This window comes from Saimiri boliviensis, chromosome 1 (assembly GCF_048565385.1).
Source record: "Saimiri boliviensis isolate mSaiBol1 chromosome 1, mSaiBol1.pri, whole genome shotgun sequence".
Classification (NCBI taxonomy): domain Eukaryota; kingdom Metazoa; phylum Chordata; class Mammalia; order Primates; family Cebidae; genus Saimiri; species Saimiri boliviensis.
In genome coordinates this window covers 262583199-262655287 of record NC_133449.1, presented here as the reverse complement: position 1 = coordinate 262655287, position 72089 = coordinate 262583199, and positions in this window count along the sequence as shown.

Below are 72089 nucleotides of genomic sequence, written 5' to 3'. Positions count from 1 at the left end.
CATCAGGAAATAAGATGACAACAACACATTTTACATGTTTTTATTTTTATTTTAGCATATTTCCTACATTTATGAGCAACCTTCTATTGAATAATAAATGTTTATTTGTTTGATTATCCTTCTTAAATTTAGAATGTTCAATGATCTGAGGTTTTTCTACTTAGAATATAATCCAAACTCACTCCTTGGTCAACTCATTTTAGAATCATCTAACATTTCTATTTGAAAAACACTTTGATAAAAGATTTGCTGACTCTGAAAGTTGGTGTTATACTTGAATTAGTCAAAATAGACTCAGAAAATTCAATAAAAGATGTGATAGTCATACCCTCAAATCTGATTTATATTCTGATCCTTTTCACATAAATATTTGTGTGATTAAAAACAAAACACCAGGGACAGCAACGACAACGTCTGGATTAGTGAGCTAAGAAAAGAGAGAATCTAAGAAGTTTTTCAAGAGCTCTGAACTGGTTTAAAAACTAAACAGTGGCTCCTGAGGATTTCCCTCAGGGGAGTCAAGTTATCAGACTCTGTGGGTTAAACTAACAACAGGAAACCATACATGTAAGGGATTGAAGTTAATATTTATATAAGCTTTGAACTACTGGAGCCCCTTAGGTTAAAAAGCTACATAATATTAATGGAAAAATTTGGTTCGATCCTTGTTTCCCATAGAATGGGAATACGTTGAATTTGCTAATAAATATTTAATGAAAACATTTTAAAATATCAGATTTACTTGGGGAATAAACTGTGGAAAGCACTCACGGTGCTCAGAATGTCAAGATGTTTTTAAAGTAATAGTAATAACAAGAAAGAAAAAAGATTAATGTTAAAAAAGCAATTATATTAACTTGAGAGGAAAAAGCAAACCTCCTAGAATTGAGTGGGTTGTTTTTAACATTAAATCTTCACAGAATCTGTGATCTGTAGGTGATTTAGGTAGAAGAATACACGAAGTGCCAGCATTTGGATGTGTTTTTGGAAACATTGCAGCTTTGAAGTAAGGTGTTTGCTAAAGATAGCAGAAATGAATGGCATCAACACTTTACACGATTATCTTCATATGTGTATAAAACAAAATGAAACAAAACAGAAAACTTATCTCCAGCAAGCAGTCACAGGACATAGCAGGAAGAACAGAGGTTTGAAGGCAACAAGAAGCAAAGTCTTTCATAAGAGAAGAAAAACAGAAATTTTCAAAGATAGGATACGTTATGTGACCTACACCTGACCGTGGCACCTGCCTTACTCATTTTTTCCCTTTGAAAAGGCACACACCATAGAGAAAACTTAGTCTGATTCGTGAGTCAGAACACCTTGTTTCCAGCCCTTAGCATAACCACACACTTTCCTGGAGCCCCATTTTCTTAGCTACACAGTGCCTGGGCACACTCTTGTTTGTTTGTTTTCATTAAAAAAATGAATTGACATGTAATAATTGTGCATAATTATGGGCTACCTAGTGACATTTCTGTATTTATAATATGCAGTTATCAGATCATGGTAATTCATATGTATTTATTTCTTTGTATTGGAAACATTCAGCATCCTCCTTCTAGATATTTGAAATATTATTGTTAACTGTAGTCATCCTACAGTGCTATAGAATACTAGAACTTATTCCTCCTATACAGCTGTGATTTTGTATCCTTTAACAAATCTCTCCCTATGGCGACTTCCCCCTCCCCTACCCAGCCTCTATTATCCTCTATTCTATTTATTTACTTCCATGTGATCAACTTTTTTTAGTTTTCATATGTGACTGAGAACATGTAGTGTTTAACTTTCTGTTCTTGGCTCATGTCACTTAATATAATGTTTTCTAGTTACATCCATATTGCTTCCATGAAAAAAATTTCATTCTTTTCATGGCTGAATAGTATTCCATTATGTATGTCTGTATTTGATATAATACCATTTGTTTATTTTTTCTCAAACCAGTGTCCTAAAGCAATTCCCCTGTTTTCTACTAGTAGCTTGGTAGTTTCAGGTCTTACATTTAGGTATTTGATCCATTTTGAGTTGAGTTTTAGATAGGGTAAGAGGTGGAGATCAAGTTTTATTCTTCCAAATATGGACATCCAGTTTTCCCAGCACCATTTGCTGAAGAGATCTTCCTTTTCCAGGGAGTGTTCTTGGCATTTTTAAAAATTATCTGGCTGTATATATGTGGATTAACTTCTGGGTTCTCTATGTTTTTTTAATTTGTCTATATGCCTGCTTTTATGCAGTACCATGCTCTTTTGGTTACTACAGCTTTGCAGAATATTTTGAAGTCTGATACTATGTTGCCTGTAGCTTTGTTCTTTTTGCCCATGGTTACTTTGGCTATTCAGATGTGTTGTGGTGTGTGTGTGTGTGTGTGTGTGTGTGTGTGTGTGTGTGTGTGTGATTTCATGGTGATTTTGTGGTTCCACACAAATTTTAAGTTTTTTTTTTCTATTTATGTGAAGAATGAAACTGGTATTTTGATAGGGATTGCATTAAATCTATAGATTTCATGGAGTAGTATTGTCGTATTAACAACATTAATTCTTTTGATTTATGAACCTGGGTTGTCTGTTTACTTGTATTCTCTTTAATTTCTTTCATCAGTGTTTTGTTATTTTCCTTGAGAGCTAAAACTTTTTTGTAGTTTTCCAAGGGATCTTTCATTCACTTCCTGGGCTAAATTTTTTCCTGGGTTTTGTTGTTGTTGTTGTTGTTTGTTTGTTTGTTTGTTTGTAGTTACTGTAAATTTTATTGCCTTTTTGATTTCTTTTTCAGAGAGTTTGTTGTTTGTGATTAGAAGCTCTACTGATTTTTTATGTTGATTTTGTACTCTGCAACTTTACTTAATTGTTTTTCAGTTCTAAGAGATTTTAGTAGAGTCTTTAGGTTTCTGTATATATGAGATCATCTATGATTTTATGCAGGCTGAGCAGGATATGACAGAGAGCTAAAAGTACCCCAGTCTATAACCCGGTTCATCTTTTCCTATCAGTAACAGTGTTTTACTACAATGACCCCAGCAAATTCATGGCTCCTTGCTTCTATCAAAATGACAGGCTTGCTACTGGTCACTCTGTAGAAATTGTTTTAGCCACTTGTGAAATTATTAATATGTTTTTAAATTGGAAAAAACTGCCACATGCATTTGACCAGTTGAAATCTGGACAAAGAGAAAGAAAGATGTGAATATTTATGCTTCCATAGTGCCTGCAGACTCCAGGCAAAATGGAATCACATGTAAAGGTTGGTTTTGGCATTAGTTCATGCCTCCTCTTAGCGCATCTCTTTTGTTCTGCTCTGCTGTCCTAAAGCTATCCACTGCTTGTTAGGGAGCTCAAAATTGCCTTTTCTATCTGCTGGCTGGCTGTGCCCTTGTCTGACTCACTTAGCCCTATTTTCCCAGCCAAAAAGCCACCCAAATTGAGAAATACCTTTTTTTTTTTTCTTTTGGGTAACAAAGGTTACTGTTTACAATGATGATGTGTTGAATGGTGAATCTACTTGCATTAGTGTTATTTTGGGTTACTTGCCTATTTGAGTAATTTTGGTATCCTGTCATTTTAGTAACTCCTACATTATTTATTATTTTATTTTTTTAAATTTTAAGTTCAGGGGTACATGTACAGCATGTGCAGTTTTGTTTCATAGGTAAATGTGTGCCATGGTGGATCATCCATCACCTAGGTATCTGTTAGCTATTCTTCCTGACGCTCTCCCTCCATGTCCTGACCTTCCTACTGGCCCCAGTATGTGCTTCCCACCTCCTGTGTCCATGTGTTCTCATCATTCAGCTATCACTTATAAGTGAGAACATGAGGTATTTCATTTTCTATTCCTGCATTACTTAGCTGGGGATAATGACCTCCAGCTTCATCCATGTTCCTGCAAAGGACATGATCTCATTCCTTTTTATGGTAGCATAATCTTCCATGGTGCATAGGTATATTTTCTTTATACAGTCTATTATTGATGGATATTTGGGCTGATTTTATGTCTTTTTTTTTCTTTTGCCAACCATGCAAAAAATTTTACTGGGGAAGTACAAGTTCGCTACAGGAGAGGAGTGGGCCGACCCTGCTGGAAACACCCCCATGACATTGTGCATTGTGATCTTCTGTTGCCTCAGTTCTTTACCCAGTTTTCAACAAAGTTTGGGGGATCCTCCCTTACTGTGCTTAATCGTGAGTAGTGCTACAAGGAACATACGTGTGCATGTATCTTTATGATAGAATGATTTATACTCCTTTGGGTACATATCCAGTAATGGGATTGCTGAGTCACATGGTATTACTGCCTCTAGGTCTTTGAGGAATAGCTACACTGTCTTCCACAATGGTTGAGATAATTTAAACTTTCATCAACAGCGTAAAAGCGTTCCTTTTTCTCCACAACCTCACCAGCAACTGTTGTTTTTTACTTTTTAATAATAGCCATTCTGATTGGTGTAAGATGGTATCTCATTGTGGTTTTGATTTCTATTTCTCTGATGATCCCCACTTTATTTTAAAAGATACTTTTGACTTGGGTTCCCAAAAAGAGAGTCTGAGACAAAGGCTTGCTTACAAGTAGTTCATTTGGAAAAAAGAGAGAATGGAGAGTGGATCATAGAAGGAAAAAGCCAATACAATAATGTTTTAATTACCTGCTACAAGTGGCTGGAGATTAATCCAATATCATTGTCTGAGGAGATGTATGAAATGTGCCGCAGACCTGTCAGTCCATCCAGGGAACAAGGTAGAAAGAATTGATCCATTAGCTCCTGGCCCCATTGGTCAAGGATGGGTTAATTTGCATTAGCTTTGCAACCTTCCCAGTTGTGCTTGCCTGAGTGCTGAGAATATCCTGCAACATCAAAGATGCCCCACAGCAAAAGCAGAGAGCTGGGATGAATCTGAGTGAGGTGCTGCCAAGGTGCACCTGCATGAAACAGTGATGGTTTTGTGAACTGGTTTTTGCAGCAGCAGCTGGAATAAGAAGTGGAACAAAGCTGAAGTAGTACATAAGAGGTATTGCATATACTAGACACGGCCAGTCCAGATACCCTGAGCTTGCAGGGCAGTCTCTTCTTGAGGTGCACAGTGTAGGGCTCGATAAAGCACGTTCCCAAGGGAGGAATAGCTGAATAGCAAAGCCAGAATATCTTTTCCCTTCCACTCAGATTTATTACGAGAGAGCCCTGGGTGATAAATGAGCCTCCTTGGCCACACTTTATTCTTAGATAAAGCATGTTCTGAAATGTCACCAACTATTCAATAAAATAAATAAGGGCAAAAGTGTTACATGATCGATAATAAAATCTAAATTACAAGAAAGGTCACAGACTAAAATATTCTGGTTTCTTCATTTAAGTGGCTGAAGAGTGAGTTTAGAAATCCGAGTCCATAGAATTTTGATGTTGAAAATAGGAATTTATTTTTTCTTAGCCTCATCAAACTATATAATCCCAGCTCCACTCCATCTTTAGCTTTGCCTTGTTTGCTCTTCATTTCTTCTTAACCCTCCATTCTAACCTGAGAGCCACCTTTCATTCAAGACTCCACCTCAAGCCCTTTCTCCTACATTAAGCCATCCCTGAATTTGTCAACTTGCATAAACCTCTGTGTTTCTTCCACTTTATTAGTAGCAAAGTAGATTGCCAGGGTTTCCCAACTGCTGCTCCACAGACTGAGCAGACAGAATATTTAATAGCACACCTCAGTTTGCTTCACTTTTCTTTCATTGATGGCAATTCTTCTCATCTCTACAGCATTACCACTGTATACTTTATATGAAGCATTGTTTAGGTTGGAAGCATTGGTCAACCTTTGACAAACTGAGCATTCATTTATTCAGTCACTCTTTCAACAAAAAAATTGAACACTTACTCCAGAGCAGGTGCTTGGGCTGGGGGCCATATGGATAAGATTGATTAAAGTGTATTAGGCGGGTCTCATGCTGCTAATAAAGACATACCCATGACTGGGTCATTTATAAAGGAAAGAGATTTGATTGACTCACAGTTTCACATGACTGGGGAGGCTTTACAATCATGGTGGAAGGTGAATGAGGAGCAAAGTCACATCTTACATGGTGGCAGGCAAGAGAGCACGTGCAGGGGAATTCCCTTTTATAAAACCATCAGACCTCATGAGATTTATTCACTAACATATGAATAGCACAGGAAAGACCCACCCTTATTATTAAATTACCTCACACAGGGTTCCTCCCATGATATGTGATAATTACAGGAGCTAAAATTCAAGATGAGATTTGAGTGGTCACACAGCCAAATCACATGACAAAGCATGCAATTTGACAGACAAATTCAAAAGCTGAAGCTGAATAAGGTCCTAAAAAGGAAACTGAGAGCTGAGGCAGAGAATAACAGAGATGGACTGTATATCAAGTGTTTTCTGGAAAGATGACATTTGAACTGAGTCCTAAATGATAAAAGGGACCAGTTTTCAAAGGAGGGGGCTGTGGGAGTAGAGTATTTTATTAAAGGAAGAAGACAGAGCATGGGAAATGTCCCTGCATTGAGTGAGCATATAAAGGGGAGGGAGAATGCTTGATAGGAGGTTGGAGGGGTCAGCAGGGTTACCTCCTGCTGGGTGAGGGTGTGGCTTTTTTATAAGTGTAAGGAAAATCCCATAAAGAAGCTTATGCAGAGATGTGGTATACCTAGATTTGTTGAAAAAGGATTGGTGTGCTGCCCTGTGAAAGTTGGCTTGGAGAGGGCAGAGATGGAAATAAAGGGATCAGTTAAAAGGTTATGGTTCAAGCAAGTAACGATTGGTGGCTTCCATTAAGAAAGAAGAGGATAGACCCCAGATATATTTTAAAGACAAATTGTCAAATCATGAAGAAAAATAAATAAAAGTATTTTTTAAAATATATACTGCCCTGTGTACAATAATGTTTTTTAGTGTATTGTCTTCTCTGATCTACCAAATTCCTAACTCTTCACAGTAAGGTCAATTTCTTATACATTATATTCTATGTTTTCCTTATATTTATGAGAATAAAATAGATGTTTAAAAATATTTATCTTGTTGATTTTATATTAAATAGACTATGACATATTTTTGTTGAAATTGTATTAGATGCCAGAGTAAAATATCTTGAGTAATTTTAATTCCCTCTGATAGCTTTTATTATTTTGTTATTTGATGAACGGATTCTAAAAAAAAGAATGTTGACTTTTGTGGGTGTTTCATAAAAATGGGAAATCTTTCTGCTTGGTTTAGCATTGAGATTTCCAAACTCTTAAATGTGGTTTCCAACAGAACACAAACTTGGAAGCTAAAATAGAGTACTGTGTGCCCTTGCATTTAGAACAGATCAAAGGATTCATAATCTGTACACAATCTGTATAAATTTTACAAAAATAAAGTCAAAATCTACCCAAGGAAGTCCCAAGCAGAGGGCATACACCAGCCACTCTGTGCCAGACCACCTTTTTCAGGGGAAACTGTCAACCGCACGCTTTTCTTTCACATGCCTTCCCCCTTAGTGACATTCCTTTTCTCTTTATGTACCAAAATTTACTCTCAGGTATAAGGGCAGTAAATTTATTTATACCATGGCATAAAAGCACTGAAAGAAATTCTTGAAGAATTATATTTTCCAGGAATATTTGGTATCAAAACTATTCCATAGAGTAATTATCAGGTTTGTAAGGGGTTAATGGAACAGTGCTTTTTCCATGGAAATCCCCGTGGAAGGACAAATGATGATTCTGACTACTCCTCTGACTTACATGAGGTGTGGGGAGTGTCTAAAACCAAAGACTCCAGAATAGATTTGGCTGAGGACAAGTTAGGAGGATCCTGGTATCCCCCATATCTAGGAATCTCCTCAAATTCAGAGGTCCCCTATTGCCAGCATCCCTCCATCTATAATATCATTTAAAGAACTGCAGATAAGTTTTACTGGCTTAAACCATGGGAGTCTTGTTTAGCCCCTCTCCTTATAACTACAAGACCTAGATGTGGTAGGGAGGTTATTCTTTTCTGGTATTTTGTCAGGTTTATCATTTATGCTGTCTAATATTTTGAAGACAGTAAATGTTTGGAAGTGTCAAATGACAGCTAGCAGACACTTTGGAATTGAAGACTCAGTGTGCAAATCAGGGTCCCAGCATTTACTCATGGTCCCACAACAGCATAAGTCTGTGTACTGGATCTAGGTTGGCCTGCATGGGGTTCTCTCCTTTTTGAGCAGCACATTGCTGTCATGTCCTGTGATCCTCTGGTTTTGATCCTAACCCTGATCTGACTGGGACATTTTAATGTTATATTCTTGACATCGCCTTTAACGGAACATAGTCCATGATGCTAGCTGCCTCCTTTGCTTACCTCTTTCATACTGGCAAACCTTCACATTTGAACAGTGATCATTATCAGGAGCCCATTCTATACCCATAGAACCTTTAGTAGTACTCTCTTCTATACCTTTACATCTAACAATGTGGAAGCTCTTTGCAAAACTCTAGGTCATATGAAATTTCTTTTTATCATAAGAAATGTCCAATTTCCATTTACAACCATTCATACTTGTTCTAACCTCAGAGCCATATGAGGCCAATATCCCTTTTACATATGGAAGCCTGTCAAATACTTGAGGTCAGCCATACTGTCTTCATTAATTTGTCTTCACTAAACTCAGTGGCTCTCTTTCAACCACTGCTGTTAAGAAAGGTTTTAAGACTTTTTGCCATTCTGTGTGGTCTCCCAATGACGTTAGCTTTTCAGACTTTTCTTTCAATATGTAGTGTACTGAACAGAGCACTGTTACTCAAAGTTCACCCTAAATAGCATAGAAGCAGCAAACCTTTTTCCTTATAGTAGGTCTTATTCAGGTTATAGTGGCCTTTTCTTATTGCTCTGATCATTTCTCAAGTGCTCATATTTATTTTTGATAATTCAGCTCTTTTGAGTAACCTTCAAGGTCCTGCCAAGCTCTTCTCTTACTCCTGAATTATTATCATTTATTTTGTGAGTGTAAATCTTAATTTTATTTATCTCTATTTAATAAGAATTTCTTCTTTATAGTCACTTTTTGCCCTTTTCTTTTTTTCCCCATACATCTGCTATGTATTCAGTTGCTTGGCTTGTCAGTGGAGCAGTGGGAAGACATATTAAATTCAGTATCAAGGCACCAAATTTTCAGCGCTTATAATCTAAGGGGGACTAAAAGAAGTCACTATCTTATCAATGAAAAATTATTATAATGAATATCCTAAAGGGACAACTGAAGGCAACTAAGGAGGTAGGACAAGGAGAACTTTCTGGAATAAGTGGACTCTGAGTTAAGGAGTTAGCAATATGATGGAGAAGAGGAAAAGTAGTTCAAGCAGAGACAGGAGAATGAGCATGGTGTTTTCTAAGACTTATAGAGAATGGTTGGGGCTTTTATAAGGAGTAAGAGGTGAACCTTAATAAAAAATGATTCTAGGAATATAAATAGTTTCCAAATCATGATGAACTTTGTATTAGAACCTGGAAGGAATTGGTGGCCATTGAAGAGTTTGATGGGAGGGAGTGATGTGATTATTCTTGTATTACAGAAAAATCACTTTGGCTGCCATGTGGAAAATAATTTTTCTGCCTCAAAATAGGGAAATATATGGAAAACTGTGGCAAGCATTTAGGTAAAAGATTATGGTTGCCTAAACTTGGGAATTGTTGGAAGGCATGTTGAAAGGGCATAATAAACATAAAAACATTTGTTATGAAAACATGTTTGTTATGTTAATGACATTCGGCTGATAGAACAGATAGACTCAGGCAGTGTTGTATTTGCAGATAAGTAAAGAATGATAATTAGCCCTAGCTCAGAAAAGCATATTGGTTGGACTATCCACTGAAAGATGAATTAGGATTGGAGCAGAATAAGAAAAAGGGATTTGTTTTGAACATACTAGATTTATATTCCTAAGGGTCATTCAAATGTGGATGTTTAATAAGCGGTTACATATATGAGTTTGGAAATTAATAACCTGTCCTTGGATCTAAAAAAATAAATCTGTAAGTCATGTAGGCAACTGGCTGTAAAGGGGAGATAAGATATAGGATGGAAGCAGAAAGTGGATTTTGTAAGGTAGAAAAGATGCGAACAAGTTTAAATGATAAGGGGAAAATGTGCTTGTTGTTAGAGGGGACTGGGCAGATGCAAAATAAAACAAAGTTACTCCAAAAGCAATTTTATTCTCTGATGCTTCCAAAAATGGCAAAGTAGATTTTGCCTAAGTCATTCTAGTGACAACTTTCTCCCCATTTTTATATTGTAAAACAGTTTTAGTGTTAAAAGTAATGCTTTATTTTTGGAAACTTTTTCTTCATCCATTTATTTATTCCACCAATATTTACAAATGCTTACAAATGCTGACTAAATATTATAGATACTTGACTAAGAACTGGAAATAGGAGAATAAGACATAGTCTTAGCCTTCAAAGAGGCAAAAGTGTATTTAAAAAAGAGACTTGAATAATCACTCTCTTTAGTGCTTGTTTTGCCTTCTGATGCTTCAATGGATAAACTTAATTTGCTTGAAAAAAACTGGTAGCTCTTCAATAGTTGAGGACACTTACTGTAAACTCATTTGTTTCTTCTAGCAGTAATGCAAAACCTGATGATGTTAAATGTGGAAAACAAATCTTTTATTATAGTAGCTACTTGCAGTGTGAACTCTTAAAATGTAATAGAAGAATGAAAAACAATACTCTTAATCATGATCTGATAAGTACAGACTAATTGATTTAAACACAATTAATCCAGTATCATATTAAAATGGCACAAGCTCTTTATTGGCAACTGAATTTTGTTGGCAAACAAGGAGATTTTAGTTACTTATTCTCGGATTTTATGCCCAACTGTTAAGCCAATACTTCCCAATTCTGGTTATACACAATTGATAATTTGCAATGAAAATACATGACTTCTCACCTATTCATTTTATTTCTCATCTCAGTTTATATAATTTTTCCAAATTAGATTAATCTCTAAGAATTTTAATATGTTATTAAAGGCATTGGTAATCATTTCAGAATTTCTTTAGAAAAGTTGTTGTTTTGATATCAATCAAAATTACCTAGTAAGACAACAAACAACAAAGACTAAATATAAAAATGTGTTTCATGTCACTCGAAAATTATTTGGCAGGCTGTCAATAGATTATATAATGTTCTATGGATTCTTTTGGTTTAACTATTTGGAAAGTGACATAATAGAACTCACGTAAGTTACATTTTCACCACTTCTGCTAAGAATCATCATGAGAGACTTTTGAGGTTTCTGATAGAAATTTCAGACAGCCTGGTACTTGGAGTATGTTAACCACAGGTAAATAATCCACCATCTTTTAGTCAAAGGTTAACTTAATGGCATAAGGTCAGTGGGTCATGGAACTTCCTTTGCCTTAACTAAAGAAACCAAAACCAAAAACAAAACAGAAGAAAAAAATACAACGCCAAAACTTAACAAAACAAATATAAACAGTTTTATTCAGACACATAAAGGCTTATCCTACGCAAATCGTGATTTTTCTCACTTTGATTTTTTGGTCTGCTTTGAGGTTTTAAATGTCAGCCAACAATCTTTTTGGCATCTTTTTCTGGCATCAGCTCTTCTTGGCTATTTTCTAAAACCTCATGGAGACTGTTTGCTTCCCTATGCTACATTAAATTAGGAGTTGAATATAGCTAAAAAACTAAGAAAGTTCCCAATTAATATTCTAATTACATTGTAAAATATTTAAGCCATAATCTACTTCTACATTTTAATAATATATCTACCATGATGTATAAATATTGCTCATCATTGTGTCTAAGTTAATTTTAAGTAACTATAGTGAAGTTCTTTTAAAGTTACATTTTTGTGTTTTTTTTTTTTATTTAAAGAAGTAGACATATATTCAATAGTGTAGAAAATTTAGAAATTAGAGAAAAGGATGAAAATAAGCCAACTGCAATTGTTAACATTTTGATAAATAATCACATTTCAAAAACTGTTTACAAAATATGGATCATGTATTACAAACTTACTTTCTTCACTTAGATGTGCCTCTTGAATTTTTTCAGTTTCTTAGACTTTTTCCCGTCAAACAGTAATAAGGAGAACAGAATTTAATCACGTGGATATACTGTAACATATTTAATCCATGTTCCTATTTATATATCTTTATGCTTACTTTCACTATCTTCATATATTCTTCTAGCTCTTTCTCTCCTCAGTACTTTTTGCTCAGTTTACTTCCCCTGCCTGGAGCACTCTAGCTCCCTCTCTTGCTGAACTAACTTGATGACTTCATGTATCTTTTCTTCAAGGAGGTCTTCCCTGACAGCTTCCTATACCTGCCCCACTCCTCCCTCTACACTGTTGTCTCTTGGATCACCCCTTGTTTTCTGTTCTTCAAGCACTTACCATAGTTTACTGTTAATATTCTGCATGCTTTCTTGTTTCATGTGTTTCTCAGCCACTAGACTGTGAACTTTACAGTCCGGGTTTGTGCACCACTTTCATATACCCTGCTCTAGCACCAAGTTAGAGACAATACCACACTCTTAGCAAATTATGCAACAAATGAATGAACTGACAAATCCTTAAGTTTTGCATTCTCAGCCACAAGCCACTGAAAAACCCTCTAGTAAAATTTCTATCACCTGCTTATTATATATGTTTAAGAAACATATTTTAAACATGACTACAATGTGCAAGTATTTCAGAAGATGTAAAATAAAGAGAAAGAATATTGTAAGTTATGGCTGACAGGAGGAAGAAGTTTTCAGTTCTAGCTTTTCTTTAGTGACATGATGTTTTTCCATTTAATTTTGAACAAATATTCTATCTCAGCTTCTGTTTATATTTTTTCCTTCACTTGAATGTGAGAGCTTTAACATCCCTTTACAGATAATCCTACTTCATCAACACTCTACAAGTTAAAGAAAAGACACTCAATACACTATGAAGAATCTATTATAACACAGAAGTTATTAAGGAGGAAGTTATGAACTTTTCTTCCTGCTTCATAGCACTAGCTCAAAAATGATACCAAAGCTAAGCCAACTCTTTAAATCTTTTATGATGTGTGAATAAAAATATTTTCTGATTACTAAGTTCCAACTGCATTTTACTTAGAGAAGTTTCTTTTCACTAATCTTTTCTGTAAACTCTGACCATATGATTGTCATAGTGGTGTTTTGAGATTTTAAATATGTGATAATGAATCATATCTCTATGCCTCATATTCTGACTCCTGGAGAAGAAGATGCAAGAAGGACTGAATTGTTCTGTGGTAGGGATGAGTAAAGAGCAAATTTCTTTTTGCCTGTTTGATTTGACTGAATAGAAAGGAGTAGAGAGTTGGGAGTTATGATTCATTATCTTACTTTTCACTCTGAAATGCATTTCCAAAGCATTATTTTTCACCAACACAGCAAGGTGGCAGGTAAATGGATGTGAATTCAATTTTTAACAGCCTTGTCATGTCCCTATGTTTCGAGTTTCATTCAATCCATGAAGAAATCCTAATAGTCTTTTGAAAGAACTCATACTCTGTTGTAATTTCCTCACAATATAAGAGTTAAGAATACAGATTTGGGGATCAGAGTGGCTCAACATATAGTCTTAGCTTCCCTGCTAAGTACTTTATGACTAGGAAAATTATAATTTTTCTAAATATCAAATTTATCAGTTGTAACAGTAAAATTAATACTGACCTCTCAGAAGTGGGTTCTAAATATTAAAATGTGACACATTTACACTGTTTCCAATTTACCTGAAATGTTAGTTGCTGCCTTTTTTGTTGATGTTGTTTTTATTCTCATTGCATAGATTTTACATTCTTTCCTAGGGAAAAAAAATAGTATTAAAAAGTTTTCCTAAGTTGACCAAGAAAACAGTCAGATGAGTTTGAAAAGAGCAGTTCATATATTCAAATTAAAATTAATTTTCTTCCTTGGTTAGACTGAATGTTACACAGTTATATAACAGTGACTCATGCTGTCTTAAGTTGTTCTGTGGTGTACAACAAAAGATTAGAAAAAATAAAAATGTTGACAGGCAAGAGACACTGTGTTTTCTAATGCTTTCTCAGTATTATAATGTTCAGTGTATGCACCAACTGGACACGGCTAAAATGGAATTTATAAAAAGATTTTTCAAGTCCTCACAGAGCAACTAAATCACTTATTTCAAAGATGAAAAAACTGATTTTTAATCAAGTTAATCAAGTACATTACATTATTTGAGGGATCATATGCCTGATTGGTGTCAAAGACAGGTCTTCAGCTTGGTCGTTATATTGTATGAAAACACTGGCAACGTTTAAGCCAAGCACTGTTTTTCTAGTCTCCCAATTTGGAAGCCATATTTGAATTTTACATCTCTCCCATTTCTTATTGTACTAATTAGGGTATTCTTAGAGGGACAGAACTAATAGGATATATGTGTATATCCTTAGTATACTCAGCTTAACATACTGCTGAGTACACAGCAGACTTTCAGTGAACACTTTCTGACTGAAAACTGATAGTCAGGACTCTGGATGTCCAGTGCCCAAAGTATCTAAAGCATCCCTCATCGCCATCTTCTATAATCATGTGAGCAGACTTGTGCTGAGACAACTACTGCTTTAGAGACAGCACCAAACTCAATGGGTCAGCATGTAAGGGCAGCTTTAGAAGCCAGTCTAAACTCAATAGTTCAGGTTCTAACATGGCTTTGTGAATTGAGCATGGTTTGTTTGGTCTGTCCCAGATGCTATTATTTTATAGATAAAGAAATGGAAGTTGGTCAAACTCATACAGCAAATAAGCACTGCTGGTAGAATTTAATTCTTGACATGTCTGCATCCAGAATTCCTGTTCCAGACCCCTCTACTTCATACCCTCCGTGCATGGGAAGGCACAGAGTAAGGCTGCCTCTGCTTTTCTAGAAAAGGTGAAGAATACCCTAGGGCAGGGTGAGAGAAAAAATAGAAAATCACTAAGAGGGTGTGAAGGGTGAGAGGGAAGGGGAACTTTATTAAATATCAATGGTGTAGGAAGAGGCGTTTGATTGGATATCAAAGATGGGGGAGTTCTCCATTTTCCCCTTTGTAGGATTATTTGCAAAAACTAGGCTCAGCAGGCAAAGGAAGAGCCCTCATAGAGAAGTGGGCTCCAAGGAACCTGACTAAAGTTTGACCAAGAAAGTGCTTGGCAATAACGTACGCTATGATGTTTCCTTATTCGTCAGTTTTCTTTTTCTCTCTTTGAGGAGAACAAAATGTGAGATATTAATACTGACTTAAAAAGAGAAGGAGCATCACAATGGGGTTTCATATACTAGACATCTGGACTTGAAGTTCTGAAACAAATGCATTGTGATGAAACTCTTTTTTTTTTTTCTTTTTTTTTTTTTTTTTTTTTGAGACGGAGTTTCGCTCTCGTTACCCAGGCTGGAGTGCAATGGCACGATCTCGGCTCACCGCAACCTCCGCCTCCTGGGCTCAGGCAATTCTCCTGCCTCAGCCTCCTGAGTAGCTGGGATTACAGGCACGCGCCACCGTGCCCAGCTAATTTTTTGTATTTTTAGTAGAGACGGGGTTTCACCATGTTGACCAGGATGGTCTCGATCTCTCGACCTCGTGATCCACCCGCCTCGGCCTCCCAAAGTGCTGGGATTACAAGCTTGAGCCACCGCGCCCGGCCGTGATGAAACTCTTGAAACTACCTGAGCAGGATTTTCTTCCAAAGGAGATGCCCTTATGGAAGGTGACTTCTTCCTTCCCTCCTTTTCAGTTCCTTCCTTAAATTATTCAATAGAATGTCAAATAGAGAAAGAATCCCAAAGATTTTCTGCTCAATATTGTTTTATAGCTGACAAGAAAGGCTTCAAAAAACAAAATAATTAAGAAAAAGAAAGCTAATAAAGAGGTGTTTTGATTTTCCTCATTTTTGTCTCAGATTTTTTTTTTTGTTTTACAAAGCAGACAGAATTTTAAGATCTAAGACTTTTTCCTTTATTACATTTTATTCTGAACATTATTTCAAGTGCACCATTACCTTTATGAACACTTTATTGGATAGCATTTTTATTTTTTAATAATATTATATTTGTTTTGACCTTAATTTTAGTTTAATCCTAGATTTTCACTATTAATATTACTAATGGCTCTTTGGACTACTTTATGGAGTACAAACCTAAAATAATGTTGAATTTGAAAGTCTCTAACATAAGACTATTTTAAAAACTCGAAATTTGAAGGAAAGTAAAAGAAAATAAACATTTAAGGATAATTTAAACTTACCTTAGCTAAATTTTCCAATGAAGTTACACATATTGTATCTTAGAATTACTTAGACTTCACAAGCTTTTAGATGTTTTTGTTTTGTTTTTGTTTGCTAGTAAATCTTAAAAAATTGAAGCTATAAAATTCTTTTTATAATGTCAGTGGCATAATTTGTAACTATAGGGTTAATATTCAATATCTAGTTAAAAAAAGGAAAACAATCTGGTTTGACACAAAAACAAATACAAGTAATATCTACCTCAACAAAAAAAAAGGTACCTCGATTCAGAAAAAAATACTTTTAAATAAATTTTATTTTTTCCCAAATACTCCAAACTTGAAAAAAGATTTGAATATTTAACTTTGACTCTACAATTTCACACCCATAAAACCTCACCTTGCTTTAGTCACCTCTTATTTTTTTTTATATTCTTTTTGACTCTCCATTCCAAACCTTGGTAAACTTCCTAGGATCAGCCAGAGAATAAAGAACACCTTCAAAAGGTTCAGTGAGTCTTTTATAAACAAATACTTGGCAAATAGATATATATATTCATAAGGTTACCAGTTTTCCATTAGGTTGAAATAGCAGCCTCAGCAGGACCGCGATATGTGGAGGGCCTGGAAGAGGGGTGCTGGTTATTTCCGGAAAATTTTAATTTGTATTTGTGGTGTTAATGTGTGTTTGTCATTTCTTCACTTTTCTCCACTCCTATCTCATCTTGTCTCTCCCTTTTAACTTTCTGCCCTACTCTTGACTCCCTCTTCCTTGGGCAAAGCACCCGTGGAGAGAGTGAGACCATCAGCAGGGAGTTTCATCACTGTCCTGATTCCTGTGCTGGCCTTGTCTCAAGCACGGGGAGGAGCCAGAATTCCAACCAAGGCCCAGGATGAAGCAAGGGTTCTCCCCTCTTAGAATCTGCTAATGGAGCTGCTTAGTAATAATTATGCTTGGGTCCCTCTGAATCAGGGGCATTGGGCCTCATGAACATCCATAATTTTAAATTGCACTCCAAAGATGTCCCAGGGAAATCTGAGACCTAATAAATAATCATTATTTAAAATCAGTGTGTTCTTTACTTTGTTCTACTGCCAACACGCGGGGCTAAGCCAATTCCTTTGCTTACAGCAGAGAGAAGAATGTTCAGGCTCCATTCAAGCCTCATGCATGGCTAAGGAATTCGTGGTTGAAACTTGGGTCAAGTAGTAGACATATGAATTCAGTTCTTTCTAAAATTCAACTTCCATCTGACTAGAACTTCAGGCTAAAGTCTTAAACTTCAACCATTATAATAAAATCTACAAGTCACAAATTTCTAAGTTAAAGTGTAAGTCAATTCTTTTACTCATTGGATACATTTTGTCTTTTTTTAAAATTTGTATTTTAGTTTCAAGGTTACCTCTACAGGTTTGTTATGTAGGTAAACTATATGTCATGAGGGTTTGGTGTGCAGATTATTTTGTCACCCAGGTAATAAGTGTAGTACCTGATAGGTATTTTTTCTGATCCTCTTCCTCCTCCCACTCTCCACCCTCCAGCAGGCCCCAGTGTCTGTTATTCTTCTGTTTGTGTCCACGTGTTCTCGTGGTTTAGCTTCCTCTTATAAGTGAGAATATATGGTATTTGGTTTTCTGTTTCTACATTAATTTGCTTAATATAATGGCCTCCAGCTCTATCCATGTTGCTACAAAGAACATAATTTTGTTCTTTTTATGGCTGTATAATATTTCATCACATATATGTACCATATTTTCTTTATTCAATTTACTACTGATGGGCATTTAGGTTGATTCCATGTCTTTGCTACTGTGAATAGTGCTGCAGTGAGCATACACATGCATGTGTTTTTATGGTAGAATGATTTATATTATTTTGGGTATATACCCAGTGATGAGATTACTGGGTCAAATGGTAATTCTATTTTAAGTTCCTTGAGGAATTGCCACACTCTTTTCCACAATGGTTGAACTAATTTATACCCTCACCAGCAGTGCATAAGTTGTCCCCTTTTTTTCTGCAACCTCACTAGGCTCTGCTATTTTTTGCTTTTAATATAAAAAAAGCAAGGTGACTTGTGCGAGGTGGTATCTCATTGCGGTGTTAACATGCTTTCTTTAATGATTAGTGAGTTGAGCTTTCTTTTATATGCTTGTTCACCATATGTGTGTCTTTTTTGAAAAGTATCTTTTTAGGTCCTTTGTCCACTTTTTAGTGGGGTCGCTTGTTTTTTGCTTGTAAACTTACTCATATTCCCCACAGATTCCAGGATATTAAACCTTTGTCAGATGCATAGTTTGCAAATATTTTCTCCCATTCTGTAGGCTGTTTACTCTGTTAATAGTTTCTTTCGCTTTGCAGAAGCTCTTTAGTGTTATTAGGTCTGACTTGTAAATTTTTGTTTTGATTGCAATTGCTTTTGGAGTCTTCATCATGAAGTCTTTGCCAGGGCCTATGCCCAGAATGCTGTTTCCCATTATCTTCCAGAATTTTTATAGTTTTAGGTTTTATATTTAAGTATTTAATCCATCTTCAGTTTATTTTTGCATATAGTATAAGGAAGGGGTCCAGTTTCAATCTGCTGCATATGGCTAGTTAATTATGCCAGCACCATTTATTGAATAGGAAGTCCTTTTGCCATTACTTGTTTTTGTCAGCTTTATTGAAGATCAGATGGTTGTAGGTGTGCAGAATTATTTCTGCTCATGGTACTCTGTTTCATTTGGTCTATGTGTCTGTTCTTGTAACAGTAACATGATGTTTTGATTATTGTAGTCTTTTAGTGTAGTTTAAAGTCAGATAACATGATGCCTCCAGTTTGTTTGTTTGTTTGTTTGCTTGATATTGCCTTGGCTATTGGTCTCTTTTTTGATTCCATATGAATTTTTAAATCTTTTTTTCTAGTTCTGTAAAAAATGTCATTGATAAAAATCACACTGAATCTGGAAATAGCTTTGGGCAGTGTGGCCATTTTAACAATATTAACTCTTCCTTTCCACGAACATGGAAGGATTTTTCCATTTGTTTGTATCATCTCCATTTTTTTTGAACTGTGTTTTGTAATTCTTCTTGTAGAGATCTTTCACATTTCTGGTTAGCTGTATTCCTAGGTATTTTATTCTTTTTGTTGTATTTGTGAATGGGATTGCATTTCTGATTTGGCTCTCAGCTTGGTTGTTGCTGGTGTATAGGAATGATACTGATATTTGTATATTGATTTTGTATCCTGAAACTGCTAAAGTTGTTTATTAGATCGAAGAGCTTTGGGGCAGAGACTATAGATTTTTTCACATAAATAATTAGAAACTTTTTTTCTTATTGCACACTTAAAGTTGTTTTGTTTGTTTGTTTGTTTGTTTGTTTGTTTTTTTGTGCATCTTTCCACAGAGTATGTCAACCTTAATTACTTCAAGTAATTTTAGACCTATTGGAAACACATGACTATAGAGAATAAGACATGTAGCATTTCTTCTACAAACAGCGAAATGTAGGTCAAATCTGATTTCAAAATAGCATTTTTAGGGTATAATGTTTTATTCTTTATCACATTGACCAATCTATTCATGAGGGAGAGATTAAGCTTCCATGTTTTCATAAGACTTAATATTTTTCTTCAAATTCTTTTGTACAGTGTTATCACATATTTTCACATTTATTGCTTTAATGCTGTACATACACAAACAACAGGCTAAAACTAGATATGGATGACTTCTCTTTGAAGCTATTATTTTGCTAGTTATACTTCTTTCATATAAAATTCATCATTTGGCAATGTCTTCAAATGTTTCTCCTGCAGGAGCCTCCAAAGTCACCATGGAGTAGGTGAAAAAAATAACATAAGTTATTTCACTTTTCAAAGTAAACATCCTTATGGCCAGTTTTGTGGTACATGGAGCATTTAGTTGAAGAAAAAGATATTATCCAGACAAATTAAAGAGCTATTCTCTCTTTTGGGCTTAATAGTTTACTTATATGTAGAAATGAAAAGTTCTTCACTAAAATACTTTGGTTATTGTATTGCTAGGCATGTGCTTGTGTGTGAAATCTTGTCCATAATTTATAGTTTTTAAGCTGCGAGGCTATTTTAAATGCTTCTAAATATTTTCGTCAAATATATACATATAGAAATTTAAAAATGAAATCCATTCATAAATGCTAATATCAAATCTCTATGAATAGTCATTCTTTATCCAACATATTTGAATGTTCACTCTGAGCCAGAATGATATTCTTAGCATGTAAAATCTATCCATGAAAAAAAATGACTCCTAATCTATGGGCTTATATTTGACTTGTAATGACGTATAACCTATGGCTTTTATTTCTTTACGGAGAAAAAGAGACTATAGGCAATAAACATGATAAATAAACAGTATATAGTTAATTAATGCTATAAAAAACAGAGCAAGTTAGGGGTATTAAAAAACCTGAGGGGCATGGATGTGTTGTAATTTATTTTTTTTTTTTTTTTTTTTTTTTTTTTTTTTTTGAGACGGAGTTTCGCTCTTCCTACCCAGGTTGGAGTGCAGTGGCGCGATCTCGGCTCACCACAACCTCTGCCTCCTGAGTTCAGGCAATTCTCCTGCCTCAGCCTCCTGAGTAGCTGGGATTACAGGCACACACCACCATGCCCAGCTAATTTTTTGTATTTTTAGTAGAGACGGGGTTTCACCATGTTGACCGGGATAGTCTCGATCTCTTGACCTAGCGATCCACCCACCTCGGCCTCCCAAAGTACTGGGATTACAGGCTTGAGCCACCGCGCCCGGCCGATGTGTTGTAATTTAAATAAGGTGGTCAAAGAAGGCCTCATGAAAAGAGGACAGTAGCAAAAGATTTGAAGAGCAAAACCCAAAACTAAGGATTGACCTGCTGTGTTTTAAGAATGAAAGGAGGCAAAGGTAGCTGTAGAGGAGTAAGCAAATGAGAATAGGGTAACAGGTAATAGGAGTTAAGACCATATGGTAGCTTATAGCACATTTTAATTTGACTTTTAGTATAAGTAACACAGAGATCCAGTGAAAAGATTTTAGCAGGACTGTTACATGACCTGACATGCACAATCACTGTTTTCTCACCAGTTTGTAAGGAGACTAGGCAAGGGTGGAATGTGAGGGTAAAAGTGGAAGATAAGTATGTGAGGCTGGAATTCAGATGATAATAATGGCTCAGATAATCGTGGCAGAAATGGAGACTATAAGAAGTGGCTTTAGATAGCATTATGGGTAGTTTGCTGATGGGAGGGCTGAGATTCTGGGTACAGATAGGAATGAAAGGGTAAATGTGATTTATCTGATTGCTCCAATTTTCCCAGGTAAATAGGAACTAAGGTCATCAGCTGATCTGGCTCTTAGCTGGAATGTTATTGTACAGAAGCACTAATGTTTTTGGTACATTTATTTTGTATTCCATTTTAACTCAGAAAGTTCTAAAACTCATTGCTTTAGTGTTAATTACAACTAGTTTACAGCATTTGAGTGGAAAAATGTGTTCTTATTCCTCTTGATTATAAGTTTAGTTTGAAGGTGTCCCTTATCCAATACACTCCCACCCCCACCCCTGCCACATGCAAACACACAACCCTTCCTGTGAGGGAAAATAAACTTTTCAAATTTTAGTGTTTAAGTGGTTTAGTTGGTGCTAAAGTTTAAGTGAAGAACTAAATGAGGAACTAATCAATAAAAAGGTGGAGGACAAAAACGTTGAAAATTAAGAAAATCAAACATGGTTTCACGTACTGTCCATGGGCATGGGTTCACAGGCATAGTGTTTCATATGTCTATTATTAAAAGTTGGGAGAGAATAAACGTCACTAAAGAGAAAGAAAAGACTTAAATTAGGGGAAAAGAAAATATAGCACAGTTTCTTTTTCTTTATTTTATTTAATTCTTTTATTATACTTTATCTCTAACATTCCAGGCCATCACACCCTTTATTCATTTCTTGCAAAAGCATTGATATATAGCTAAAGTAAAATTTCTCTTCATTTTTTTGTTCATTTGTTCTAATAATGACAGAATTCCTCTAATATAGTCCAACTTAATTATATTATATTTTGTTTTCTTCTTCATTCACACATTGATTCTTCACAATATTGATGCAAGTATAAGTATATAACACTTCAAAAAAAAAAAGTCCATGTTGGCTAATAAAATAACTCAAATAGATTAGAGAATCTAAACTATCGGCCAATATATATTGTGTGTATGTGTGTTGGACAGATTGTGTGAGTGTGTGTATTGGCTGAGGGATAATAAGATTATTATACTGGCTAATATAGACTTTTCTTTTTTAAGTGTTATGTACTTAAAATTATTAGATTAGATTCTCTAATCTATTTGAATTATTATATTGCCTAATACTATGATCCAGTTATTACATTGGCTAACAGGATACAAGCCTTTGGATCATTAGGCTTCAACAATCAGACATTTGGGTGAAGAGGGCTAAGAGTGATGATCTGTCATATTTAAGCCCTGGAATTCAAGAAGAAAAATATGTGATAAATTAATTTGTTATAAGTTTATTTAACTAATAAGTAGTTATACACTATTCACCATGTAGCAAGCATTGTTTTCAATGTTTTAGAAACCTAATTTAATCTTTATAAAAACCCTGTAAGACAGGGTATAGTATTTTAATCCTCATTTTTAAAAAAGTGAAACTGAGGAGACTAAGGTTAAGAAAGTACTAAAGATGGCATATCATGCAGTGTGGTGATTATCCTTACATCAGAAGCCACGGTCTTGATCACTGTGGTATACTTTCTTGAGATAAGTCTAAAATAGGGTTTCATGTGCTTTGAAACATTGCAAATGCCCCTGAATTTATACACAGAATTTTGTACAAATGTCCCTGTAAGTATTTGATGGGAGCGAAGTTGAGATTTTGCAGTCATGAGCCATATCTTTGATCAGTTTTATAGAAAAATCTAAAATACGATTTATAACCCTAGTAAAGAAAAAATTTTACTGATCTCCAATCAAGGAGACAATATAAAACCCAACTCTACTTTGTGTTCCCCACTCTAGAAATTGAAATCTTAGACTATTTTGTAAGTGTTGTTCTCTCATTTCACTTGCCTTAATCCAGAGAATGACCAACTTTGGGATAGACCACCCACGTGCAATTTTAAGAGTCACATGCAGCATGCCATTGACCAAAGAGCTATCATGTGAGAAACAGTTGAGAAATCAAACTTCATTACACAGAAGCCCAGGGACATGTTCCAAAGTCTTGCAGCCAGAGGTAATCATCAAACATTGATGTATTTATTTATACTGGCCACTCTGTATGGAGGAGGAAGGTCTTATCTTAGGCTGTTTGGGCTGCAATAACAAAATACCATATAATGGATAACATAAAACAAGAGAACTTTATTCTTCATTGTTCTTTAGATTGGGAACTCCAAGATCAAGTGTCTGATGAGGACCCACTTTCTGATTTATAGATGGTGCTTTCTCACATGGTGAAGAAGCAAGGCAGGTCCCTAAGACCTCTTAGAAAAGCACTAATTCTAGCCATTGGGACTCTACTGTGTCATGAACTAATCACCACCCAAAGGCCTAACTCCTGATATCATCAAGTCAGCGATTAGGTTTCACCATATGATTTTTGAGTGAATACAAACTTCTGATCATAGCACATCTTAAGAAAATGCTTCTGCTGTAATCTGACTTGTCAGAGTGCATGAACTGATATTAGATATGCAATACCAAGTAATACCAAATATAAGAAACATGAGAATTTGAAGAGTCTAGAGAATATTGAAACTTGTGTTAAGCTGAAAGCATGACAGGGAAAAAAGAGGAAGGAGGGCAGCTTTGATGGAGCTAGAAAATATGCTGAAAGTCTCCTTGCAGAACAAGACCCCGGTCTTCTGAATGTAAAGAAAATAAGAGCCTGATATTCTGTGAGACAGTACTAAGAAAAGTAATAAGAATGAAAACCAGCATCAAATTCTATGATGTGCTAAAGGATGTGTCATGGAGGGAGGAGGGATTAATGTAATCCCATGTCTGAAGGCATCTCATTCACATGAGTCTCTTCCATTTAGTTGAGGAAAATGAACAATTTATAAAGAAGAATCAGAGAGGACTTGGAAAGATCTTGATGGTGAGAAAGATATGCAGTGCAAGCAGAGCCAACCAGTTAAAAATATGCTATGGTTATGGTTGAGATGGCTGGAGGCCCACAAATGTTCATACTCTCCCTTCCACGCTGTAGAGTTGTCACTTTGAAGTAGTTGTCCATCTGTGGGCTGCATTTCCCAGTCTTCTATCTGTGGTCATAGGACTAGTTCACAGCTATAGAATCTGACTAGAAATGACACCTGTCATACCTAGGTCAGGTTCATAAAACACTCCCATCCGTGATGTCCCATGCTTTCTCCGTCTGTTGCTATCTACAGATGACTCCAAAGCTTTATGAATAAACAGATCTCCAAAGTGAAAGCAAAGTGTATTACCAAGTGAAGAAGGATTACTTGCCAGCAGGGAACAATACTATTGGATTCTTTGCTAATGATACATTAATTAGTATGTATTGAAACACTAAAATTTTAAGTTATTTATTACAGATACTATTACCTTGACACGCACGCACACACACACACACACACACACACACACACACACACACACACACTTTACCAAAGGAAAAAAAATAGAATGTGACAGTAAGCAGATTGTCAGTTAATTAAAACTTCTGTTAAACACCACTTTTTCCTAAACTTATGATTGACACCTACCAAAAAAGAATCCTTAAGATCAAGAAGGTTATCAAGAACTTCTAAAATCTTGACAAAGAAATAGAAAACTGGCAAAGAATAGCTGACCTGAGAAATAAATGAGTAATCAATGCAAGACAGATGCCCAAGGCCCTTGTTAGAACTGAGGATCTCTGAATCCCTGGGAAGAAATGACTTGCCCACAGGAAGGTTTAAAGCACATGCAAAGGAGTGAGAATATTCCCGAGAAAATGTGAGAAGAAAGTGACTATGGTCAGCATACATTGTGAAAGGAACAGAGAACTAACATTGAAGAAGGTGCCAGGGATTTCAACAAGGACATTGTTGGGTAAAAGCAAACAAACAATCAAGAATTAGCACCAATGTGTTAGGCACAATAATTGCTTCTCAGAGAAGTTTGTGATCTGATAGCCAAAACATATGAATATGTTGTAACATGGCAAGAGGAAATTGCCAATGGAAGTAATCTAGAAGTAATGACTATGCTGGGTTATCCAGTGAACCCAATGTAATCACTTTCTCTCAAAAAAAATTTTTTTTTTTGAGAATATTTTCTGCCCCTGCCATCTACTTTAAAGCTTCCTTTGGGAAAATGACTTGTTCCCAGGGCGTGAGAAATCCTGTCATAAGAAAGGTCTTGGGTTTCTATCTTGCACTTGGCCACCCACTTATTTCTCAGGTCCTTCTTTCATTTTCTTGTCTTGTCAGAATGCCAATGTTCACTGAAGAAAAATATGACATTTTGTCATTTCCTTAAATGTGGAAGAAAGAGGCAGAAGAGCAGTATCAAAGACACATTTGAAGATGCTTCCCTGCTGGCTTTGAAGATGGAGGAAGAGACCATAAACCATGAAATATAGGTGGCCTGTAGAAGCTGGATAGGGTAATGAAATGAATTATCTCCTAAAGACTTCAGAGTGGGGGTGATCTGGCGGAAATTTTGATTTTATCCTGGTGAGACCCTTCCTTTCCCTTGTCCTCCCTGTACGTATATTCATATATTAACAACCAAATAGCACCTATAACACACATAACTGTTTACATATCTGTCTCTTCTTAAGATCACTTAGAACAGGGATTATGACTTATTTTTCTATTTAACCATCATGTTTGGGATTTTCTAGACCTTGTTTGATACTTAGTTAAATGCTTCTTGAATATAAATGAAATAAAATGTCCCTTGGCAGAGTACAAAACTAAGATCAAATTTAAATAAAATATAAAGAATGATTATGAAGGGAGTTTCTTTTTAATGTTATACTTAGAGAAAGAGGGACAATTATCTATAAATGTTAGGTTGGAAAATTTATTGCCCATTTTTCTTCAACTTCTCTAATGAAGGCAATGGAATTTAACTCAGTGGGTTGGCACAAGCACAAGGAACAGCAATGTTTAAAGGCTTGGAGAAATCATAGTGAGATACCACTTCAGAAATTGTCTATCAGTTTATTATAAAACTAAACTCACATTGTTTCTATAATTAAGTAATTTTTCTAGAAATTTACCAAAAAGAAATTAAAACAGATATGTACAAAAAGACTTCCAAAAAGTATTTGTAGCAGCTTCCTGTATAATAGGTAAAAACTAAAACAGCTCATATGTTTTTCAATACAAAATGGATAAATAAATGGTATATTAATATAATGAAAATATATCAATATTAAGAAGTAGATTACACATAGTCATCTTGTTCTCTATCATAAAGATTTACCTTTGAAATGTCTCAATTCAACGAGGCTTATCTCCATTTTCCATGTCCAAGGAAAAACATCCACCTCCTACTTTCTCAGCTCTATCCAAAAATACATGGCATCTTGGGTGTCTATGTAGCTTTCCATGTCTATAGGTCCAGAGCCATCTCAAAGCATCCTAAGTGAAAGAAACCTGACACAAAAAGTATGCTATGCATCCATCTAAAATAGGCAAAATTATTTTATGGTGAACAAATCAAAACACTGGTTGCTTCTGAGAGGTGCTGGTGAGAATTCACTGGGAAGGAGATAAATGAACTTTCTGGGACTGTGAAATCTACTGGATATTAAAGAGGTGTAAACATTTTGCAAAACTTATCTAATGCTATACTTAAAATAGGCATGTTTTATTGTATGTAGATTTCACCACAATAAAAAAAGGAACTAAAACTAAATTTTACTAGAGTTAATTATATGATGCTAAAGTATTTGAGAAGTATATTGTGTATATAACTTATTTTATAAAATAAGATATCCATAATAAGATAGGTTGATGGATGAATGGGGGACAAATAGGTCATAAAGCAAATACAATAAAATGTTAATGGTTGAAGTAGTGAATACATATGTTTACTATACAATTCTTTCAATATTCTTTCAATTATTCTCATAATAAACCTTTTTTAAACATGTAGAAAAGAACTTTATCTGCTACAAATAAGTTTAAATCTCCTGTGGAAATTTTAATTGGTATCTTTAGGTTATTGTTGGTAAATGTAAAACGTTTTAGCAAATGGAAGAAGTATTAGAATACTGGACATGCATCATACAATTTGACATCAAGAAGTGGTAGAAAATATTACCAATTGTTTGAGTAACAATTTTGGGCATGGTTCCAGAATGCATAAAAGTTGGTACAAATTTCATAGGACACAGATTAATAAAATTGGGTCTTTATGTAAAATATGAATAAATTTTAATAAGTGACATAATTTTAATTACTATGATTGTTAAGTCAGAATTTTTTCATTGATAAAGTTTTCTCTCTGCCTATTTTTTTCCTTTAAATTTGTGTCTAAGTTCAGGGTATCATTATAGAACTAGGGCATCAATAAGTTGTCATCTTGCTCTCTGTCATAAAGATTTACCTTTGAAATGTCTCAATTCCACCAGGCTTCTCTGCATTTTCCATGTCCCAAGGAAAAACATCCACCTCCTACTTTCTCAGTTTTATTAAAAAATACATGGCATCTTGGGTCTCTATGCAGCTTTGCATGGCTATAGGTTCAGAGCTAGAGCTATAGATAGGTTTCTATCTCATTGCTTCCACTTGGGAGTCGTCCTGTTATCCTCAAGTCCTCAAACCATGCTAATGGTTACTTCATAAATGAACTTCAACCAGGTATTTTGAAAATTCAAGCAAAAATGTATTTCCTTGCCTTTACAAAAACTACTGCACAAACCCAGTTGTAAGATAATTGATTCCCAAGCTTCAGAGTCTAGTTTCAATGGAAAACATGTCCCAGTATAAAATAAAGAATTTCCAGGTATAAAAGTTATCCATACTTCAAAAGGTTATTTTGTTACAGAGGTGATACATGAATGGCTTGTAAGCCATGAAGAAAAAGGATGTTATACTGACTTCTAGTGACTACTAAGAGCAAGGGATCTTTTAAGCTAAGGGCAACAATTGTATCCTTTGTATTAACAATATTAAGTTAATAATTCCTGAAAATGTAGCTCACATAGAGACTTAGACTTTAGCAAGACATTTAGGAAGAGCTCTCAATGTATTCTAATAGCCCCATATGACAATAAATTGTAATGGATGTAGGTAGAATGTAAAATTGGTGTATTAATCTGTTCTCATGCTGCTAACAAAGACATTCTTGAGAGTGGGTAATTTATAAAGGAAAGAGGTTTAATTGACTCACAGTTCAGGAAAATACTTGACATTGCACAACAGAAGTCGCCTTTTGACACAGATCATGGATCCCTGCTTAAATGGTAAATCTGCCTTATCTTGAACACATGGGCATATTAAACAACTGTATTGTTAGTAAATTACACAATAACATGAATGCAGATTTTAATAAGAGATTTCTGGAAGCAAGGTGGATACAAGGCCTCTGTTTTTCTTTTTTTTTTTTTCATTTTTTAAATTGCATTTTAGGTTTTGGGGTACAAGTGAGTAACATGCAGAATTGTTGCATAGGTACACACATGGCAGTGTGATGTGCTGCCTTCCTCCCCATCACCTATATCTGGCATTTCTCCCCATGCTATCTCTCCCCAACTCCCCACCTCCTGCTGTCCCTCCCCTATTTCCCCCCTACAGACCCCAGTGTGTGATGCTCCCCTCCCTGTGTCCATGTGTTCTTATTGTTCAACACCCACCTATGAGTGAGAACATGCAGTGTCTGATTTTCTCGTCTTGTGTCAGTTTGCTGAGAATGATTGTTTCCAGGTTCATCCATGCCCCTACAAAGGACACGAACTCATTGTTTTTGATGGCTGCATAGTATTCCATGGTGTATATGTGCCATATTTTCCCTGTCCAGTCTATCATCGATGGGCATTTGGGTTGGTTCCAGGTCTTTGCTATTGTAAACAGTGTTGCAACGAACATTCATGTGCATGTGTCCTTATAGTAAAATGATTTATAATCCTTTGGATATATACCCAGTAATGGGATTCCTGGGTCAAATGGAATTTCTACGTCTAGGTCCTTGAGGGATCGCCACACTGTCTTCCACAACGGTTGAACTAATTTACACTCCCACCAACAGTGTAAAAGTGTTCCTATTTCTCCACATCCTCTCCGCCATCTGTTGTCTCCAGATTTTTTAATGGTCGCCATTCTAACTGACGTGAGGTGGTATCTCAATGCAGTTTTGATTTGCATTTCTCTAATGACCAGTGATGATGAGCATTTTTTCATATGTTTGTTGGCTTCATGTATGTCTTCTTTTGTAAAGAGTCTGTTCATGTCCTTTGCCCACCTTTCAATGGGCTTGTTTGTTTTTTCTTGTAAATCTGTTTTAGTTCTTTGTAGATTCGGGATATCAGCCCTTTGTCAGATGGGTAGATTGCAAAAATTTTTTCCCATTCTGTTGGTGGCCGATTCACTCTAATGACTGTACCTTTTGCTGTACAGAAGCTGTGGAGTTTGATTAGGTCCCATTTGTCTATTTTGGCGCTTGTTGCCAGTGCTTTTGGTGTTTTGGTCATGAAGTCCTTGCCTACGTTTTCTTCTAGGGTTTTTATGGTGTTAGGTCTTATGTTTAAGTCTTTAATCCAACTGGAGTTAATTTTAGTGTAAGGTGTCAGGAAGGGGTCCAGGTTTCTGCTTTCTGCACATGGCTAGCCAGTTTTCCCAACATCATTTATTAAACAGGGAATCCTTTCCCCATTGCTTGTTTTTGTCAGGTTTGTCAAAGATTGGATGGTTGTAGATGTGTGAAAGGCCTCTGTTTTTCTTATCCTGCCCCCTCTCCTGTCTACTCCAGCTAACGCAGGCATCATGTTTCACCTGTGCTTCTTGAATAATAGCCTCCTACCTAGTGCAGTTTCCTCCATATTTTCCTATTCTAATTTCCTCTTCCACTTCGTAGTAGCAGTGATTCCAAATGTAAATATGTCTATCTCCTTCTTTTTGCTAGGAGATATCCCAATCACCTACAGGATTAAGGTCAATCTTTTTGCAAGACATACAAAGTTCTCTATGTTCTGAGTCCTGCCAAATTCTACTGGCATATCTTCTACCTTACCATTTTGCTACCTATTGGTAATATTCATCTGCTTATGATTTTTACAGATGTGTTGCTTCTGTTTATTTTATTGTTACAATTCAAAATACTCTTGTATTCCCCTTCCTTCCCCCATCACTTATTCTAATTCTTTGCAGTAGTCTGTATCTTCCTTAGGAAGCTTTCTATGATTTTCTGGGCTGAGCTAGGCACCTCTCTTTTTGCTCACATTAAACACAGTTATCTGTTTACTCCACATTATGTGTATGAGATTCATTCATGTTCTTGTAGTTTGTTCATCTCATTTCTGTATTCAAGTATAAGAGTATCCCACAATTTATACCATTGCTGATGAATAATTTCTCCAGATTTTGGCTCCTATGAATAGTGCTGCTATCAGCATTCTGTGTACAAAATACATATGTTTGCATTTCTGTTGGTTATATACCTAAGATTGGAGTAATAAGAAGTAGCAATAATTCTAACAATAACTCTCAAGATTCAGTGCCCAAATGATAAGGATACTATCCAGGTGGGCCACATGCTAGGAAAATACTCAGGAAGGCCTAATCTAATCACATGAGCCCCTTTCCAAACAGAGTTTTCTCTATCTGGGAAAGGAAAAGGAAGTCAAATTTGAAGCACAAGTGATACTTGATGCATTGCTGGCTTCATGATCAGCAGTCCACATGCAAAAACTAAAGATCTTAAGACCCCAGCTGATAGCCAGCAAGGAAACAGGAGCTCAGTCCTACAACCTCAGGGACTTGATTTTTACCAATAGCCTGAAGAGACTAGGATGTAAATTTCTCCTCAGAGCCTCTAGATAAGGACTCAGCCTCCCCTCACTGATGTCAGCCGTGTTGTATCTGAGTAGAGAACTCAGCCACACTGTGTCAGACTTTTGATCTATAGCACTGGGAACTAATAAATGCTTTTTTTTTTTTTTTTAAGTTTCTGTTTTGGAGATGGAGTCTCACTTCCTCACCCAGACTGGAGTGCAATGGCACTATCTTGGCTCACTGAAACCTCTGCCACCTGGGTTCAAGCAATTCTTCTGCCTCAGCCTCCCAAGTAGTTGGGATTTTGGGCATGTGTCAGCATGCCTGTCTAATTTTTGTATTTTTAATAGAGATGGGGTTTCATCATCTTGGTCACGCTGGTCTCAAACACCTGACTTCAAGTAATCTGCCTGCCTCAGCCTCCCAAAGTCCTGGGATCACAGGCATGAGCCACTGCAACTGCTCAAAGATTTTGTTTTAAGCCACTGAGTTGTGGTTATGGGTTATGCACCAACGGAAAACTAATGAGTAGGGTTTGCACGTACTCATTTTAGTAGAAGCTGAAACAGTTTTTCAAAGCACCAGTTTATCTCCTTACCAGGAGTACATGAGTGTTCCACTTTCTCTACATCCTTTTCATCCCTTGTTTTGTCAGTTTTTCATATTTTCCTATTATAGTGGATTCGTTGTATTATAGTTCTTTGCTCTGACATTTACTGCTTGTATGTCCTTAGAGTCACCTTTTCAGCTGCCTAAGTCACTGATTTCTCATCAGCAATGTGGGCATAAGAAAAACGTGAAAGTGCCTTGCACAGTTTCTAGAAGAGTAAATTTCATTTAAAATTTGACATATAGGATTTTCAGTCTAAGCATTTTCTTTATTAACTAACATTTATGTATTTAGACACAAAGAATGCAGTACATTCTTAAGGCTCAAAGAAACTTAGAAGGATCATTAAAATTCAGTTCAATGAAGAGACAAAAGAATGTTGCACTGGTTACTTTTAGAGAATGCAAGGAATTGAATCCATTTAATCTTTTTCTTTAAACTGGAAATTTTTGCCTCCTTTATCTCTTTATTTTCTCTGTAAAATCAATTTGTTTTGCCTTTAGTGTAGTTATAAAGTGTAGAATATAAAGAATCTAGTGTAAACTTGCCTAATTAAATTTCTAAATATTAATCATCAATGAAATAAAACTAAAAATAAAATGTAGCATTCAATTTTTCATGTAGAAAAACGACAACTTCAAAATTTCAATAAATGATAACATCCGCTTCTGAAATTTTCCACCCCTCACGCCACACACACAGAGCTTAAAAATAAAAATAAAAAGCGAAAGCAGATCATGAGCCACAGACAAGGAGCCCATGAGAATGGCTCCATTTCTATCACCTACTGATAATGAAACAGTAAGTTTTTTTTTTTTTTTTTTCCAGGATTTAACTATCTTTATTTTCTAAAAACAAAAACAAAACAAAACAAAGCAAAAACGGGAAGGCAGAGAGTGGTTAGGGGCAATTGCAACAGAAATACACTGTGCTGACCCAGAGACTAAATTCTAGTCAGAGTGAGGACCCATATAAAGGGGACAACTGATGGTTTAAAGGAAGTAACTACATGGAGTCTAATTGAGACATATATGGGTTATGTCTCATCATTAGCCTTAATAATGTAAGAAAACAATTCTCAACAAAACTGGAGTCCACAATTGTCAAGTATGCTGTCTCAGGCATGGGTAGGTAAAAGTCTGGAAAAAATACGTTTTTTGCTATAACCATAAGTCAAATTTTAGCAATTGATCATTCAAAGGAAGTAGTAATGATTACTTATTATTTAATGTGACTAGTTAATGATAAAACGATAGCATTTGTCTTTTCATAACGTGACTAGTTGACGTTAAAATCATAGCATTTGTCTTTTTATAATGTGACTGGTTGTTTGTAAAATCGTAGCATTTGTCTTTTCATAAATCAAAAGCTGCAATATTAGAAAAGTTTAAAAAAAAAACCCTATTTCTATTTCATTCAACTTATTTTGCTGCTCTATGTTTTGTGCTTTATCTTTTTCTGCGTAACATATACCTAAAGAGATAGTGGATCCTTTTAATTATCTAGTACACATTATGTACTATTTACACATTATGTAAAATTTCCACAGGGACTCTGAAGGAAGACTTCATATTTATTCTAAATTTAATATCATTTGAACATTAGTGTTTTAATCTTTTCTTTGGGTATTTTCTTATGCACTGGAACCACTCTGAAAGTCATTGTATCTCTTCACCTGCTTTTTTTTTTTTTTTTTTTTTAGAGATTATTCCAGGAATTACAAAATATACACTTAATTTTTTTAAACGGTCTATTTATAATCAATATTTTACCATCTAATTTGAATGTAGAACTGTTACTACTATAAAGTCCCACTAACATGTTTTCTTTTTGCTATCGTCTTAAATATTAAATCTACAGACCTTGAAACTCCCATCTGAGATTAGTATATTTTATGTTTTAACTATCAAACATATTTTTAAAAATCCAAAAGAGTAGTGTATTATATATACACAGATATTTTCACTTTCGGCTCCTCTTTATTTCTGATGTTCAAAATTTTCGATATTATTTCCTGCTGTCTGAAGAGCCTTAGTAATTTTTTCAAAGCAGTTCTGCTGCCATTAACTACTGTTAGATTTTCTTAATCAGAGATTTCTTTATTTTAATTTGAAAAGGATATTTTCATGATATAAAATTCTGAATTGACAGGCTTTTTCTTTTTTTTTTTTTTTTTTTTTTTTGTCAGCACTTTAAAGATGCTGTGCCACTTCATGCTGGTACAACACAGATTAGTGGTGAGCGCAAGGGCTCATAAACAAAATTAATGGGTGACCTACACAAGCCTTCACTTGTTTTGTATACTGGGAACTTTCCAGTTCTGTGGCTGCCCCTTTCAGACTTCTGGCTAGAACCTGCCCATTGCACCATGTTCAATTCAAGGTCAAGAAGTAGTAGGAGAGAGAGAGAAGGGAAAAAACAAACCCAAGTTTCGTGACACCATCTTGGAGCCAGCTTGATTGAATGGAAAGAAAGGGACTCCTCCAAGTTTTGGCTACTACTGCTTTCTCATTCCTGGCAAATCTTGCCACTACCATTTCCCCCTAAGGTAGTAGAGGAAAAGAAAAGGAAAAAAAAAAAAAAGTCCAAGAAATTTTACCCATTATCTCTGAGTTTTGAGAGTTCCCTTTTCTGTTTCTTGAGTTAAAACTAGGTGGTTTCTTCTGCGTCTCCCTGTCTGCACCACACTACTTATTTCTGGGTTTTGGATCGTGTTGTGTCCTGGCCAGGACATAAGAAAGAAAGAAAAATGCAGCAAACTCGTAGGTGGTTTAGTAGTACTTTGAATTCTGTGTTCTTCCCCAATTTGTCTTCTTATGTTTACTTCTTAGAATTCTTAGATAGCTGCGTGAGCATTTTTGTCGGGTCTTATTACTGAATTCAGTGGAAGATAAAGGGATGTTGAATTTATCTTTCCTAAAACTAGAAGTTTATCACTTACATTTTAACTTTACTTATGGTATCTCCCTCTGTACAAACTCTGTTGTGTTTTGAAGAAGAAATTGAATATTTTATTATTTGTTATTTTGCTACAAGGCTATTTCTTCACTGTATAAAAAATAGCACCAGCAAATGCAAGATATTGCAAAATTAAGGTTGGATTGTTCTCCATCTGACATTGTACAACTAACAGAAACTTCTCAACTCCCAGATTTCCAGTGGAAAGGTCATTCAGTATTTTGATCCAAATCTATGGCTAGATGTCAGCAAGCTACAACATTATGTAAGGCTTAAGATAATAATGTTATCCCTGAATTACATAATTTCCGTAACTAATTTTCACCACCAATAATTTCATAAATTCTGAATGTTACAGCCTAGTCTAAAAACCATAGAGTATTTTGAAAAAGATGCATATTGTGTTTATCTGCAGTCATTGGAAAGTTAAGGCACATTTGTTTTTTACAAGCAATGTTGAGAGTAGTTTCTTTTCCCATCATATTGCCAAAAGTTGCTATTTAAAGTCTTCTATCCATCATAAATTTAATTCAACTATGCTGGAGGAAGTTATCTCATAATGAAATTCATTTAAAAGAAATAATATGTATTTTATTTTTTTAAATGAATTTCATCTGACCACTGAGTTTTATTATGCAAATAGAACTAGGTTATCCTAGAAAACAAACTTGACACACTAATTATGCTAATATAAAAATTAAAAATACAGAAATACCTATTAAGAAAATATAAAGGGAAAGATCATTCTCCAATAAAATATCAATTATACTATAGTAGTTAACACCAATATAAATGTGAACCAGTTGTTGCGATTTGTATTAGGTCTTTTATACCACATTACCAAACAAAAAACAAATAAAAATAAAATGAAAATAACTAGAGAACTAATAATAGATGGGTCTTGCATGTGAAAGCAATTTTATGTCTGTGACTATGGGAAAATACAAAGAAAAATTATAAGCATTCTCCAAGATTTATAATCAATCTAAATGAAAAACTTCTGGTAGCCTTAATAAAGTTCTTCAGTGTTCTTATAAAAGCTAATTTAATATTTTTCTAATTATTTTCATGAATCTTTTTTATTTCTTAGAAATTAGTAAGTTTCTCAAGCAGACAGGAAAAATTGAGCATTTTATTAATATCCAGACAAATAGTAACAAAATAACAAAATTGAGTCATAACCCCAACATTAACTTTAAACTATGTTTAATAATGGTCAACAGAAGTACCGAATAGTTCATGGATGTGCAGTCCTTCTCTAACTGCTAAATTTTCCTTTAAAAGAGACATGGTCAGGGTTCAATCCATGTGGTGTGCCAGAGGCCTATTGCCCTGACATATTTCTCAAGTATAAAGAAGTAACTTCTTTTAGAGGACTGTCTTTAAAAGGATGCTGTGCATCAATGTTGTCAAATAAAGTTGAACTGATCCTCTGATAAAAACTATTGAGCTGCTCAAGACAGGATCACACAACTGTACAGCTACCAAGGCCTCAACATCCTTTGAGAGAAATAAATACCAGAAACTTGAGAGCGGCAATGCTGGAAATGATTGTTCATGAGTCTCCCTTGGGAGCAGCAGGTAGTCTGGCCAAAGAGACATTATTGCTTAGATTCCTCTGGCTTTCTCTGCTCTTGGAGAATGAATCATCTTTGACATCTTGGGCAAGGGGACAGATTGTAGGCCTTCACTGAAATAATTATTTTCCATAAGAAAATGAGTAGGGTTAGAGACATGATTCTAGCAGCAGCTGAAGTTTAAAGACCCTTCCTTAAAACCTGCTCTGGCTTTCTAATAGAAAGTTTTAATAGATGATGTTCCCTTTTCCAAGGAAGGAGAGACATGTTGGGAACATCTGAACTTGTTTAATCTAATATCACTCAACTGATTTAGGGGCTTAATCCTGTACCTTCCTCTCTTTGGTTTGTTTTTATTGTATTTCTAGAGAAATGCAGCTCAAAGTGCTATTGTGAAGCTTGGCAAAATTTAGTTTACTTTTAAACTTACACCTCAGATAAAGGATGTACTACAGATGAGTGTAGCTCTAACAAGGACACTGTGCCTGCCACAGAGATGTGATTCTTACTTACATAGTGCCTTGTGATGTTTCTTGTATTTTTGCCTTAAATAGAATTTATGGAGTAGCCATTTTTGAAAATGCAGTCTTTGAGATTAGCGAAGATTTAACTAAAACATTGACACTGCATGGCCTAAATGAGGCAGAGAAAGCATTTTAGATGTGATTCCTGTGAGCATTTAATTCTTCAATTATTCTACTTACTGTTTGTTAAGTAAATTCACTTTTATTTCTTGATATTCATAAAGTTCTTGCATGTAGATAGCCCTCTACTTTCTAAACAGTTGTTTTTAATCTGCTAAAGTTTGAAATAAGATATGATAAAATGTATTAAGATTGTATAAAGCAGGAACAACTAGGTTTTGAGTGAAAATCTGAGGAAGTATCCAAGAAATAATATGTATGTTTGTAAGTGCTTAATCTTTGGCAGGTATTCCTTTCTTGCTTATTCTTAGTAAACCAGCAACTTTATCTACCCAGATAAGAAAAGTTCCAGGAACTTCAGAGTGTCAATGAATTGGATTATTCTATTGATATTTGACTTTTCATGTATATTTTTCTAATCTCCCAATTGTGTTTTAGTTTCATTGAGCTGGAAATTTTTCTTGCATCCTGAATAGCTCATTTCCAATATGTCAGCTCCAAATAGACTCTGAAAGTTTAGCAATTATGTGAAAACATATCTAAAAGTTTTATGTCTAGAAAATAAAACCTCATTTTAAAATTCAGAGTGGAGAATGAATATCTAAATGTTGTCATGCAGTGGTTAATTATGAGCTTGTCCAAATGCCTCAAGCCTGTGTTTTATTTTTGTCTTAGGCTGAAGCGCAAAAGTCTGACGTTGACAGTGAGTCAGCTTGACTTCCCCCTCTTCCTTTTGTTAGTAAACATGTGCTCACACACTCATAAGTATAGGTACTAAATAATTTATTCCTTAAAGCTTTGAGAAAATAAAATCAGTTCCTAACTTCTTAAATTTGAGGTTATAAATCACAACTCAGTTTTCTAAGTCCTTTGCTTAATTGCCCACTTAAAATGCAACTTCAGTTCATTTTTGAGAAAGAGTTTTGTCACTCCACTGAAAGTCAGATTTCAAATATCACATTCCTGAAACAGAAAAGCTCTGTAGCCCTAGAATTTCCAGGTATAAAATTTCCAGGTCTCCTATTCTGTAAACCCAATTCGTCTTCATTTTTTTTTAAGGCACATCAATTATCTCAGGCCCTCTCTTCACTCTCAGATTGCACCTCAATATCCACTAAACACCCAGGTAAAGAATGGTAACTTCCATTCATCTTGTTACTTTTTAATGTGAAATCCATTCTTCTTATTTTATTTATTTATTCTTGAGACAGGGTCTTGCTCCATCACCCAGGCTGGAGTACAGTGGTGCAAACACCTTGAACCACGTTCAGTGGCTGAACCTCCTGGGCTCAGGCTATCCTCCCACCTCAGCCTCCCCAGTAGCTGAGACCACAGGCAGGCAGCGATGCCCCCCTAATTTTGTTTACTTTTTGTAGAGATGAGGTCTCACTATGTTGCCCACATTGGTCTCACTCTCCTGAGCCCAAGCAATTATCCCAGCTCAGCCTCCCCAAATGCTGGGATTATAGGTGTGAGCCACCACACCCAGCCAAAAACTGTTTTATATAAAATCATAACTTATGCTTTTTTTTTAAAGGAAACATTGTCTTTTGATATGTTACTCTGAGTTTTCAGAAAAACAAAGGTAACAGGTAATAGCCAGAATTGTTTACTTCTTCCTTGGGCCTCTTGACTCACCTATCTACATGACACAGTCCCTAATATCTAGCCCCAGATAGTCCCTCATATTCATTAGCTAAAGAAATTTATAGCTGTAAGTAAACCTAGACATTGAAATTTTGGTGTAAAGGAACCCATAAAAGTTCAAGTCAATGATAAGTGAATTCCTCATACAACAGCAACATCTGAAGTTGTGTAGAGATATACAGGGATAATAAGAATTCAGATAGTATGGGTTGAGCATGGTGGCTCACGCCTGTAATCCTAACACTTTGGGTGGCCGTTGGGGGTGGATCATTTGAGGTCAGGAGTTCAAGACCAGCCTGGCTGACATGATAAAGCCCTGACTGTACTAAAAATACAAAAATTAGTTGTGTGTGGTACCAGGCACCTGTAATTCCAGCTACACAGGAGACTGAGACGGGAGAATTGCTTGAACCAGGGAGGCAGAGTTGCAGTGAGCTGAGATTGCACCATTGTTCTCTAGCCTGGCAAAAAGAGCAAAACTCCATCTCAAAATAAAAAGAATTAAAAAATAAAAATAAAAAAATTCAGGTGATATGATTTTTCCATTCTTCTCTGAGAAGAATTCAGCAAGCTCTTTTTTCCAACTGTCTTCAGGTTGACCTGTGTTACAGAATGTGTAAAGATGCGGTATTAGACAAGCAAAAGGAATTAAATCAACTCACAAAAGAAAGACATGTAACTTCTAAGAAAGAATACAATATCCACTGAAGCTGGAAAATGGACCAGTGGGTGAAGATATGGAAGAGCCTTTCAGGTTGTGTTTAGCAGGAGATGGAGAGAAAAATCAAAAGGGAAAAAAGAGCAAAAACAAACAGATTTATAAGCAGTTTTCATTCTGTGTCATTTTTATAGTAGAAATGCAGAAAAAAAACTGTTAAAAGTTTTGTTGTGTGTTATGAACATAAACTTGATTTGCCCTTTTAAGAGATTCTACTTTAAGAATCACCAAGCTTAATCACAAATACTCAAGCTCAAGAAAGTGGGGAGATGCAATGGGTCAGATACACTCCTTTCAAGAACTTTCTTCAAATTGCTCATGATGAATAGAATAGTGTGATGTTTACCAGCACCGTCTCTGAAGCCAAAGTTCCTTGCATAAATCCTGGCTCTTTTTCATAATTGTATAATCTTGAGCAAATTACTTAACCTCTCTTTCTCAGTCAGTTCATCTGTAAAATAGAAGTAACAATACTTCCTACCTTATGGGGGTTGAGGAATAAGTGAATTCATGTTCAAAACACATTTAGGAGAGCCCTAAGCATATACTAAGGAATCAAAAATACTAGTTAGTGGCGTTTATATTTCTTTTGAAATCGAACATTGTATAAGATGGATGGTTAAGTAGAATCAAGTCTTACATAACTTACAAATAATTAAAGGCCAAAATGGTTTATTTGGAGTAATTAAATTCTGCTGAAATGGAGTCTTCTGTTAGAATACTTTTTCTTTTTTTTTTTTTTTTTAAATATTATTCCAGAAGCACTTTTTTTTTTTTTTTTAACATGTAGTTTTGCTCTTGTTCAAGCTGGAGTGCAATGGAGGATCTTGGCTCACTGCAACTTCTGCCTCTTGGGTTCAAGAGATTCTCCTGCCTCAGCCTCCTGAGCAGCTGGGATTATAGGGTGTCCGCCACCATGCCTGGCTAATTTTTTGTATTTTTAGTAGAGATGGGGTTTCACAATGTTGGCCAGGCTGGTCATGAACTCAGAAGTACTTCAGAAAGCCAACTTTCTTTTAAAGTTCTTTAATTTCGGTTATTCACTCACCTGTATTTACTTATCTGAAAGTCACTCTGATCAAGAACCAAATGGATAGTTTGTAAATCAGATGTTAACAACTCAACCCATTGATGTGTCAAGATAAATGACTCCAAGTAACACAGAACATCCTATTTTTAAGTGAGAAAATAGAGGCCAAGGAGATTAAAAGACCCTGGTTTAAATTGAGATAACTAACTGCTGTCCTATTAGCACAATGTGTGGTAACTGATTTTGGAGTTGGTCAGGAAACTAGATTCACAGAATGATTAGAAGCTAGAGGGCCCTCAGATTAGACAAGCATTCAAACAATGGTAATACTGAAGCTCAAGAAAGCGGGGAGATGCAATGGGTCAGAAACAGGCAAGAAATCCAAACAGAAAACACAGAGACACCTGCAACAAAGAGAACTAGAAATTAAAGCAATCTTGCTCCAGGTAGGAAGCTCTTGAGGTAGGTGGAGAGAGGAAGGTGGGATCCAAGGATGGGAAACTAGAGAATTGGGTGACGGTCTAAAGCTGTGGGTGTTTATCTGAAAAATTATTGGTGGTAAATCAACATTTGGAAATTTGAGGGGAAATGGTTTAGAGTGCAGACTGCCATTCACAGCTAACTGTGCTAGTTCTCCCTTAGCCACCTGTTACTCATGGTTTCCTTTCCCACATAAATTTACCCTTGATTGTTACAGACATATCAGTAATTTCTGTTAAGATCTACTAGAGACCCATGTGAGAAGTGGGCTATTAATTTAAATATTGCAAATTAGAATACAGTAGACTAAAATCCCTCTCTTTACATCATCTCTCTAGAAAGCTCTTATCAAGAGTATTAAGACTCAAAGGACCAGAATCTCTAAAAGCTTCAGTGCCGTGTTTTACATGCTCAAATAGGAGCAGTGAAACCGATTATTTCTTTGTCGGGGAGGTCTTCAGAGTTGACAAACACTCAGTATTTACTTTTGACAGGGAATTTTAACTGCTATTCAGATGGCTCTAGAGTACAATAGGAAAGAGAAAAACCGCAATAGTTTTCCTTTTCTCACAAGGCACATGAAGTACACTTCAGGCTACCAGAGGGCACTGGGCTATCACAGAGACCCAAGAGTTAGATAAGAATTGTAGTAACCCCAACCTTTCCTGTGTTAGTGAACTTCAATGGTCTATTAGTACAATAGATTTCTGCTGAAGATAATTCACAGCTTACATAACTCTACTTAAAGTCCATCTTTCAGTCTCTGTGGAATTATGACTTTGTTGTTTAGTTTTAATTTGTTGCTAGTGAAGTAAGGTTAGTGACATGGTTTCCATTCTCAGCAGATGTAACTATTTTGTCCTGACAGAAGATGTACAGCAAAAGTTCATCAGAGAAAACAAACAAACAAACAAACAAAGAAACAAACAAACTATTGGAGAAAGCACTGAAGAAAGATATTCTGAAGAGAGGTTTTCTAACTAAATGGTCTGAAGATTTCATTAAAATAGTTAATGGAACTAATTCCTCTAGTTGTTGTTGTCTTTCTGAGAGACTGAGATCAATTTATCTGATTCCTTAAAATGATAACCACCGTGTAAGTAATAATCTTAGTTTTCAAATCAATTAGTAGAAAGTTTAGGCATAGACCAGAACCCCTGTGACTCCATCTACAGGACAGAGAGACTTTGAGTCTTCATCACTCTTGCTCGGCCCACAGAGCATGGCACTACTATCCTACTCTTGCATTTCCCAGCTGGCATTTTCTAGGCAAAGACTTACGTATATTTAGATTATTCTCAAAGACTAGTACTGAAAATTGCCTAGCCCTGTGAAAAAGAATTCTAAAGTGTTTGAATCTACAGCCATGGAAAGGAATGCAGAAAATGTCAAAAACGACTTTCTTTCCTTCTGCTCTTGGAAGAGAGTGCACTTCTCTGTTTATAAAGAAGAGACAAGTGTGTGATGGTATTACTGAATAAATTTTATTTCAGCATCTGGAAATTGTGGAAACCAACCCCCTACACTATTGCCAAATTCTAGAAGCTTCTCACAACTGTTAATAATGTATGTATTTAGTTTTTATAAGACTAGTACAATAAAAATTATGTCAAAATTGTTATTATGTGCATTCCACATAAAAGGTATGTCTGTCTTTTTGACTTTTGTATGCCCAATCCTTACCAGAGTACCTGGACTACAGTCAGTATTCCACATATATGTAATTCCTTAATAAATAATGAAAGTCAGAGACAACTTATTTATTTACAACACTCAAAATGGATTGTTTATATAACACTTTACATTTAAAAGAATGCTTTTTATAGACACTCAAATTTATGCTTTATTCAAACATATCAATGGGACATGCCTGTTCCCTGAAACCTCCATGAGACCCAGTGACACAGTAAGAAATACAGACTGAAAGTACATAGTGGTAGCTTAGCAAGAATTTCCTTATTGAAAGTAGAGTGGGTCCTTGAATATGGAAATTCCACATCTCCTTAATACTCATCTGTCCCTTCAATCTTTCATTTAAAACAGTGTAAATAAACCATGGTTGGGAATCCTCTGAACTAGTAGGTTTTCACTCTACCTGGTGAGCTCCTCAAATTCTGGGCATGTTCTTGGGAGAAATAAAGAGAGGTGAGAGAGAGCCATATCTATTCATTTGTGTCCTTGAGCTGGTGTATATTTTTGACTGTGTGTTTCTTGTTAGGTTATCAACCAAAGAGGAAATGACCTTGTGTCCAAGTTATTCCATCCAGTTCTCAAACCTAAATTAGCTTTTGTGGTCTGGCCTGGTTCTGTGCCCAAAGTATTGTAATGTGGATGGCTTTCTGTTTTGACTTAATTTCAAGTTATTTCTTTTGGGGATCTTCAGGGCAACCAAGTTTTATTTTATTTGTTTCAAAAAGTTATTGAATTACCATTACCAAATATTTGTGGAGCATATATTATGAACAAGTCAACCAAATTCATATGCTGATGTTCTAACCCCTAGTACCTAGGAATGTGACTGTGGTTGGAAGTAAGTTCTTTGCAGATGTAATTAAATTAAACTGAAGTCATTAGAGTGGGTGGTAATCAAACGTGTATGGTGTCCTTATAACGAGAGGAACATGTGGGCACAGAAGCACAGAAGAAAGATAATGTGAAAAGCACAGGGAGAAAACAGCCATCAACAAACCAAAGGAAAAGGCCTGAATGGCTGGGAATGGTGGCTCAGGCCTGTAATCCCAGTGCTTGGGGAGGCCAAAGCCAAGGTGGGCAGATCACGAGGTCAGGAGATTGAGAACATCATGGCCAACATGGTGAAACCCCACCTCTACTAAAAATACAAATATCAACTGGGCGTGGTGGCGCACGCCTGTAGTCCCAGCTACTCCGCAGGCTGAGGAAGGAGAATTGCTTGAATCTGGGAGGAGGAGGTTGCAGTGAGCAGAGATTGCACCACTGCACTCCAGGCTGGTGACAGAGCAGGACTTAGTCTCAAAAAAAAAAAAAAAAAAAAAAGAAAAAAGAAAAAAAAGAAAAGGCCTGAAGTAGATCCTTCCTTAATGACCCTCAGAAGAAACCAAACCATTGGCACCTTTATCTTTGACTTCTAGTTTCCAAAACCATGAAAAACTAATCTCTGTTGTTTTAACCACCCAGACTGGGGCATTTTGTTATGGCAGCACCTAGTAAACTAACACAATGGCAACACTTCATTCATTATTCTCTTCTACTAAGATCTTACACTTAGTTCTACATCCTTGGATATGGGATGAAACCAAAATAAAATTTAGGTCACTCAGGAATTTAAATACGGTACATACGATGCAACAACTTATATTTCCAGTAGCATCCTTCTGGTAATATGAAAGGATTATTTTTCCATTAACAATCAGAAAATGATTTACAGAATAATTTTATTCTGATGTGCAAAAAGTACTTAATACAATTTCTGGCATATAAATATGGCTCCATAAATGTTAGATTATTTTCACTCTTGTTTCTGTACTGCATGATTTTCCAAAATGGCAAGAACCTGGGAAGAATCAAGTAGTGGATAAAATTTATCTTGAAGCTCTTATTTATTTTTCATGTCAGTAATTCTATCCTTCACTTTGGTAAACTCTTTCCAAATAACCAATGCTTTTAGATTTACTTACCAAGTCAAAGGTCTAACCACTGAGATGTCATCATTCCTAAGCCACATTTTCCACTTTCACTTTTCTATCAATCACATGTTATATGTCCCACTGTCCATTTTTTCAGGGATATGCTCTGCTATCTTATGTGATAAATTTTCCATACGATAGAAGGTATATTTGCTCCTGTATGTTTGTTGCCTCAGTCTCTAGGTAATTATAATTTAATGCATATGTTGTAAATTCGATGCAATGCAAAACATAACTTAGTCTAGTTTTAGCCATAATGGTGAAAACATATTTAGAAGTAAACTGAATGTTTGCTGTTTATAAAATCACATGCATATTCAGTTAAAATTTTTCTGAATGAGAATATGTATGTACTAGACACAGGATTGTAATATCCATTTAATATATGTATTATAATCTTTGTTTCACAAGTAAGTGACCTGCTGTAAACCACATAGTTGGTAAATGATAAAACTGACTTTCAAATTTTCTGATTCTGGTTCATATTATTATTATTATTATTATTACATTATGATCTATTATGTCTCCTTGGTATCCCAATATATTTGTAAATATTAGTACAAGTTAGGACAAAAAGAGAGAAAACATTAAAACCAAGTATTTTTTTCTCTATTAAATTCCCTGTTCAGTACTTGTGCCTCCAGGGAAAAACACAAAACTTGGTTGGAACCTTAAACATGTGGCAAGAAATAGCAGGCATAAAAATGCCTACAGTTGTAAACAACAAATCCTGGGTACTCCTATAGAATAAACTCTATTTAAAATGAATAAGTGACATAATATCAGGAAAGCATCCTAAAAACAGAGATCCCGAATTTTAAATGCCTTTAGTGAAATAAATCTCATATATTTACATGTTAGCACTTTGCTCTCTTGGAAGAATAAGCAAATTTACTTAAATAGGCTGCGTGTTCTAAAGAATAAGAGAAAATGTGTACACTGAATTTTCCTCTCAGTACAATATTAATTTTTCTAGATGTCATCCTGAAAGAAGTAAAAATAATTACAAGTTGAGAGCAAAAATATACCTGACAAATTTAAAGCTTCTAGTTTAGGTCAGATGTGCAGCCCAGCCAGTATATTAGTAAATAAATAAAGTTCAGTAAGAAGATAACAGCATACATCAAGAGGGCAAATATATTTAATTTTGAGTGTTCATTTCTTCAATTACTAGTTACTACTTGATACCACCACAAGGTTAATATTAATGAGGGTGCTATTATTTATTACTGAATTCTGCTATATGTTAGTTGGATTTGCTGCATTCATGCATGTATTTGTGAGCCCCAAACATAGTTACTTGTATGTTTATCCAAATACTTCCGTAAATATAAAATGTAATGACAATAATATTGCAGAATTATAAAGAAATATTTTTCTATTCTGTTCTATTAGTAATACTGTGAAAACTTATCACTGTGAATGATTAGATTAAAATTGTTCTTGTCTTTTGTGGACGTAGAAAACCACTCTTGTTAAAAAAAATCTGATTATATGGTAAGAGGAAGAAGCCCAATATAAGAGACCAAGGGATGCCACCTGATGAGGAAAAATAAAAGAGGGAGAGAGAGAAGTGTAGAGTATTAACTGCATAATCCAGTCCCTGTCTCTGGATAGTTCACTGATTACTACACTCCTTGCAGTGGGAGAATATTTTCAGTGATATTCTTTAAAGAGGCAACACATTATTATAGAAAGAAGACAAACTAGAAGTGATTCACCTGGTTGAAATCCCAATTCAGTTACTAGAAACGTACCCTGATCCTCAGTCACTTCATAATAAAACGGAGAGAGCATCAACTATCTAGTTGGGTTGTTGAATGTATTAGCAACAAGGCAAATAAAACACAGGCCACATAGTAGATGAATGATCCCTAATATTACTGACCTTTTACATGGCACTGGGAAATGTGACTAGAAATCTAGTTTAACTGAGAAAAAGTAAATTTGAAAATGAGCATGAAAATATGCATTTTTACATAAAAAATCAGGATTATTATATGTAAAGATATAATCATGTCCTGTGTAATATTTGTAGGCTACTTATTCCATTCTTTATCTTTGCATAGACTCCTGTGTCTTTCTCCTGATATTTGTCACTGACCTAAACCTCCCACACTTATATAGAAGATATTTTGGAAAAAAGAAGCTTTAGTAAACAAATTAAAACGTAGAACATTTTCTTTCAAATCAAGCTGTGTCCTGTAAATTAAACTACTGAGAAAAATAGAACTTATGCTCTACCCCATTTCTTACACCATGCTTAAAAAAGTGATAGATTGTTGTTTATTACAAATTTGTTCCTTGTTTTGAAGAGAATGATCTCTATCCTCAGTCTATATAAATTTAAAATTAAGAACTAGAAGTGAAATCTGTAATCTTTTTGGGAAGTAATTCATCATGATGTTTTGATAATTAAAGGTTACTTCAGGCCACTGAAAAAGGCAATGCAATTCTTTTCATCAGTTATCAGTGCTACGTGAATAGTTTCTCATGGGTCGGGCAGTTAGATAACTGATTTGAGTCACACTTCTCAGATGTGTAAATTTAGAGCCATTCTTTGAGTCTCACTCAGAGTAAGGCGGAAATGATGGGTGGCCATTTATGAGCAAATATAAAATTTAAAATGGAACTTTGTCCTCAGCAGGGCTGAAAATTGTTACAGGCTTATACAATAATCTCTGTGCCCAAAGAAGTGCTTCTGCTCCCCAAGGCTAGGTCTCCATGAAGACCCCGGGTGCACTTTGCACATCACAGGACCCAAGCTGAAGAAGGTTATGGGAAGGCTTTTTAAGGCATCCACTTTTCTCCCTTGTTTCTGGTTAAAAATATCATTTTGATCCTTTAGTCTTCTGAGTATATTCTAGCTCTTAATAATTTCCCATTTCTGCTCCAAATCTTTAGTGGAAAATTGGAAAGTGTTTCTTAGAATATATGAGACTATAGTCTAGAAATACCCTTTTATATGGGCACTGCAAGGGTGTGTTAGGCAGAATAATGCGCCCCCAAAGATGGTCACAGCCTAATTCATGGAAGCTGTGAATATGTTTTTAACATAAGAGACCTTGCAGATGTGATTACCTTAAGGGTTTTGAGATGAGAAGATAACCCTGGATTATCTGGGTGGGCCCCATGTAACATAGGATCCTTTGAAGTCAAAGAAGTAGCCAAGACAGTCAGTGTTAAAGAAGCAGAGGTCGTTGGCGGGAAATAATTGCTGGATTTGAAGATGGAAAGGGTTGCAAGCCAGGGAAGGCAGGCAGCCTCTAGAAGCTGGGAAAGGCAAGGGACATATTCTCCTCTCAAGCCACTGGAAGAAACGTGCCCTAGTCTTACCTTATGCTTAGTCCCAGTGTCCTACAGAGATTCTGATATTCAGCTGGATCCTCAAATTGTTTCTGAATGAATAAATAAACAAATAATATCCTCAAGTGTTAGTCAAATCAGAGACTCTAGCATTCCTCACTAGTATCTTTCATCTGCAAGACCCATATTTTGGGCCATTTGTGTACTCAGAACCCTAGTATGCGTTTCAAGCTTTCTGCCTTCCATTCGTACCATTTCTACTACTTAGACCTAGTGTTTCCTCTTTCTATCTACAGCACTGAACACTGTGCCCTGCAGTCAGAAATACATATACATCATTATTAATGGTGACAGTAACAACAGAGATTGCATAATAAACAAGAGTACTATGTGATGTTACAACTCATCAGGTGAAAAGAGAAGTGGAATGTATTAGAATCTCACCAGGAAAAGATAGCCACTTCAAGTATTAAAAACAGAAGCAGCACTGGTTGCATAAACCAAAGAGCTGAAACTCCAAACAAGAAAGTGTGGTAACCCTGAGATTAGAAACAGAATCCACTACCACCCATAGGTTGGGACAAAGGAAACAGATAAGGTGATTACTGTGGCAAAGAGAGAAGAGAAGAAATGACTTGGCTCTCCCTTTCCTTCACCCGCCAATCTTCCGCCAGTGCTTCTTACTGGTCAGACCCATCCAGAAGCTCACTGACATGAGAGTGTGGAAGATCACCCCTAATATATAGAGCAGAATGTGGAGGACAGAGTGAATGTAGAATAAAGAATGGATCCTAGTTCAAACATGTCAAGAAACAGCATGCAGAGGGGAAGGGACTTACACTTACATGAAAGTGTACAGGGAATCAAATTACCTCTAAATTGCTCTTTAATTTACCACTAGAACAACAAAGTAATTTTAAGTACTATCAACTATAATAAAACCTGGAAAAGGCACATATCTTAAACTACTCGAAGTAATCAAAATAATCTCTTATTAAACAATACCAAGTAGAAGGTAGTTTAGGATACTCTGTACACCCGATTTGCATTCTGTGCTAGCACATGTAGCTCTTAAGATAAACATGAGAGAAACGGAAACTATGCCACAGCGAAGAAAGAGAAATGCAGCCAACATCAGCTGATAGATACGTCTTTTCCAAGAGACTTACCTCAAGTGTGAGCTGATCTTTCTGTTGAAGACAATATAAACTGTCATTTAGACCACGAAGAGTTGGAAATAACACCTTGAGCTAGAAAGATAAGAAAAAATTAAGTGATGTCATGGAATGCATGGAGGACAAGGGGACATAAGTACTTGGCAACTGTCCAGTTTTAAACTCGTGTGAATTTTCCTATAAACTTAGAAACGTTGGTTTCTGACATGAAGGTATCATAAGTATTGTCCTTTATTTCTTCTTCTTTCCTATCTTATCATTCAGCAGAAAAATAAACCATCACTTGATGAATTGTGACCTAAATTTCAGAACTTCAGCTCCCATTTCCAGTACACAGAAGAATGCGTAGTTTTGTTATGATGAATTAGCTATTTGTCCATTGAAAACATTGGGCTTTTTCTGGGTGGTGGACTCGACATGTATTATCATTGAGATGTTCATTATGACAGCTTATTTTGTAGAATTGAAAGAATATTTTTTAAAAAGGCAACATATTGCTCAATAAAATAATTACAAGTTTTGTGTCAAGAAAGCACTATGGATATTTCTTTCCCAAATGCCTCCTGATAATTTTACCATTATTAATTTTCATATTCTGGAACCATCCATTTAAGCTGCACTACTGTATCAACTTTATCTGTAAAGGACACTCTAACCCAGTGTCCTTAGTGAAGTCACCACTTTCGCTTACAAAAACCTACAGGCATTTTTTAAACCACAGGAATTTCGTCTGTGTTAATCCTTGTCTTTGTGGTACTTGCTAACACCTTCTCATCTATATATAATTTGTTCATATTTATTACTAAGGATTTCTAAACATTTGAACATGTTTTTTCTCTAAATTAGTTATGAGTTCTTTGAAGGTATGGACAATGACTCACTGCATCTGACGTAGAAACTAGTGTGTCCTAAGTGACAGCCATTCCCAATATATATTTATTCTCACACATTTTTATTATTTCTTTCCTCTTGTTATTGTTTCCACAACCATTTTAAGTAAAAAAGTATATTCCTCAGTTCCCTAAATGCATAGCTAGCTCTGAATTTTTTCTAAGAATAATTTTGTTGAAGATAAAATTATTCTTTGGACACCCATTATTCTCAACCAAATGCATCAAATTTCTTTAAATTCTGCAACACATCATAGCTATATTCTTGAGCTGGTTGAGTTACATAAAATTTAGACTCAAAAGTGCTAGATATAAGAAGCACAAAGATTACTGTGTCAGAATTCCTGCCTCTAAGTAGTTTACTTGTAATGGGAGACAGATCCAGTGAATCCAGTGAACAAATGCAAAATGTTTGGTGTTGTGGGTGCAATTGTGTCCTCCCAAAAGAATTCATATGTTGAAGCACTAACCCGAGTAACTCAGAATGCAACCATATTTGAAGACAGGTCATGAAAGAGGTGATTCAGTAAAAATGAGGTCATTAGGGTGGGTCCTAATTCAATCTGGTTGGTGTCCTTATAAGAAGAGGAAGTCTGCATGCCCACAGAGACACCAGGGATGCATGAGCACAGAAAAAAGACCTTGTGAAGATCCATTAATAAGGCCACTTATTAACAACAAGAGAGGCCTCAGCTCAGCATGGTGGCTCATACCTGTTATCTCAGCACTTTGGAAGGCTGAGGCAGAAGGATCACTGTGCTCAAAAGTTTGAAAACAGCCTGGGAAACACTGCGAAATCCTATCTCTACAAAAATTACAAAAATTAGCCAGGTGAGGTGGCGCATGCCTGTGGTCCCAGCTACTCAGGAGGCTGCAGTGAGAAGATGCCTTACCCAGTGGTCAGGGCTGCAGTGAGCTGAGATCATAACACCACATTCCAGTCTGCATGACAAAGCCAGACCCTGCCTCAAAAAAAAAAAAAAAAAAAAAAAAAAAAAAGAAATGAAAGAATAAAAGAAAAGAAAAAGAGAGAGAGAGATGCCTCAGTAGGAGCCAAACTTGCTGATAGCCTTCAGAACTGTCAGCAAATAAATATCTGTTGTTTAAATCTATTATATCTTGTTATGACAGACTTAGCAAAAAAATACATTTGCTGGGTCCTGCAGTGGGTTTAAGAATGAGATGATTTAAAGAGGGTCTTAAGATAGTTTTCAGTGTATTATACAACACAAAGAAAACCTCCTCTGCATTGTACTTTATGTTATCTGGGCATATTCTGGGAAATATTACTGTATAGAGTGAAAATTTATCTCTTGTGTACTTGTATATATGCAAATATATTTATCATCCAGATTGATTATTTCCAAGATAATAAACTAAAGATAGCTTGAAGGCAGAAGCCCCAAGTAACTCTTAGATTTAGCGAGCAGCATTCAAAATCCGAATGTACGACCAGACTTGCAGAAATGGAAATTTGAGAACAGATTTGTAATTTCTAGGTCTTGGGTGAAGTTACATGAAAAAGACGACAGAATCATTTTAGAATTCTTTTCATTGATTAATTCTACAGAAAAAAAAAAAGGAGTTGTTTAAACAGCTCCTACTGGAATGGTATTTTTTCTGGCTATTGACCGATCTGCATTATAAGTCCTTTAATATTGAACATTCAGTTTGTCCCCCTTGAAACAAGGAGGATAGCTCTAGAGGCACAGAAGGTAAGTGAGTAGATCCTTCAGGCTCAAGCACTGTTTTCCTTAGTCTGAGAGCTCAATTTTAGACAGATCCCAAGTCCCACAAGGACTGTGTCCTTGTGAGGGGGCAGGGAGGCAAGTAGATGACTTCTGTTCAGAAGTGAAGAGAGAACATTAAAGTAGGTACCCAGTGCAGTTGGAAAGGAAGTAAAACATGCCACCAACACCTTCTGTTCTTCTTTTTCTGGCTCCCAAACTGTTTACGGCACCTGCCCCCCAGGTGCTCAAGCCCTCTTAGCTGCTGTCTAACTTTGTAGAGTTCTTTACCATGACCTCCTGCACCTGCCCCTCCTTCCCAGGAGTGCTAGGAAATACGTTTTCTTTTTTTTTTTTTTTTTAAAAAAGCATTTTTGCTTTGTTCAGAAATACTTAATCTGATCAAACTATTGTGTAATAGGATTTTTTACGGTAGATGTTTATAAGCCTTCATGAGCCTGAAGGACATACATGCTTACCTCCTTGTTTCAATGGGGAGAAATTTGGGATTAAATATTAAAGAAATGATCATGCAAATCAGGCAACAGCCAGGAAAAGTACCACTCCAGTAGGATCTGTTTTGTTAGATGTTTATGATAGATGTTTTCTATCATAGCCATAGCTCATACCACTCTAATAGAGACTTTGTGTTTTAATCCAAATAGGTGGCATTTGAAAAGAAAAGAAAAAGAGAGAGTGATAGTGTTACGGCACCTTGAGAGTTTAGAGCAGGAGTCACTGACTAAGGATATAGGTGAGGAATATAACCACGCAAGGCTGCTGGATAGGCTATGGGTACTGGCAACAACACTCCATCTAAATGGACACAGAAGCTATTCATCTCTGTGAGTATTGCCTCACCAGAATGTTGCCTGCTGTTGCCAAGTGTCACAATCTGTATTTTTAATCTCATATTTTAATAGTAGAAACCATATAAAATATTACCTCTACATGGGCCAAAACAAATAATACATGTACAGACTAGATCAACCATATGGAACACTCTGATGTAGAATCAAATGTATTTTGAGACAACTGTTTCTGCCAATTAAATAAGGTCATCTTCCATTCTCAGAAGAAGTCAATGTACATTTTGTACAAAGATGATCAAGTAGGCGTATGTAGTAGAGCGAGGAGCCCAAATCATTGGTTTAGGGTTTTCTAATTTTCATTCACCAGATGGGTGGCATTGTATAAGTCACCTGTCTTTTCTGAAGTTCACTTTATTTTCTTTAAAATAACACGGTTTCCTGTGATTTCATATGATCTTGTGATTGTAACTAAGATGTCAATGTAACATTCGTATTCGAGATGGCTTATGAGTTTTTGTTTCCATTTGCAAAAGATGCTGTATTTGAATAAGTTAACTTTTTGAAAATATATTAAATAATCTTTATCTTATTTAGACATTTAAATGACATAGGTAGACTCAAAACCAAAATCGCCAACTCAATGAACCAGTGCCAGGGGAGAAAGGAGAAAGGTGGAGAGAAAATTTAGTGAGGAGGAAAACAAAGATTGCCAGTCAAGCCACCAACCTACAAACTACATCTTAAATTAGCTGAGTAGAAGCAACTGAAAAAAAAAAAAAGAAAAGAAAAGAAAGGAGAAATGAATGAAGAATAGGGGTTAAAAAGAGAGACTTGTGACCACCTTACAAATTAAAATTGCATACTTTGTGAGGAAAATTCAGGTCATGAAAGATAGCTCACACATTTTACAAATAGGAAATGTACTCTTGCAAAATGACAAATAATAGGGTAGTCTGAAAACTCTGTATACCTGAAATATTAACAGATGTAGGAAATAAACCATATACATAAAAAAGAAGAAAAGTTTTCAGTGGAAAATAGGCAGGTGAATATGAGTCAAAAACAAAACAAACTATAACAAAACAGTCTGACATTCTAAGAATAAAAATGCTTTTGACATTGAAACAAAAAAGTCAATGAACCAAAATATAAACTAGAGAGTAAAGAGACAATAATAAACTGATTGCTGAGTGATAGTGGAAGTCAGAAAGAATAAAAAACACCACCATATGCTTAACAGGAGTTCTAGATTTTGAGAAAAGAAGGGTTGATAGAAAGGCAATATTTTGAAAGATATTTATTTAGAGTTTTTCAGAATTTTAAAAAGATGTTTGCTAAAATAGAAAGTAAATATCAATGCCAAGGGCATTTAAAAAAATAAATCTGCATCTAAATACATTGTTGTTAAACTTCAAAACATTACAAATAAAGCAAATAATAGTAAAAATGATCTCTGGAATAATATCTCCTAGCAAATAAATTTTACTTTTACCAAGAAAGAACAATTAGATTTACAGTGGACTTTCCAATGGCAACAATAAAGGTTGAGTGTAATTACACATAAAACTAGAATTCTATAAACAGCTTAAAATTTTCATAACAAATCAAGACACTTCGAATGTGCAGAGACCTACAGAACCCCTGGAAAAGGCTTCTAGAGGAATTAATTCAGCAAGAATTGTGAACCCAAAGAGAGAAATATAAGACACAAGGATAAATAAAATTACTAAGAAGAAAAACAATAAAGAATTGTTATTGTTATTTTTGACTGGGTGTGGTAACTCACACCTGTAATCCCAGCACTTTAGGAGGCTGAGGTGGGTGGATCACTTGAGGTCAAGAGTTTGAGACTAGCCTGGCCAACATGTTGAAACCTCATCTGTAGTAAAAATACAAAAAAAAAAAAAAAATTACTTAAATGTGGTGGTGACCACCTGTAGTCCCAGCTACTCAGGGAGGCTGAGGCAGGAGAATCACTTGAACCCAGGAGGTAGAGGTTGCAATGAGCCAAGATTGCACCACTGCACTCCAGCCTGGGTGACAGAGGGAGACTCCATCTAAAAAAAAAAAAAAAAAAAAAAAAAAATTCTTATTTTTATAAAAATTACTATATTCTAGACATAGAAATGAAGTGGGCGAGATAGAAATGAAGTGGGCGAGTATGGAATAGAATGGTAGTTGCTAAGTTCTATGTCTTCCTCTGACAGAAGATAGAGATGTTGAACATTTTAGACTTAGTTAGAAACATAAAATTATGTATTTCAAGTTACATCAAAGAATAAAAACTTCATTAACAGAAGTTAATGAACTGAGATCACTCCACTGCACTCCATTCTGGTCAACAGAGTGAGACTCTGTCTCATAAGAAAAAAATAAGCATAAGAAATAGATAGTATTGGGAAGAGTTTTATAGAAAATTTAAGAGAGAAATAATCCATGATTTATAGAAAATTTAAGAGAGAAATAATTTATGATTTAAAGATATTTTTTCAGAGAATAGAAAATATGATACTGATATAAACTTATTGACCAAATTTGACAGCAATAATACAGAAAATACTGAGGGTGAATTCCAAATTTTTCTTTATTATTAACTAGCTGATAATCAGATCAAAAACTACAATTTTTTTCCTCCCTGTTTATCACTTAAAAAAATCTAGGCTACTAGACAACTTTTAGAGGATCTAAAGGGCTTTAAATTTTTACCAATAGCTGTTATTCTATTAGAATATGGTGTAAAGCAATGCCGATGGTGAACTCTAGCTTCAGTAGGTGTTTTTGCATTCATTAGATCATACTCTCTAAGTCAGGTAAATAATCACAATCACCTTGGAAACTCCTTCTGTTGCTTTCAACATTGTTATATTAAAAGAAGGTGCTCAGTATGGCTTCGATTCTACAGCACCAGAAAGTACTAAAATTTTATAGCACTAGAATTCTAAAATGTGCTTCAATTTTGCAATTTGAGCATTTTGGGAGACTGAGGTGAGCAGATTGCCTGAGCTCAGGAGTTGAGACCAGCCTGCATAACACAGTGAAACCCCATCTCTACTGAAATACAAAAATAAAAATAAAAAAATTAGCTGGTTGTGGTGACAGGCTCCTGTAGTCCCAGCTATTCGGGACCTGAAGTAGGAGAATTGCTTGAACCCAGGAGGCGGAGGTTGCAGTGAGCCGATTGTGCCACTGCACTCCAACCTGGGGGACAGAGTGCGACTTCATCTCCAAAACCAAACCAAAACAAAACAAAAAACCCTTGCAATTTGATTTGAATTTTACAGCCATATTTTTAGAGCTGTAAATTGTTAAACCCTGTATGCTAAAACTCAACCCTGTCACACAATGATCTATGGTTTCACTTAAAAAAACAAAACAAAACAAACAAAAAAAAAACACCCACAGCTAAGGATAAGGACACAAACAACAATCCTGAAATATGTAACCAATATGTTTCCTGAGAAGTCTGACCTTCTGAATCATGTAGTATTTTTAAAGTAGTGAATAGCTTTACTTTCAAATATTTATGTTATTGAAAAGGAATGACTAGTGAAATATTTACAAGCAGAAGTTCATCTGAGCCAACTGCAATAATTAGACCTGATTCATTAGTAATACTAATATATCACTATACATATATTGACAAAATAAGGAAATATTCTTTTTGTATTGGGCTAAACTAAATACTTTAATAAGACTTTTATAAATTAAATTTTACGTGTCCGTAATAGGCAGTTTAATACACTTTAGCTGAATCACAAATTTTCTACTCTAAGAGACCAATGATATAACTGAAATTAATACTTTATTATATTAATAGTGAGAATACTCTAGGGACAAGAACATTGTTAGAGGAAAATACTTATGACACCTATTCAGAAAATATTCAAGAAGAGTTAAACCTTGGATTCAGTTAGAACTGTGCCCCCCTTCAGTGATCATAAGAAGTTTCTTAACCTCGTTGACCCTCAGTTAACTCACCTGTAACAAGAGGTAGTAATATTCACCTTGTATTGCTGGGGGAAGGTCAGATTTGAGATAAAGTACGTTAAGTGCCCGGTGCATGATAAGACTTCAGTAAAAGGAAACACAGATCATTTATTAATTAATACTCAGGAATCAAATAGCACTGCTGAATATAGGACATGAATGCAGTCTTAAAATTTATATACTTAATGTACTGCAGGGAAAGAATGAGAATTAAATGCAAAGTGGACTAACACCACAAAAAAAAGTCCAATTTTGTGTCTCAATTATAAAAATGAGTACAGAATTTATAGGAAAAAAAGTAATGAATGTAGAAAGCTAAGTATGACCCAGATTAAAATATTAATTCAATTCTTAACTAGGATGAATTGGTAAATATGAGTTAAGATTATCATTTTTTAAAAGTCAGATTGGGACCCAAGAGAACTGAATCAGCACAGCTATAAACCTTTCAGAAATGGATTTCTAAAGGGCACTGCTAACAAACTTTTTCGCCTATGGTCATAGAACGAAGCGTTCTTGCAATTGACCTTAAGGTATTCTTTTATCTCATAAAGGATCTCTAGTTTTTATAAAAGATGTTTTTTTCTGTTGTTTTTGTTTCTCAACTCATTATTGACAGAATTTAAGTGAGAGCTCTGAGGCAGTATTTGGAAAGCAGACATTTTTCACTGGCTTCATTATGTGGGCAAGAGATATAAATCAACCTAATAAATATCCTCCCGGGGAAAGGTGGGGGCCAATCAATGCAAGTGTTAAAACAAATTGAGTTTATAATGAAAAGAAAGACCTTATAGGGTAATGCTTTTAATATTTTAAGAAAGGGGTTGTGTTCACTTTCTGATGCCTGCATCAGAACCCACAACTGTGTCTTTATGTCTACAAGGTAATTCATTGTGTATCTACAAAATTACCAGTTGTGAATTTTACGGTTTCAAAAGCGATTGAAATCACAGCTTTGCTCTTTTGTTGATTTGGTATGTCAATATGTTACATATACACCAGAGAATCTTGGTGAGGATTCAGAAGCATAAAAGTTATAGGAAATGTCATATTGCACAAAAGTTCACGTGAAAGCCTTAAAAGACCTTCTTAAGGTAATGACAGAACAGTGCAGATGGTCTAGTAAAGACCATGGTGAAACCAGGCGTGGTGGCTCACACCTGTAATCCCAGCTCTTTAGAAGCCAAGGTGGGAGGATCACTTAAACCCATTTGGAGACCAGCCTTGGCAACACAGTGAGATGTAATCTCTACAAAAGTAATTAAAAAAAAAGTCATAAGATTTATATTATAACCAGAAATTTTTATAAGTAAAATATGCTTTATAATGAGATTAAATGACATTTGAATGTCAAAAATAATGTTTCAATGAAATATTATTCATTGAAATATTATTCAATGAAATATTCTTTAAAGATGTTGAATATGATATTCAAAATGATTTTGTTGATAACGTTAGAATATATTTATGATATGGTAAACAACAACAAAAAAACACAAAATGGTAAATGTAACAAACTCCATTTAGAAAATATGTGAAGGAAAGATGACAAAAGTAGTTCAAGATATAAATAATAAATGTCTCTTGAAAGTGACACAAGGGGTCATTATTTTTTTCTCTGTAATCTATAAATTTTCTAAATTTAACCAAAAAGGTGCAAAAATGTAATTATAAGCATTGAAAACAGTTCAGCATCCGTTATTCATAAGAAAAAAACTGTAAGAAAGTACCCACATATTGATATAAAAAGTTAATATTAGAAAAAAACAAAAGACATAAACATATTACTTCTTTAATCATGTTACTACCATAAAGGGCAATATTGATCTGTTCAAAAGAGAATTGGGGGATCCAGGGTTTGCCTTTTGGTTTAGCCCCAGAATACCAGATTGATTTGAGCCATTTTTTTTTAATCTTTGTGACTTTGGAAAATTTATTTAATTCAAGTTTTCAGTTCTACATAATTTAAAAATACACTTGTACATTTATGTAATTATACAAGCAATAATAGAACATACCTTGCTATGGGGAATAAATGAGATAATCTGGATGAAGCACTTAAGTGTCTTATAAATAGTTCTTAAAATGATTAACTAATAGCAGTAGTAAGGTACTGACAGTGGCTCTATGGTGAGAAAGGAGATCCTTAATCACCCTTAACCCTTTTAAGCTTCTAAGACCACTTCCCCCTAGTCTTCTGCATCATATTTCAATAGGAGAGGTAACACCTAGGAGACCAGGCGCCACCCTTAATCACACCCCTGTAGATAGCAAGCATGGTATGGGAGAATCTTTCCAGAAGGCATTGTTTTTGCTTAAACACGATCAGACCCCCACCTAAGTCATGTACCCAATGCCTACTTCATGGATCAAGACCTTTTCACATAAAATGTCTGAGATTGTAAGTCTTTAAAGAGGACAGGATTTTCTAGTCATGGAGCTCGGTTATTAAGGCATTCAGGCCTACCGAAGCTCTCGGCAGAATACATCACCACTTCCTTCCCAGTTTGGTGTTGGAGAGGTTTGTTTTGAGCCTTTCCTGCTTCACTGGTATTTTATTTACATTATTTTATGTCTCTGTATTTTCTGCTCATGTGAAATTAATTATTTTAACTGCAGAATGGTGGTTGTGTTAGCAGGCATGAAAACAACACTAATCTCCTTGTACATCTCCATCAGAGCTCTGGAATGATCAGGTGCATTGTCACTGAGCAGTAATATTTTGAAAAAAATCTGATTTTCTGAGCAGTAGTTCTCAAGTAGTCTTAAAATATTCAGCAAATCACTCTGCAAACAGTTGTACTATTATATATATATGTAATATATATAATATATAATTGTATTACATTATATGAATAATAATATACAATTATATATATTATATTATGTTATATATTATATATTATATAACAGGTATATATTATTGTATCCAGGTTCTGGGGTACATGTGCAGACCAGGAAGGATTATTGCATAGGTACATACATGGCAATGTGGTTTGCTGCCTCCATCCCCCCATCACCTATATCTGGCATTTCTCCCCGTGTTATCCCTCCCAAGTAGGGATATATGCAGACTCAAGTAGAAATATAGTTTCTGATTTTGGTTTTGCTTAACATTCATAAAGCTCTTCAAGCTTTCTTGAAATATTGTCAAAAGCTTGTTTGGGAAGGAAGATGATGCCATGGAAAGTTGAGGAAGTAATTAATTTATGTTTGATCTTTGTGCTGGGCCACGACATTGCATGACTCTAGGAGTTGCCATTGCCATGGTCTTCTCTGCATGCCCCAAGGAGTGTTTATCCCCATAATAAAAATGATAAGGCAAGTCACTTAAACTCTCTTTTAATTTGCTGTTATTTGAGAGGAATGATAAGTATCTTTCAGGGTTGCTTGAGAAGCAAATGAAAGAAGATTAAAAAATAGCATAGTGCTCAATGCACAGAATGTGTCCCAAAACACTAGATTTTTTTCTCTCTAATCATTCATACAGAATGTATGATGAAATCTTGTTACTTCTGCCACCAGATGCAATTCAAATAGCTTGGAATATTTGGTTTGTTTAAAACACTGGAGCTCACTGGACTATTTTTAACTAATATTATTAAAAAAGAAATTCTGTTCACTTACAATTAAGGAAGCCTACAAAGTTGTCTTTCCATTAAAAAGATAATATACATTTAGCTAATCATATCACTCTTTTTGAAAGCAGCATATCTGTTCAAACATCCTTTATTTTCTTAATTTATCTCAACAGAGTTTTGCTGTATCTAAAGGGTGGTTATACCAGATAATGGGATAACCCATTGTCTAAAATGCAGTCTTTGTTATTTCTGACATGAATAAATATTTGACTGATTAGAACATATGCTAATATCAACACGCACACACATATGTATACATATATATATATATATATTTTTACTGTATGTGACAAATAAACAGTAAAATATCATATTGCTTGCCTTGGAAAACTACATTTTGGGTTGTGTTTACATTTTTATTTAATTTTCAAAATGAATCTGAGCATTTCACTACTAAAAGAATGTAAAATAGATAATGTCAAGTAATATATCACTTTACACACTCCAATGGAAATAAAAGTTATATGTTCATTATGATTAGATTTACTGGTATTTGGCTCAATTTTTCACTTTTTAAGTATTGTTGCAGTATTATGAAAAAGTATTATGAGAAAATAAAATGAATAAAATAATGTTACATATTATCAATTTCTGTAGGGTTCTACTACTTAAGAATTTGCAAATCAGTGATCTTCATGCTGGGGCAATAATTAATTACACTGCTGTGAATTAAAAGTCATAGTTATTAAATACCCAGTGTGTCAAGTTGTATCTGTGTTGTGACTTTCATAGAAGAATACATAATACAAGCTAGTGTTGTGATCATTGATTAGGAAAACAAAGTTTTCTCTGAAATAAGAGATCTCAAATTAAATTAGAAGTGATTATTTAGGGGAAAAGAAAAGAAAAACAATAGAAAGAAGAAAAATGTTATTGACTATGAGCAAGCGAAAACATCAAAGATCTTTTTTTTCTTTTTCCTTTTTCCTCTCCTTCCTTTCCTGAGTTAGGGCTTTCAGTCCTGATGCTCTGAAGCCAGGCAGAGCAAGCCAGGCTTCTAGGTGGAAGCATGGCCTGGAATGATCAGCTTAGGGTACCAAAGCCCAAGCAGAAGGAGAAAGGCATCAAGGGTGGGAATGGCTGGAGTGGGGAGTCAGAGTCTGAACAGTGTTAAAAGGAAATAGTCTATGGGATGATGTGGCTCAGAGTTTTAGAGACTAAGCAGAGTGAGGAGGGTATCTTTGCAAATGAGCAGCTTGTCATTAGGTGTCAGAGACCAGGTAGAATGATGATGCTGGCCACCCATGGGAAAAAGTTTGATGTAGGTTAGCAGGGCCCAGACAGGAAAGGATGCAACCACATGGAGAGAAAGACGGTTGTGCATGCCAGAGAACAACTGTGCTGAGGAGAACCCTAAAGCACAGATGTGTGAAGAGAATACTCACATGGAGGTATCCTGGAGTGAGGATGAATCAAAAGCAGAGAGAAACCTCAAGACCAAATTAGAAAGAAACCATAACAATAAAAATTACAACATATGTACGTGCATATTCTCTAGTTCTATTCACCAAGAAAGTCTGCAAGCAATGATAGCCCAATAGTGATGAATATACCTACACACTAGTCTTGGCTTCTAATGATCAGTCCCCACTTGAAGGTACAAGAGTTCCCCAGAGAAATGGCTGAGTTCTGATTTGGGCAAGACCACAAGAGGAGTCTGAAATATCACTTTATCCCAGAAAGCAAGTACATTCTTAAAAAATGATGGGAGTATTTCAAAAGTTCACAGAAGTTAGCTTAAATAGTGTATCACTGGGCAAATCTGTGACAAATTGAGCACTAAAATAATGATAGCAATGTTTTATGACTCACTGATTAAAATAGAAAATCATAAAGTAATAAATTTAAAGTTTGATGAGGAATTGGATATTTACATAGTTAAAAATAGCTCTTCACAATATACTTACTAATTAAAAAGAGAAAAAGAGTAACTTCAAAGTACAGCAGCCAGGGAGACAGTTCCTCAATCAAAGTGAGCAAAGTAAATATTATTAGTAATGGAACAAATTAAAATTATGTGCCACCAAATACAGTATAATTAGTAGAACATGGCATCATTTCTGTGTACTACTCCCAAGGATTAATAATCTGAGTCTAATCGTAAGAAAACGTCAGATGAACCAGAATTGATGGACATTTTACAAATACTAGGTAAATAATCTTCAAAAGCATCATGGAAATTAAAGAGACATAAAAATGAAATGCATGAAGATTCTGAACTGGAATCTTTTGCTCTAAAAAGCAATATTGAGACAGTTGGAAAAACTTGAATGGGGTCTAAGTTTAGATAGGAGAAATGTATCAGTATTAATTTCCTGATGTTGATGGTTATATTGTATTATGGTTATGTAGAAAAAGATCTTTGACAGAAACACACGCTAGGGCATTTGAGTGTGATTAGACATCAGGTTGGCAACTTTTTCTCAAATAGTTCAGGGAAAAAAAGTTCTTGTACTGTACATTCAGGTCTTCTGTAACCTTGAGATTATTTCAAAATTAGCATTGATTTTTTTAAGAGCAACAATCTACTAACTTAATTTATGAGGCAAGGGACTCAGAATGTAGTGGCATAAATGTTACACAGCAATCAATCAATCAAGAAGTGTCTATTGAGTTCCCATTCTGGGTCCAACAGTCTACATAAAATGACATGGCTGTTATTTGATCAAAACTAAGAAAGTAGTATACGAACATAGTGAATTACTGGATAGGTGTAATACTAACAATATTTGCACTAGGCAGCCAAGAAAAAAGTGACCCATGTACCTTGGAAAGGGCATTACGCAGAACTTCAGTGCAGGCAGTATTTCAGGGTTGACAGTAAGAAAACACAGGTTCACCAAGGGATAGTCAAGAGTCCAATCTGACAACGAGTAGAAGGTTTCAACAGAGAACAATAGATGAAGGAAAGGCAGATGTGACGTGCGGTCCTCGGAAGCCAGGAAAATGTGTGTGAACTTGATGAAAAGGGAGAGTGATGTCAGCCAGGAGGCAGCTGTATTAGTCATTATGGCATGAGAAACAGCAATGTGCTAGGAAATAACAATTATAAATTTGAAGGAAACCACCTACAATTGGTGACAAACAGGCCATGTTGTAAACTAAGCTGTATGTCTTCCTTCCACATTTGCAGAGTACGTAATAAACGCTAGATCTGCTAGATGTGGGAATGCTAGTGATCAGCAGATAGACACGGTTTGCAGGAGCTTAGTATTCATTTGGGATAGACAAGGCTGAAAAGTGACATAGTAAAACTATAAAGAAAATAAAACTAGGAGAAGAAAGTATAAGATTAGGAAAACTTCTTTGGGGAGGTGATTTTAAGTTAAAACCAGAAGGAAGAATGAAATATAGAAAGTGAAAGAAGTGTGTAGGCAAGATGGAGGATCTCAGAAAATGGAAAGAGCAAATGTTAATTGGAATTTGAGTAAATAATTTAAAAGTTAAATTTAAAAATTAAGATTGAGCAATTTATTTTTCAGTGAGCAATGTATTCAGAGATTTACATTTTTTTTCATGCTTATGATGACATTAAAATATAATAATGAGGTCAATAACTTGCTATTCCAAGCAAAAGATTCACCTTGGAAGATTGAATTAACTAGGAAAAATTCTGTAATTATCTTCATCTTGACTGTCAACAGAAGCAATAATCCTCAAATGTCATTTTTTTCTTCAGTTCAATCCTATTTAGAAGTCCAATGTATACAGTAGAAAACAAAGCCATTTTTATTGAATTGAGAGTTGGAAGCCTAGATCTCTGTCTCTTTGCAACTAAAACGACTACTCACATTCTGCTAAGGAAGCTTAGGACCCAAAAACCACAGTGGGAAAACCTGTGGGCATAAGGTAGTGACTGAAGTCCTCACAGGTAGTTACTTTTTAAAAGGTGCATCTTCAAATGGATGCACTTGACATATGCATATTATAGGGTTTGCACATAATATGGAAAACCCACCCAAATCTCATCTGGAACCGTAATCCCCATGTGTCAAGGCAGGGAGGTGATTGGATGATGGGGATGGTTTCCTCCATGCTCTTTTCATGATAGTGAGTGAGTTCTCACAAAATCTGTTGGTTTTATAATGTTTGGCAGTTGCTCCTTCACTCACTCTCTTTCTTGCTGCCTTGTGAAGAGAGTTCTTGCTTTTCCTTTGTCTTCTGCCATAATTCCAAGTTTCCTGAGGTTTTCCCAGCCATGCGTAACTGTGAGTCAATTAAAACTATTTTCTTTGCAGTCGGGGATAGTTCTGCATAGCAGTGTGAAAACAGACTAACACAGCATACTAGCCAGCATATGTCTCTATGCATTTATGTTTGTTTTTATGCAAATCATCTATTTATAGTTCTACCTGGACCACCTAGCCAAACGAGGTGGTTTTAATAAAAAAATATTTTTCATTCTTTCCTTATCCATAAAATAATCATCAATTGGCATCACTCTGTAGAAATACATATGGAGATAATATATTTAGCAGTCAATAGAAATATGTTCTAAATCAAGTTAAAATATATTAAATTATCTTCTCAGCAGGTAAATACAGTTTGTGAAAATCTGATTATAGAGTCATTACCTTCAGGGATCTTCTTAAAAATATGTATTTCTTTCATTTTGGAGAAAAGATCATTTAACTAATTCCAGATTTCAGGACTGTAGAGGAATTATAAATTATAAACTTTCTTCAAATTTTATACGATTAATTTCAGGATATTAAAATTATAACAATATTGAGAGAATATACTCAGAAATAAAATGACATTTGCTATAATTCAATTTCCTTTGAATAAAGTAATTTTTATTATTAATGGGAATTTATAAAAATATAATTTAAATTATGAAATAGATTATGGGTATGTGTTTATTTATTTGATAAGACTTTAAAATTGAGTTGGAACTTTAATTTGAGCCATGACTGGGAAATAGCAAAGTACTTGTACATAAAAATCAAAACAAAGCACTTTATTAAAGGGAATGTAAAATATTACACTATTCGGGTACACTGAAGTTTACTTGATCATTCCTCAATTTGTGATTCTAAAACTGCAACTGTAACTGTAGTATATTGACCACTGAGTTTCTTGCTGTACTGTAGTAGCCAGGTTCTACAGTTTCTTTGAGGTATAATTCTCTTTTCCTATCTGACCCCAGCACTTCCCCAGTGAGGTTATCCTGAGATTTCACCCTAGTTATAGATCTGGTGGCCATGATGGTGTGTAAGTATAGATGCCAAAGGAGTGTTTTATTGTAAGGCACTGGCCTCACTGTAGGACTCCCAGTACTTCAAACAAGGAGAGTGGTCCACTTTTGCAGACTCAATAGGTTCAGGGATCAGAGGATTCAGGTTTTTAAGTGCAGCTAAGCCAAGTATCTGCCACCTTGAGTCCCAAGAGCATATATTTTCCTTATGAAATCTGTGATTGGTATAGAAAACTTACCTAAACTAAAAAACTCATTTTAAGCTCTGGCTTCAAGAGATGATAGTTGCTTTAAATACTGCCTAGCAGACTCTCAAGTTTCACATTTTGTTTTGAAGTCATAATTAATGTATCTGAACCTGTCATTTTCTCTTTTCAATACCAAAGTGGTATTTAGGTATAACTTCCTAATGTCAATAGTGCATATAGTTACTATTTTCCCCATATCTCTCAAACACCAGAGACATTGACATGCTAGTCTATTCCCTTCCAGTGGTATCTTATGTAAGTTCACCCCAGGAGAAAGTATCAGCAGTGACACAGTCAAAGCAAGTGGGAGACCAGCAACACCTCTACCACCGGTGATTGACTGGGCTCTCATTGCCCCTCATCAAGTGGGGTATCCAACTCAAGTCACATCTTTAGAGACTGCTTCCTGGGACCAGCTCTAGTACTATCTTGGTCAGTCTTTCTAGAAACACAGCCAGAGATTCCTGTGTTAAAAATTTATTGATCAAGAATTCTCAGAAAAAAAGAAAGAATTCTCAGAAAAAAAGAGTGAGCAAAGCAGAATAAGGTTAAAAAAAAAAGAAAGAAAAAGAAAGAAAGAAAGAAACCAAGAAAATGAAAACAAAAATAAAAACCCAAGCAGAGAAGTGATCTCCGCTAGAAACTAGCTTTAGCTTGAATCCATGGGGAGCTTTGAAGCACAAATAGCATCGCAAGGTTGGTCCCACCTTGAGTAAAGGAGCCAGCCTGTTGGATCCCTCCTTCCCATCAGTCAGTTCTCTGTCTGTAGCTGCTTGTGGGTGGAGGGCAGGGAGAAAAGTCTAATCTGCCATGTAATGTTGGATCTGAGCTGAGATCAACTCACCTGAGAAGGATCAGATATGGGTTTTCAGCAAGCAATCCTGTTGACTATTACGGGATAGATACACAAGCTCAGTGAAGGAGATCTGGGATTATACATCATTCAAACCAGGATAATTTTAAGAGTAAATGGGACAGCTATTGATAAATGCGTTTTTAAAAAGAGTTTTTAAACAAAACTGTCCTAAACAAATGAATGCATAGTCATCTTACCTTCACCACATTACTCCCCTCTTCTATGGAACATAGCTCTAATGAAAACCTAGATTTCTCTGAGATACGCAGCCTTTTCCACTGAAACTCTAGGGATGAAAAATCCCACATCTGTTCTAGAAATCTTCCCTCTTGGAGTTTAAATTTGGTGTAAGGGTGGAGATGAGAGGAGAAAATCAAGGACCTAATCTCCTTCCTTTTATGCCTCCTCATTTCAGTCCTTCAGGACTAGATGGAGAATTGTTTATCTTTAAAAAAGAGTTTTAATCTGGGAAATAACATTTTTTTCTTCACTTTAAATATAAATAAATTTAAACCTACAGCACAAAGCTCCATTTTGTCAGGTTAATTTTTCTAATTATACATCAAGATCAAAAGAAAAAGGAATAATAAATCTTTTAAAAATGGTTTTAGATGTTGAATGTTGAAAATAAAGTAAGTTGAGTTCCTTTTACAAAATCTATATTCAAGAAACTGAAGAAGCCAAAATAGCTGTGAAATGATCAAATAGTTTTAGATTGTAGAAGTGAAGGCATTTTTTAGTGTTTCTAATACATAATTTTTCTAAGACACGTCTGGGGAAAATATTTTATTCAAAAACAAAACATAGTAAGAAAAAATGGATTTTTCAAATCCATGAAAAACAATTTTTTACAAAGAAAACGAAAAAACAAAACAAAAAAAACCATGTCCTTAAAATTGTTTCCTGGGAGTGCACATAGAAACCAGGGAAAAACATTTTCTGTTGAAGACAGCAACTAACATCTTAGTGTGTGAAAGTTTAAGGCAGAAGGGTGCATATTTCGCAGTTAGTCACCACTTTCTCAAGCTTTTATTATTAATTCTCAGTTGATAATTTCACTCAGCCTGAGTGAAATACTACGGGACAACTCCATGGAACCAGCAGTATTTTGTGAGCGAGTGACTTGATCCTCTTACAAGAACAAGCAGTATTTTTTAAATTGAGTTGGTATATTTGTGATATTGCAGTGTAGAAAGAATATTTAACAACTTTATTGAGGTTTAAGTGCAAAACAACAAACTGTACTTGTAAAATTGTTGACCTATGAATACATCCATGAAAGCGTCATCACAATCAAAATAAACATTTATTTTCTTCCAAATGTCCTTATTATGCCCCTTTGAAATATATGCCGCTGTTCATTTTGGCCCCCAGCCCCTGTCCACAACAAGCTCCTGAAATTTCTGTTATTAAGATTAATTTTCATTATATGAAATTTATATATATATGAGATCATATAATAAGCACTCATTTTTTTGGTCTGGCTTCTTTCATGCATGTCTCATAAATATCTTGATATTATCATCCAGTTGGACGATATTTTTTACTCTATAAAAAAGTTATATCAAATATAACAAATATTTGGTCGTTATAAAAATATTTGGTCACTTTATTTTTCATTCATTATATAAATATTTGGTCACTTTTTAAATAATGAACAAATATTATTTTTACATTTCATTTTTTTATATTATAAAAAAGACCAAATATGTTGGAATGGGATGGGAAGAAAATATATTTCCAACATTTTGTCAGCTGATTTTCTAAACTGATTGTACCATTTTTACATTACTGATAAATTAGGCAAAAAATTTCTTAGCTACAATGCTAACAGCATGATTCTTAAAACTTTTTTAAATGATAAATTGGATTTCATCAAAATTAAAAACATCTGTTGTTTAAGACATTGTTAATAAAATAAAAAGGCAATCCACAGACTAGAAGAAAATGTAAATTATATATCTGACAGAGACTTTTATACTGAATTTACAAAGAATGTTCAATGCTCAACAAGAAGAAACAAATGATCCAATAAATAAAATGGGTGGTATATTTAAACAGATACTTCAACAAAGAAGAAATATAGATGACAAATATTCATGTGACAAGATGTGCAACATCATCAGTCATTAGGGAAATGAAAATTAAAACCACAGTGAGATATGATTACACATCTATTAGAATGGATTTAATTAAAGAGACTGGCCATATCAAGTGAAAGAGAATGCGAAGGAATGAGAACTCTCATACACTGCTGGTAGAAACAATATTTTAAATGTCTGTTGACTGGATACTGTATTAGGTTCTGTATAAATTTTATATTTCTAGACTTTTAAAGCTGAAGAAAGTTACTTGCACATTACTTAAAGCTTACTCTCTAAGGATGAACAATAGAACTGATTTATACCCACGAAATGCTTTTAGATTTTATTTTATCATGTGGTATTACCCATGTCCTTATTCTTGAAACTACTTTATTTTCATTCTTTATGACTGGCCTATTCCAAATTATCTTTCACATATCTCTTTTGCCCATCCTGTAGACATCACTGCTCTTTGGGACTCTATTCTAAGCCTGATTCTACTCATACTCCACAACCTTTTCTGTATGTCAACGGCATATGCGTTGACTACTTGCAAATGTGTATCTTCAACTCTGAGGTGTCTCTTGAGAGTCTAATCCACTAACTCCGGAGACTTAAGGGTCCTACTGGTAACTAAAATTCAATATCCCCAAACTTGTGTTTATACATTCACATGAACTCCAAGTTTGCTTCCTCAATGCTCCATGTAAAAGTTTATAAATTCTTTATTTACCCAATTTCCTGAGACAAATATTTGATCCTTATCTTTGACTTCTTTCTCTTTCTTGCCCACCTTTCCGACTGATGCTACTCCTTAAAGTTTGCTTCTGTTTTTCTTTTTTTCTTCATTTCCAATGCCCTAACTCAAGCCTTTATCACTTTTTGCTTGGACTCTTAATAGTCTTGACACCTTGCTTCTGGTAACGGCCCCTCTAATCACTTTACACATTACAGCCAGATTGCATCTATCTGTCTAATGCTTAAATCATTTCACTGGTGTCTTACAGCCCTTAGGATATAGTTTCAATAAAATGGTAAACTCTTTATAAATGGTAAAAAATAAACAAACTTTAAACCCTGTTTTACCTAGCCTATTTTTCTTAGCATCTTCTGTAGTGTACTTTATTTCCAGTCCTACCAAATTTCTTCCTCCAATATGCCATGTTCTTTTTCATGTCAGGACCTCCCCATAGATTGTTCCGACTACTTAGAACATCCTCCTAGTTTCTTTGGAAACCCTTTGTCTTTCAAATATATATACGACTTCTACTTATCCTTTCAAGTATGTGTCCTGGTGGTCACTTCCAACAAGAAGCCTTCTTGGACCCTCCTACATGGGTTAGATATTTGTACTGTGTGCGTTATCATCACTCCAATCATGGTACCTAGTAATTATGATGATTTTGAGTTGTCTGAATCCCCCATTAGAAAAAAAGCACTGTGAGGACATAGACTGTATCTGTCCTTTTGGTTTTAATTTTCAACTATGATATGCATGTGGTGTAATATTAGTTTGCATGCATGAGTGAATACATTAATAAATGAATAGAGAAATGAGAACTTCTGTAGTTGCAGAAAGGGAGTCTCACAGGAAAATGGAGAAAAAAAGAGGGGTGAAAGTGTGGAAATGAATGTGAGCAGAAGCAAGGATGAATATTTGGTAGATGAGAAAGGCTTGAACTAATCAGCTCCCACAAATAAATAAAGTCATGTGCTGCATAACAACATTTTGATTAACAATGGACCTTACATATGACAATGATCCCATAAGATGATTATACCATATTTTTACTATGTTTAGATATGTTTAGTTATACAAATACTTATCACTGTGCTACAATTGCCTACAGTATTAAGTACAGTAACATGTTGTCCAGGTTTGCAGCCTGGGAGCAATAGGCCACACGTATTTGTTTAGTAGCCTCTACCACTTATGTTTGTGTAAGTACACTCTAAGATGTTCACACAACAAAATTGCCTACGATGCATTTATCAGAATATATCCTGTTCGTTAAGTGATGTGCGATTATGTAAAATTCATTGTCGTTCTGCTTCAAGAGAGTTCGGCATAACTCTATTTACATGTGGAGAGATACACTATGCTTTAGTAGTGACAAATTAAATTCAAACAAGAGACAAAATGTAGGCAAGAGATTTTTCAATAATTGTCTCTAATGATACTAGCAAACATCAGAGAAAGAGCAAAGGATGACTGGAAAGAAGAGAAAAGATGAAGCTGAATGACTGAAATATGACAATCCTAAATGTATCAAAACATGGCATGTATCTTTACCAAAAGAAATTCACCAGCCCTAAATAAATGTATCTTCTTGAATAATTCATTTAAAAAAGGAAGAAAAATACATGACACCACTTTTAGTACTAACAAACGTTATTTAAATTTAACCCTGGATGTTAAACTATTCAATATTCTATTGTCTCTTTCCTCATCTTTTATTTATGTTACTCAATCTTTTTATTGTTACTGAATTTAAAGTTTTTCAATGTTTTAAATGGTTTCACAGAACCATAATATGTTTTTCAGAGAAACCCATGACAGTTTTATTAATCATCGTTCTGCAGATGAAATTATATATTTGATAGCTAAGATTTTTTGTTTATTTGGGATACTGCATCCTACAGCTTTAGAAAACAGAAGATGGAGGATTAATGCCTTTTCCAAGGAATGAGGAATGAATGAATGATTTCAAAGATTATTTGACAAAGAGGCAGGCTAGAGATATTCAGCAGAAAGGTGGTTTATTTGTCAATCTTTGTTCAGTTGAATTGCTAAATATATTACTGAATCTTCTCCATGGAAAACAAATAAATGCTAAAGATGTTTACCTGCAGATATTGACAAACCCAAAGCAACTTTTTTTTGGATCTTTTGCATATATACATATATACACAAATCCCTGCCCAAACTTGATTTCAGGCTGGTAGAAATATATTTTAACACGTGTTTGTTTAATTCATGACTTTTCTATGAATACCATTGCTTTAGTCAAATCTACTTTGCTCATTGACATTCTTCTTCTTTGATAAGGTCACCTTAATAGAAAATATATAGAACTTTTTTTAGAGTCCACATATAGATCTATGCTGTAATATACATATATGCAATAATGCCATGAGTTTGCCTATTAAAAATTTGCCAGTGATTCAGCTATTAGTTGAATAAATTTTATAGTATTTTATACATAATTAATAGTCATCACATTGATTATTTTGCTTTTTCATTCGTTTAATTTTAAATTAAATTTTATTGTATATATTTGAGGTTTACAGTACAATGTTATGGGATATTTATAGATAGCAAAAGTTACTGTAATAAACACATTTATCATCTTATATAATTAACTATTTTTGTGATAAGAATAGCTAAAATCTACTTATTTAACATAAATCCTTGGCACAATAAAATTTTATTAACTGTAGTCCTCTTGTGCATTAGATGCCTAGACGAGTAGCAGGTATGTAGGGCAATTATCTCATTTATTATTGGCATTGTGATACGGTGAGAGAGTAGGAGTAGAAAGGTGAGGTATCTGTGTAGGAGATTAAAGATTCAGACTGAGGCCGGGCGCGGTGGCTCACGCCTGTAATCCCAGCACTT